The sequence below is a fragment of the Pinus tabuliformis genome, chromosome 1_2, assembly GCF_031772625.1.
Source record: "Pinus tabuliformis cultivar Carrire ecotype Pingquan chromosome 1_2, CPIR1, whole genome shotgun sequence".
In the NCBI taxonomy this organism is placed as follows: Eukaryota; Viridiplantae; Streptophyta; class Pinopsida; order Pinales; family Pinaceae; genus Pinus; species Pinus tabuliformis.
The window spans coordinates 1,210,418,326-1,210,490,414 of NC_142298.1; positions in this window are offsets into that span (position 1 = coordinate 1,210,418,326).

Genomic DNA, 72,089 nt, shown 5'->3' on the forward strand with positions numbered 1-72,089 from the left:
TAAACGAAAACCTAAGTATCCTTGTCTCATCTGTGATGAGGATCACTACACTAAGGACTGCCCAAGACGGTCCGAAGTTAGTCGGTTATTGAAAGGTGCTCCTGGGACCCCTGCCGTGCTTAAAGAGCCTTTCCCTTCCCAGCAGACTCAAATGGTGGCAGACCCGTCTCAATCCTCTTCCTCGTTCGGTTCTCAAGTGTTCATGGCTGGCATGATTCCCATCCATGTTTCAACTCGAGCGAAAGATTATCCATCTCGTGCTGGGAAAGAGCCGGAGATTCCCTCCAGCGCTCCTTCGTCTAGTTCTGGTCCTCTCCACATCGAAAGGCCCGGCACTGAGACGATCCCCCGACCCCCTCCAAAAGGTGTACTCAGGAAGTCATCTTACAACCCTAATGCTCGTGCTGCCCAGCACTATAGCATTGTTGGGGACTTAGCTCAGGCTCTGTCTGCTATGTCCGCTCTAGAAGTCCTCCAGAGCTGCCCCTCTCAGAGGAAGTCCCTGCTATCAGCGATTGGTGGCATCGACCCGGCAGATTCAGATTTGATTTCTTTCGATCTCGAGGGTTTTACACAAAGACTGCCTCACCAAGTCGCTTTCCTTATACAGGTCATCATCAATAGCAGAACGATTCACCGTACGGTTATTGATGAAGGTGCCTCAACCTGCATCATGTCTGTTGCTTGCTGGAAGGCGATTGGTTCCCCTGCCTTGAGTCAGTCCCCTACGACGTTAGAAGCTTTCGATGGAAGAGAATCTCGTCCTTACGGTATCCTCCAACGCTTACCCATCTCTTTGGAAGGAAAGACCATAGAAGTGGAGGTCGAAGTTGTCGACGCCAATCTGACCTACAACCTCCTCCTCGGACGAAGCTGGACATACGCCATGCAAGCCGTAGCTTCTTCCCTATTCCGTGTCATTTGTTTCCCTCACCAGGGGAAGATTGTCACGGTGGACCAGCTCTCCTTCTTCGCCTCTTCTTCTCAAGGTAATGTGCCATTTGTGGAGCATACCTCAAAGTCACTCGTGAATGTGGGTGCTGGACTTTTCAAAGATCCCACTTTAATGGGAGTCTTTCCCCACCCACCTCCGAATCTCACCCCTATCAACATGATCTCTGTATGCTCAGATCCGTGGGTTCTTCCTCCTGCTAATCAGGAAAACTCTTGGGGTGATATGATGCCGCTGAGTCCTGCCGAACTCAACTACATCGAGATTGTCACCGCATCAGCTCCCCCTGATGAACCTGCTCTCTCGAGCGGTGTTCCCGATTCATATGATCATTTCCCTTGGCTCAGATATCAGGCTACGTCGGATCCATTGAAGGAAATATTTCCTTCCGACGAAGCCATTATAGAGACCATGTCTCTCGAAGAGCTCCCTTGGTCAGATCACCACCATCGCTCTTCATTTCTCCCTCCCCATCCGGAAATGACCGCATGTCTCGAGCGGTTTGCTTCATGTGTCCCATCCCCGCCCCTCCAAACACCCATTCAGCTTTATCAAGTGTTAGAGGGCAATATGGGAAATATCACGCAAACCCAACCAATCGACATCTCTGTCAAACCAAGGATCGTCGAACACATTCATATCGGAGTCACTTGCACTCCTGAGGAAGTTCAACTCTATACTGCTCTATTTCGCGAATTTCGTGATGTCTTCGCATGGTCCTATGAGGAAATTCCTGGCATCGATCCTAGTATAGTGGTGAACAAAATACCTACATACCCAGGTGCTAAGCCTGTTCGTCAGCGCTTGTGCCCTTTGCACCCTCGAAAGGCTGCAACCATCAAGGCTGAAGTCGAAAAGCTTCTTAAAGCTGGCTTCATTTACCTCATTCCCCTTACGGATTAGGTGTCTAATATAGTCCCTGTGAATAAGAAGTAGGGTACTATCCGGGTTTGTGTTGACTACCGAGATATCAATCGTGCCTGTCCGAAGGATAACTTCCCTGCGCCCTTCTGTTGTTGGGAAAAGTATCCAATACGGAATGACCCTATCCCACTCTAAGGGTGATAGTACCTCAGCAACAACTGAATGCAAAGCTATTCAAGATTACTTCTTTATGAGATGAGAGAGAGAAGGAAAAGGGGATCCACTAACCGTTATCTTCCGCTAATGGTTGATCCAATTCTTCCCTCTTTGCTGCTTGCTCCTAGCTCCTTGCTCTTTCACCGGCCCAGCTACACAAAGATCCTGTAAAAGCACAAGAAAAGGAAACTACAAGAAGCATACATCCATAATCGATTCAGGGATTAGAATAAATCAAATATACAAGCATCAATTCACCATTGAGACACATGCATATAGAAGAATCTCAAATACTTTATTAATGGAAGAAGTAAAGTTCTGAGAATGTTACAACCATAATAGGCCCAATCCAGCAACACCTCCCAGCAGAAAGAAATCTCCTCTTCACCTCCTTTAAACAAATCACCCAATAGTTCTATACTCAAACCAACAGCACTTCCTTACTTGCACAAAATTCCAGCCTCCCTAGACCTCATGAGAGAGCTCTATATATAGGAGTTTTGGAGAAAGGATGAGTCAGCTTGAGGCTGGCATGAAGCTGACTAGTGTCCTCTCCCACTTCAGTTATACTTTAGTTCTTGAGTCCACTTGGAGTTTCTTGCTTCCACTTGGAGATTTAGATCCTCTTTCTCATCACAAGGCGAATTCCCTGATCCAAGTGTCATTTTGGAAGCTTCCTGGGCATTTGACACCTTGCAGAATGACTGTGCCACTTGGCCAATCTCGCCCAGCGCAGGTAGCTTTCATTAGATTTGATATTCAGCGCAGGTACAGAGTGGAGCAGTTGACATTCAGCGGAGATGCTCAGTGGAGCAGTTGACATGATCCAGAAATAGCTTGTTTTTGAGTGTTTTCAGGTGGAGAACTGATTTTCAGTGCTGTGGTTTGCTGACCTTGTTCCTCTAGGGGTAGGAACAACATGTTTAGGGACTTTGGATCCCTTAGATTATCGACATTTCATGCTTCATGCTGTAAGGCACAAAAATGTCTATAACAGTTGCCCCCTAAAGTATGAGGTCGTTTATCGGGTGAAATGCTTTATCAGGAGGATCCGAAGTTCATTCAATCACTGAGAGGTGCCCTGTAATAAAATAAAATACAATACATTATTTTTCATTCTGCTTTCATGATCTAGCTGAGGCGGGCATTCCCATGATCAGCTTTATAAATTCATTTTGGTACATAGAAGAGACGATCGTCTGGTGGTAGACTGATAATTCTCTGCTGAAATTATCATCCTTTGAGTAGGATGATCATCTGCTGCAATGATGTACATAACAAATGTCTTTATATCCTGAATATATATATCGCAGCCCGGATGGATGAAACTAGATCCGGGGTCTTCAAAACTCGTTCGATCTTCACTCTAAGTACAAGTCGATCCATGTGAGAATTGCGCTGAAGTCGAACATGGAAAGACATCACTTGATTACCGGTCAATAATGTAAACCGTTAACAAGCGCGAGAGGAATCACCAATAATGACAATGACCCTCAAGGTACTGCAGTACAATTCATGTGGTGTGAATAAAGGACTTGGCATCGAACACCACGCAAAATCTTCTGGTCGAAGGTCATTGATGTATACCTGTCGCCGGAAGTGAGAAACTTGCCATTGAGGCATGCAAGCTTCAAAGTACTGGGGGGGGTGTTCCTAGATCAACTTCTTGGATAATGAGCTGAGGTCGACAAGAAGCGATCCGTCAAAGGAGGCCTTAATGAATCCCACATCAGTGACACGGAACGGAGCTAATGATTTTAGTGGAGGTGAAAACAATCTGTGAGATATGATTCAGGGTGGCGATCATGGGTGGATGAAGGATAATGTATGGCAGTGGATGGGACACGGTTGACTCTTTCTGAACAACATCTCTTGAACATATAACGACACTGATGTGATGGATCGGTAGCATTACCCCAAATGTGGATGGTTTGGCGAGGACCATGGTGATGAGACCGGTGAATGAAACAACCCAACCCAATGTGATACGGAGGACAAAGTGTCATGTTCAAGAGCGACTTGCTACCATTAAAGCTTTGAGGTTCTCCCAATTTTTCCCCAGTCATTTCTGACCAGTACCTCTTTATTTCTGTCAAGCTTGAGGAGGATAACATATGCTTGTTCTATAACCTGCCCTTCGGGCAAGCCCATCGCTATGTTTTAACGAGCTTAGCGATAGGGAAACTCGTTCTCGTCTAAAGACAAGTTTGTCGCTATTTAATCATTTTAACGAGTCTAACGACAAGGAAAACTCGGTCCTTTTCATTTTAAGAGAGTCTGAAAAGGTACAGAAAGTTAACTCCAAAATTCCTTTTTCGTCATCTAATCCCTTAAGTCCGAAAAAGTATAAAACAATACAGAAGGGATGAGTTTTCGATAACTTTAACGAGCCGAATAAAACAAGCGCTCGACCTTTCTGTGTAATAATCCCTCGGGTCCAAAAAGATTAAAATCTAGAGGAGGGATAGCTCTTCCGATCACTTTAGCGAGCTGGAAGGCCAAAACTCGGCAAACTTTTCATATTTTACGAGTCAGGAGAAAAGAGCTCAAAGAAGACTCGTCTTTTGAGGAACGAGTGATAAACAGGGATAGCAGCAGATTCCTAGTACAGGTTGGAATTTTCCAATCATGGCAGTGTCACAAGGATGGCTAAGTGAAATCACTCTTCGCAGCTGTTCCTCAAAATGGGTAAACAATCATATGGAGGTGAATGGTAGGCCAAATGGAATGGAGGTGGCGGGTGCAAACACGACCAAGGCTTTTATGGCTAATAAATTTACGATCACAATGGTTATTTACCAGTATAGGTTCATTTTTTAATGAGCTTAAACTTTGGAGGAAACTTTTGCTCACGCTTTTCTATTTTTTAACGAGCATAAATTCCACGGTAAAACTGCTCGGTCTTATGTTTATTTTTTAACGAGCATGAACTATGTGCTAAAACTGCTCGGATCTCGCTTTTCTATTTTTTAACGAGCATAAATTCCGCGGTAAAACTGCTCGATATACTAGTCATAAGATAAGAAATGTCTCCTGCAAGATTCCAATTTTTATAGAGCTTGCACCTCACATAAGCTGTGCTCCATCTCATCCTTTCTTTATGCAAGTTCGAAAACGGTTAATCTCAAAAACAGATAAACAACCGCCCCTAGCTTGCACTCCAAAAGGTTTGCATGCCCCCAGTTATAAAGTATGATTTCAAGGCTGCCCCTACTTATCCGATAAAACATTTGTTTTAAAGGGTGAGGCTTGTCTCTTCCTGGTTACCCAAAGATGGTTCTATTTGCTGCCGCAAATCAATCTCTTTCTTCGGCACTGTCTACTGAAGTAGACAATGGTGAATGACCTTTGTCAGACAAGTAACCTTATCAAAAGAATTATGTTCTAGAACAACCCCTCTTCCATCCACGGACGGGGTACAGACTAGTCACATTCTTTCGCGGAAATTCTACCTTATACCCAAGGTTTCCTCTGCCTGAAGCAGACCAGGATGCATGCCCCCTGGGTTCCAGTCCCATCTTTCCTAATCACTCGCACTCATCGGGAAGGAGGACTGGGGGGGGAGACATTTCTTGGGTGAATAGACCATTCAGGGTTGGTATTTGACTATTTGCGATGCGTGATCCTGGAAATGAAAGTTGGTCTACGAGCTTGACCATTCTTCCTTCGTGTGGAAAACACATTACTCTAAAGAGTGAGGAGACTATAGCTCCCATGCAATATATATAGTCTCATCCAAGGAGTAGGTTATAATCCAAGGGTACTTGAACGACCATCACGTTCATCTGAACGGTCTTCCCTTTCAATGTAACAGGCACATTGGGGAGGATCCCTAACGGTCGACTGGTTCCTTTATCAAAACCCAAGAGATTTCTCATCTCAGGCAAAAGCGCCGGGGAACCCAGTGCTTTCCAAGCAATAGAGGAAAGGATACTCACAGATGCCCCTTCATCAATGATAGTTCTAGCCATTACCATCCTGTAAATTTGGACTATGATTCTGAATGGTATATTGGCTGGTAACCGGGGTCTGCCTAGTTGGTTCCAATCAAAGGATACAACCAGGTTGCTTGGTGGTGGGACCAAATATACGGCCAGATATGACCCTGACGATGTTCCTTCTTGTGATAAAGGAATGGGCGCATTGCCCTGATGCTCATCAGAATCTGTGTTGATGAAAAGAATCTGGATGGTGTCATCCTTATTCTCTTCAGTGAGGGTGTCATTTGAAGATGAATCTTCAGTGACGGCGTCATTTGAGGATGAAACCTCTAAAGGAAGAACCGGGTCAACTGCCGTATCGACCTTTAGACTTTCGTCTGGTCTGGATTCAGGAGGTTCATTTTCAATGACTGACGCTTCAGCTGACCACTTGAGCGGGCAAGCTGTATTTTCAACCAACGAAGGACTTGGCACGAGTTTTTTGTATCCAGGAGGAAGTCTCAACGGTGAAACCGAGCGATCTTCCAAAACTCTCTTCGCCTCGTCTAAGAAGGGACAACGGTGGATGGCGTGATCGCCTTCACACAGTCTACAGGGGAATCTAGCTCCCCCCTTTTGTCTTGAACCTTCACTTTCGCTGGTTGATGGTAAGCATTCAACATGGCTATCAGAGGTTGATGCTTCCGAATTGTGAAACCGAGGGGACCAGTCCCTTAGTATCCGGGGAATACAGGGACAATCTCTATGGAAGTGGTCTCCTCTACATATGACACATGGCGATTTAGGCCCGGTCTGTGCTGTGTGTGGATTTTTGTCAGATGTCTTTTGCTTGCCCCCCAGTCGCCTTAGGCTCCTTCTCCTTCTTCTCCTTCTTCTTCTTCTCCTTCTTCTCCATGGGAGCTTGGCTTTTGCCGGCTCTACCCTGCGAAGATGAAGGATTGGAGGAAGAGTTATGGGAAGTAGAAGGCCGGTGGGCAGCTTTAGACTCATCTAACTGTTGACTCGACTGTTCAGGAACCATGGTGTTCTGAACTACATTGGTTGAGAAAAGCCAAATAGGCAGGCCAATTGTCAGTCCTGGAAGCGACAATGTGGCCATGTGGGGCGCACCAACTTCTCCCCAAGAGGAGAAAGGACTAGGATTTCCATCATGTGGAATTACTTGGTTGGGGCGTTCCATGTTCTCAACCTAGAGATCAATGCGGGAATAGAAGGTGATTATGTTCCGTTTAAAATAAATTTTATAACGACGCTTAGACACAACTTGCTTTTTCACTTTTTAAGAGTCGAGAAAAAGCTAAAGATGACTCTAGTCTCCTTCGATGTTTTAACGAGCCCGAAGTGACAAATGCTCGGATGGACTTTTTCAGTTATAGAGTTTGAAAAAGGCCAAAAGAAACTGCTCTGGAGTTCTAGGCAGAGGGTGTGCCAAACTTTTTTCAAAACCACAGAATACGTTTTACGGTACGAGTGGTCGATCTTCGTGAATTCTGTGTTCACTGCATTGCGTTCAATAGGGCAGCCGACACGGTTTCCTATGGATAAAGGCTTTGATCCTATAGGGGTCTCCCAATATATACGCGACGATACGTGGGAGCACAAGTCCGTATTGATACTTATCGCTTCACTGTGGAGGAATCACCCAACCACTCAACGCTAAGATATCACATTTAACGACGCCGGAACACGTCTCTAGCTTAGAACTCTATGTGTTTGCGTTATGTTTCAATGCGTTGTTATGTAAATTCAATTTATTTTAAGGTTGATCTTGTTTAGCAGTTTGCCTTTATGGATCACCACGAGATGTATAGTAACACTCCTAAATGCAGTCTAAGATGATAGGCAAGCTTTTCAATCTTTCAACTTTGAAAACCTTAACTACTGAGGGAAAAGAAAGATAACACCTTTTCACACAGATCATAGAGCACACACTAATGCATTTTCCCTAAATCAACATGCAAACTGTCATAATGCACATGCACAATGCAAGTATTTCTTTTCTCTTTCTTAATGTTGGTGCAATACAAAAAGAAAGCTGTTGTATAACTTTGAATTCAATTTCAAGTGAAAGCAAACAAGCTTGTCCAAAATCAAAAGACACCTTAAGATTTACTTGTTTCGACACTAGAAATATATAAATTCAAACCATATGACGAAAGCAAAGCTCAATCAGCTATGAACAGCAAACAAACTAACTCTTAAGATCAAAACGAAACTTTATCACAGGTCTAGATCTAAGAGGCCACAGCAAGACTAGTTCACTTTCGTTATGGGAAACTGTAAATGATACAAGAAATACACAAAGAACAAACACAGTTTCTTTATACAACCGAGGCGGAATAGTGATAAGGAAAGTTGGTTTCAGATAGGCACACTGACTGGTAACAAACAACAAAAACAAGAGTGAAAACAGGGCAAGAAACAGCAGGAAACCCCAGTAGCACAAGGCAAGACTGGTCCAGCGCAGGTGGGACACTGTCTGTTTGACCTTCAGCGCAGGTAGCCCCTTCGGGAACTGCGCTTAAATGCAGACAACCTTTGTACAACCTGCACTGAAGAACGAAACTTTCGTTTCTCTTGGTTTCCGGGTCACAGATTGCTCAAACATTCACAGTTTTTGCTCAAATCAGAAGCTATCAGTCAAGGACACACTAAAGGATAACAAGGAGGATGAAAAGCTATCACTAAGAGCTTATTAGAGTCCTTGTGGATCAGCTCTTCAAATCATAAACTTGCCCAGAAACTGAGCTAGAGTAGCTGCCCTCTACTTTGCATTTGAAAGATTCAAATACAGTTCGATTCGGTACTCCCTTTGTTTATGAAATGAATAGCAAAAACACAAACAACCAACAAGATATGATCCCCAGTGGCTAACGAGTCTAACGACAAGGAAAACTCGGTCCTTTTCATTTTAAGAGAGTCTGAAAAGGTACAAAAAGTTAATTGTTGACTCGACTGTTCAGGAACCATGGTGTTCTGAACTACATTGGTATCTCGCTTTTCTATTTTTTAACGAGCATAAATTCCGCGGTAAAACTGCTCGATATACCAGTCATAAGATAAGAAATGTCTCCTGCAAGATTCCAATTTTTATAGAGCTTGCACCTCACATAAGCTGTGCTCCATCTAATCCATTCTTTATGCAAGTTCGGAAACGGTTAATCTCAAAAACAGATAAACAACCGCCCCTAGCTTGCACTCCAAAAGGTTTGCATGTCCCCAGTGGAGTCGCCAATTTGTTGTTGGGAAAAGTATCCGATACGGAATGACCCTATCCCACTCTAAGGGTGATAGTACCTCAGCAACAACTGAATGCAAAGCTATTCAAGATTACTTCTTTATGAGATGAGAGAGAGAAGGAAAAGGGGATCCACTAACCGTTATCTTCTGCTAATGGTTGATCCAATTCTTCCCTCTTTGCTGCTTGCTCCTAGCTCCTTGCTCTTTCACCGGCCTAGCTACACAAAGATCCTGTAAAAGCACAAGAAAAGGAAACTACAAGAAGCATACATCCATAATCGATTCAGGGATTAGAATAAATCAAATATACAAGCATCAATTCACCATTGAGACACATGCATATAGAAGAATCTCAAATACTTTATTAATGGAAGAAGTAAAGTTCTGAGAATGTTACAACCATAATAGGCCCAATCCAGCAACACCTCCCAGCAGAAAGAAATCTCCTCTTCACCTCCTTTAAACAAATCACCCAATAGTTCTATACTCAAACCAACAACACTTCCTTACTTGCACAAAATTCCAGCCTCCCTAGACCTCATGAGAGAGCTCTATATATAGGAGTTTTGGAGAAAGGATGAGTCAGCTTGAGGCTGGCATGAAGCTGACTAGTGTCCTCTCCCACTTCAGTTATACTTCAGTTCTTGAGTCCACTTGGAGTTTCTTGCTTCCACTTGGAGATTTAGATCCTCTTACTCATCACAAGGCGAATTCCCTGATCCAAGTGTCATTTTGGAAGCTTCCTGGGCATTTGACACCTTGCAGAATGACTGTGCCACTTGGCCAATCTCGCCCAGCGTAGGTAGCCTTCATTAGATTTGACATTCAACGCAGGTACAGAGTGGAGTAGTTTACATTCAGCGCAGATGCTCAGTGGAGCAGCTGACATGATCCAGAAATAGCTTGTTTTTGAGTGTTTTTAGGTGGAGAACTGATTTTCAGTGCTGTGGTTTGCTGACCTTGTTCCTCTAGGGGTAGGAACAACATGTTTAGGGACTTTGGATCCCTTAGATTATCGACATTTCATGCTTCATGCTGTAAGGCACAAAAATGTCTATAACACCTTCATCGATCAACTTATTGATGAGTGCGCAGGAAGTGAAATTTACTCGTTTATGGACGGCTTCTCTGGCTATAACCAGATCAACATTGCACCCACGGACCAGCATAAGACAGCTTTTATTTGTCCTTGGGGCACCTTTGCCTATAAGAAGCTCCCTTTCGGTCTAAAGAATGCCGGCGCTACATTTCAACGTGCAATGTCTTATCCCTTTCATGATATATGCCACATTGTACAGCCTTACCTGGATGACCTTCCGGCTCATTCAGCTAAGCATCAGGACCATCCCTCTCATCTTCGTGAGATTTTTCTCTGCTGTCGACATTACCGCATCAGGCTTAATCCTCATAAGTGTGTCTTCTGCGTAGAATCTGGCCGACTGCTCGGGTTCATCGTCTCCCGAGAAGGCATCCGTCTGGATCCCCTCAAAGTTGAGGCCATCTTGAATCTTCCTCCCCCTGCCTCTTTGCAGCAATTGCAGAGCCTGTAGGGTAAAGTGAATTTCCTTAGACGATTCATTTCGAATTATGCCGAGGTGGCTAAGGGTTTCACACGGTTATTAAAGCGAGACACACCCTTTCGTTGGGATGCCATCGCCCAGGGATCTTTCGAGCGACTCAAGGATCTCCTTGTCTCGGCTCCACTCTTAAGACCTCCGAACTACCACCGTGATTATTCTCTCTATTTAGCTGCTGCTGACACCACCATCGGCATGGTTCTGGTGCAGGATGATGATGATGGCAATGAGCACGTTATCTATTACCTTAGTCGCAATCTCTTGGATACAGAAACTCGCTACGCGTATGTCGAGAAGTTGGAATTGGCAGCTGTCTGCACCGTCCAACGATTCCAGAACTATATCCTATTGTGCACTACGACCGTGATTTCTGACTGCAACCCCATGACCTACATCTTGTCGCGTCAGCTACTGGGGGGCAAGTACTCGAAATGGATTGTCATCCTCCAAGAGTTTGACTTGGAATTTACTGCTGCCAAGTCTAAGAAATCTCTGGTCTTCGCCGAATTGCTCTGTTCTTTGCCATCCCCTTCTGCACCATCTCATTCCGAAGAGCATATCCCAGATGAAACATTGTTTCTGATCAACACCCTTGACCCTTGGTATGGGGACATCATAGTATATTTGCAGACGTTTTCCTTCCGTCCTGATGTATCAAAAGACGCTCGACGAAGGATTCGTCACCAATCTCAACCCTATCGCATTATTGGCGATACCCTGTACCGCCTCGGCGTTGATTCTGTTCTCCGCCGATGCTTGACTCTCGAGGAGGCTGAGCGGGTATTGAATGAGTGCCACTCCAGTGCTTGTGGCGGCCATATGTCCGGATATGCCACCGCCCAGAAAATCCTCCGTGCTGGTTATTTCTGGCCTTCTATCTTCAAGGATTGCATTCTTGCCGTCCGTGCATGTCATGAATGTCAGGTCTACCACCAGAAAATGCGTGCACCTCCTGCACCACTGCACCCCGTTGTTACCGTAGGTCCATTTGCCAAATGGGGCATCGATTATACATCTTGTAACCCTCGCTCAGCTAGGGGGCACGGGTATATCATCGTTGCCGTCGATTATTTCACCAAATGGGCCGAAGCGATGCCTACATTAAACGAAGACGGTTACACGGCGGTGCATTTTTTGTTTAATCATGTCATTACTCGGTTCGAAGTACCCCAGGCTATCGTCACGGATCACGGAAACCATTTCCGTAATCACATGATGACGGAACTAACGACCCAGCTAGGCTTGCGTCAAGATAGCTCGACGCCGTATTACCCACAATCCAACGGCCAAGTTGAAGCCGTGAACAAAGTTTTGATCACAATGCTCCAACGTACCATGAATACGCACAAGTCTAACTGGAATCTGATGTTGTTCCCCGCCTTGTGGGCCTATCGGACCTCTGTGAAGGACGCCACCGGTTTCACTCCTTTTCAACTTGTTTATGGACTGGAGGCCACCCTTCCTGTTGAGTGTGAGATTCCTTCATTAAAGTTAGCTGTCGAGTTGCTTCCCAACACCACTCCGGTGGAGGAACGACTTCTTTATTTAGAACGGCTAGACGAGACCCGTCGCTTAGCCTCTCTAGCTATTGAAGCACAGAAGAAGAGGGTTAAAGCTCACTTCGACAATACCATTCAACCTCGTTCCTTTGTTGAGGGAGATCTAGTACTGCTCTATGATCAAGCTAAGGATAAGCTGGGGGCAGGTAAACTCGAATCCATGTGGCTGGTGTTATAGACATTTTTGTGCCTAACAGCATGGAGCATGAAATGTCAATAATCTGAGGGATCCAAAGTCCCTAAACATGTTGTTCTTACCCTTAGAGGAACAAGGTCTGCAAACCACAGCACTGAAAATCAGTTCTCCACTCAAAAACACTCAAAAACAGGCTATTTTTGGATCATGTCAGCTGCTCCACTGAGCATTTGCACTGAATGTCAACTGCTCCTCCTTGTACCTGCGCTGAAGGTCAAAATCAATGAAGGCTACCTACGCTGGGCGAGATTGGCCAAGTGGCACAGTCATTCTGCAAGGTGTCAACTGCCCAGGAAGCTTCCAAACTGACACTTGGTTCAAGGAATTCGCCCTATGATGAGTAAGAGGGTCTTGATCTCCAAGTGGAAGCAAGATTCTCCAAGTGGACTCAAGAACTGAAGATTAACTAAAGTGGGAGAGGACACAAGTCAGCTTCAGGCCAGTCTCAAGATGACTCATCCTTTCTCCAAAACCCTATATATAGAGCTCTCTCATGAGGTCTAAGGAGGCTGGAATTTTGTGCAAGTAAGGAAGTGCTGTTGGTTTGTGATTAGAGCTATTGGGTGTTTGCTTGAAGGAGGTGAAGAGGAGATTTCATTCAGCTGGGAGGTGTTGCTGGATTGGGCCCATTGTGGTTGTAACTCTCTCAGAACTTTACTTCTATTATCAATAAAGTATTCAAGATTCTTCTATGTGCATGTATCTTTATGATGAATAGATGTTTGTACATTTGATTTATGCTAATCCTATAATCGATTATGGATGTATGCTTCTTGTAGTTTCCTTTTCTTGTGCTTTTACAGGATCTGTGTGTAGCTGGGCCGGTGAAAGGGCAAGGAGCTAGGAGCAAGCAAGAAGGAGTGAAGACTGGATCGACTATAAGCGCAAGATAATGGTTAGTAGATCATCCTTTTCTTCCCTCTCTCATCTCATAAAGAAGAAACTTTGAATAACTTTGCATTCAGTTGTTGTTGGAGTACTATCACCTTCAGAGTAGGGATAGAGGCATTCTGCATTAGATACTTTTCCCCCCAAAAAAATGGCGACTCCACTGGGGAAGATCTCTTGTTAGTTTGTTGTGTTTCTTGCTATTCATTTCATAAACAAGGAGAGTACCGAATCGAACTGTGTTTGAATCTATCAAACACAAAGTAGAGGGCAGCTACTCTGGCTCAGTTTCTGAGCAAGTTTATGATTTGAAGAGCTGATCCACAAGGACTCTAATAAGCTCTTAGTGATAGCTTTTCATCCTCCTTTACATCCCTTAGTGTGTCCTTGACTGATAGCTTCTGATTTGAGCAAAAACTGTGAATTTTTGAGCAATCTGTGACTCGGAAACCAAGACGGACGAAAGTCTCGTTCTTCATTGCAGGCTGTACACTAGCAGTCTGCATTTCAGCGCAGTTCCCGAAGGGGCTACCTGCGCTGAAGGTCAAACAGGCAGTGTTACACCTGCGCTGGACCAGTCTTGGCTTGAGTTCCTGTGGTTTCTTGCTGTGTCTTGATTTGTTTTCACTGTTGTTTTTGCTGTTTGCTGCCAGTTAGTAGGCCTATCTGAAACCATCTTCCTTTGTCATTATTCCGCCTCAGTTGTATAAAGAAACTGTATTTGTTCTTTTGTATTTCTTATGTCATTTACAGTTTCCCATAACAAAAGTGAACCAGTCTTGCATTGACCTCTTAGATCTAGACCTGTGATTAAGTGTCGTTTCTGATCTTAAGAGTTAGCTTAGTTGTTGTTCATAGCTGATTGAGTTTGTCGCTTTCGTCATATGGTTTGAATTTACATATTTCTAAGTGTTGAAACAAGTGAATCGTAAGGTGTCATTCGATTTTGGACAAACTTGTTTGTTTTCGCTTGAAATTGAATTCGAAATTATACAACAGCTTTCTTTTTGTATTTCATCAAACATTAAGGAAGAGAAAAGAAATACTTGCATTGTGCATGTACATTATGACAGTTTGCATGTTGATTTAGGAAAGTGCATTAGTGTGTGCTCTATGATCTGTGTGAAAAGGTGTTATCTTCCTTCTCCCTCAGTAGTTAAGGTTTTCAAAGTTGAAAGATTGAAAAGCTTGCTTATCATCTTAGATTGCATTCAGGAGTGTTTATATACATCTCGTGGTGATCCATAAAGGCAAACTGCTAAACAAGATCAACCTTAAAATAAATTGAATTTACATAACAACGCATTGAAACATAACACAAACATCTAGAGGTCTAAGCTAGAGACGTGTTCCGGCGTCGTTAAACGTGATATCTTAACGTTGAGTGGTTGGGTGATTCCTCCACGGTGAAGCGATAAGTATCAATACGGACTTGTGCTCCCGCGTACCGTCGCGTATATTGGGAGACCCCTATAGGATCAAAGCCTTTATCCATAGGAAACCGTGTCGGCCGCCCTACTGATCGCAATGCAGTGAACACAACATTCACGAAGATCGACCACTCGTACCGTAAAACGTATTATGTGGTTTTGCGAAAAATTTGGCACACCCTCTGCCTAGAACTCCAGAGCAGTTTCTTTTGGCCTTTTTCAAACTCTATAACTGAAAAAGTCCATCCGAGCATTTTTCACTTCGGGCTCATTAAAACATCGAAGGAGACTAGAGTCATCTTTAGCTTTTTCTCGACTCTTAAAAAGTGAAAAAGCAAGTTGTGTCTAAGCGTCGTTATAAAATTTATTTTAAACAGAACATAATCACCTCCTATTCCCGCGTTGATCTTAAAGTTGAGAACATGGAACGCCCCAACCAAGGAAATCCACATGATGGAAGTCCTAGTCCATTCTCCTCTTGGGGAGAAGTTGGTGCGCCCCACATGGCCACATTGTCGCTTCCAGGACTGACAATTGGCCTGCCTGTTTGGCTATTCTCAACTAGTGTAGTTCAGAACACCATGGTTCCTGAGCAGTCGAGTCAACAGTTAGATGAGTCTAGAGCATCCCACCAGCCTTCTACTTCCTCTAACCCTTCCTCCGATCCTTCATCTTCAAAAGGTAAAGCTGGCAAAAGCCAAGCTCCCACGGAGAAGAAGGAAAAGAAGAAGAAAGAGAAGAAGAAGAAGGAGCCTAAGGCGACTGGGGGCAAGCAAAAGACATCTGACAAAAACCCACACACAGCACAGACCGGGCCTAAATCGCCATGTGTCATATGTAGAGGAGACCACTTCCATAGAGATTGTCCCTGTATTCCCCGGATACTAAGGGACTGGTCACCTCGTTTGCACAATTCGGGAGCATCAACCTCTGATAGCCATGTTGATTGCTTACTGTCAACCAGCGAAAGTGAAGGTTCAAGACAAAGAGGGGGAGTAAGATTCCCCTGCAGACTGTGTGAAGGCGGTCATGCCATCCACCGTTGTCCCTTCTTAGACGAAGCAAAGAGAGTTTTGGAAGATCGTCCAGTTTCTCCGGTAATACTTCCTCCTGGATACAAAAAACTTGTGCCAAGTCCTTCGTTGGTTGAAAATACAGCTGGCCCGCTCAAGTGGTCAGCTGAAGCGTCAGTCATTGAAAATGAACCTACTGAATCCAGACCAGACGAAAGTCTAAAGGTCGATACGGCAGTTGACCCGGTTCTTCCTTCAGAGGTTTCATCCTCAAATGACACCGTCATTGAAGATTCATCTTCAAATGACACCCTCACGGAAGAGAATAAGGATGACACCATCCAGATTCTTTTCGTCAACACAGATTCTGATGAGCATTAGGGCAATGCGCCCATTCCTTTATCGCAGGAAGGAACATCGTCAGGATTGTATCCGGCCGTGTATTCGGTCCCACCACCAAGCAACCTGGTTGTGTCCTTTGATTGGAACCAACTGGGCAGACCCCGGTTACCAGCCAGTATACCATTCAGAATCATAGTCCAAATTTATAGAATGGTGATGGCTGGAACTATCATTGATGAAGGGGCATCTGTGAGTATCCTTTCCTCTGTTGCTTGGAAAGCACTGGGTTCCCCGGCGCTTTTGCCTGAGATGAGAAATCTCTCGGGCTTTGATAAAGGAACCAGTCGACCATTAGGAATCCTCCCCAATGTGCCTGTTACATTGAAAGGGAAGACCGTTAATTTGAACATGATGGTCGTTCAAGGACCCTTGGATTATAACCTACTCCTTGGACGTGACTATATATATTGCATGGGAGCTATAGTCTCCTCACTCTTTAGAGTAATGTGTTTTCCACACGAAGGAAGGCTGGTCAAGCTCGTAGACCAACTTTCATTTCCGGGATCACGCATCGCAAATAGTCAAATACCAATCCTCAATGGTCTATTCACCCAAGAAATGTCTCCACCCCCAGTCCTCCTTCCCGATGAATGCGAGTGATTCAGAAAGATAGAACTGGAACCCAGGGGGCATGCATCCTGGTCTGCTTCGGGCAGAGGAAACCTTGGGTATAAAGTAGAATTTCCGCGAAAGAATATGACTAGTCCGTACCCCGTCCGTGGATGGAAGAGGGGTTGTTCTAGAATAGGATTCTTTTGATAAGGTTACTTGTCTGACAAAGTGTCACTCATCTTTGTCTAAACAGGTAGGCTACCAAGGAAAGAGATTCTATTGCGGCAGCAAATGGTAACCGTCTTTGGGTAAAAGGCAAGCCTCACCCATTAAAACTATGTTTTAGAGGATAAGTAGGGGCAGCCCCCAAAGAAGGGAACTCTTTGATGCAACAAGTAGTAACCATCTTTGAGTAACCTAATGATAGACATCGCCGAAGAAAGAGTTTCATTTGCGGCAGCAAATAAAACCATTCTTTGGGTAACCAGAAAGAGGCAAGCCCCACCCATCAAAACAAATGTTTTGAAGGATAAGTAGGGGCAGCCTTGAAATTTTACCTTATACCTGGTGGCATGCAAACCTTTTGGAGTGAAAGCAAGGGACGACTATTGATATTTTTAAATTTTTAGGTCCTCCCTTTAAACCTGTAGGTCTAACCCTTTAAACTCGTAGGATTAGCCGTTTCCGAACTTGCATAAAGAAAGGATGAGGGGCAAAGGTCAAAATTTGCCAAAGGGCATAGCTTTGGTAAGGCGCAAGCTCTATAAAAAATGGGATCTTTCAGGAGACATTCTTATCTTATGACTGGTAATTCGAGCAGTTTTAGCATAAAGTTCATGCTCGTTAAAAAATAAACGCAAGATCCGAGCAGTTTTATCGCGGTCTTCATGCTCGTTAAAAAATAAATATAAGCAGTGAGCAATGTTTCCCCCAGAGTTTAAGCTCATTTTTAAATAAAAAATGAACCTATTCCGGTAAATAACCATTGTGATCGTAAATTTATTAGCCATAAAAGCCTTGGTCGTGTTTGCACCCGCCACCTCCATTTCATTTGGCCTATCGTTCACCTCCATATGATTGTTTACCCATTTTGAGGAACAGCTGCGAAGAGTGATTTCACTTAGCCATCCTTGTGACACTGCCGTGATTGGAAAATTCCAACTTGTACCTGGAATCTGCAGCTATCCCTGTTTATCACTCGTTCCTCAGAAGACGAGTCTTCTTTGAGCTCTTTTCATCTGACTCGTAAAATATGAAAAGTTTGCCGAGTTTTGGCCTTCCAGCTCGTTAAAAGGACCCGAAGAGCTATCCCTCCTCTAGATCTTAATCTTTTTGGACCTGAGGGATTATTGCACAAAAAGGTCAAGCGCTTGTTTTATTCGGCTCGTTAAAGTTATCGAAAATTCATCCCTTTTGTATTGCTTTATACTTTTTCGGACTTAAGGGATTAGATGACGAAAAAGGAATTTTGGAGTTAACTTTCTGTACCTTTTCAGACTCTCTAAAAATGAAAAGGACCGAGTTGTCTTTGTCGCTAGACTCGTTAAAATGATTAAATAGCGACAAACTTGTCTTTAGACGAGAACGAGTTTCCCTATCGCTAGGCTCGTTAAAACATAGCGATGGGCTTGCCCGAAGGGCAGGTTATAGAACAAGCATATGTTATCCTCCTCAAGCTTGACAAAAATAAAGAGGTACTGGTCAGAAATGACTGGGGAAAAATTGGGAGAATCTCGAAAAGCTTTGATGGTAGCAAGTCGCTCTTGAACATGACACTTTGTCCTCCGTACCACATCAGGTTGGGTTGTTCCATTCACCGGTCTCATCACCATGGTCCTCGCCAAACCATCCGTATTTGGGGTAATGCTACCGATCCATCACATTAGTGTCGTTATATGTTCAAGAGATGTGTTCAGAAAGAGTCAACCGTGTCCCATCCACTGCCATACATTATCCTTCATCCACCCATGATTGCCACCCTGAATCATATCTCACAGTTTGTTTTCACCTCCACTAAAGTCATTAGCTCCATTCCGTGTCACTGATGTGGGATTCATTAAGGCCCTCCTTTGACGGATCGCTTCTTGTCGACTTCAGCTCATTATCCAAGAAGTTGATCTAGGAACAACCCCCCCCAGTACTTTGAAGCTTGCATGCCTCAATGGCAAGTTTCTCACTTCTGGCGACAGGTATACATCAATGACCTTCGACCAGAAGATTTTGCGTGGTGTTCGACGCCAAGTCCTTTATTCACACCACGTGAATTGTACTGTAGTACCTTGAGGGTCATTGTCATTATTGGTGATTCCTCTCGCGCTTGTTAACGGTTTACATTATTGACCGGTAATCAAGCGATGTCTTTCCATGTTCGACTTCAGCGTAATTCTCACATGGATCGACTTGTACTTAGAGTGAAGATCGAACGAGATTGAAGACCCGGATCTAGTTTCATCCATCCGGGCTGCGATATATATTCAGGATATAGAGACATTTGATATGTACATTGTTGCAGCAGATGATCATCCTACTCAAAGGATGATAATTTCAGTAGAGAATTATCAGTCTATTATCAGACGGTCGTCTGTTATATGTACCAAAATGAATTTATAAAGCTAAGCATGGGAATGCCCGCCTCAGCTAGATCATGAAAGCAGAATGAAAAATAATGTATTGTATTGTATTTTATTGCAGGGCACCTCTCAGCCGATTGAATGAACTTCGGATCCTCCTAATAAAGCATTTCACCCGATAAACGACCTCATACTTTAGGGGGCAACTGTTATAGACATTTTTGTGCCTAACAGCATGGAGCATGAAATGTCAATAATCTGAGGGATCCAAAGTCCCTAAACATGTTGTTCTTACCCTTAGAGGAACAAGGTCTGCAAACCACAGCACTGAAAATCAGTTCTCCACTCAAAAACACTCAAAAACAGGCTATTTTTGGATCATGTCAGCTGCTCCACTGAGCATTTGCACTGAATGTCAACTGATCCTCCTTGTACCTTCACTGAAGGTCAAAATCAATGAAGGCTACCTGCGCTGGGCGAGATTGGCCAAGTGGCACAGTCATTCTGCAAGGTGTCAACTGCCCAGGAAGCTTCCAAACTGACACTTGGTTCAAGGAATTTGCCCTATGATGAGTAAGAGGGTCTTGATCTCCAAGTGGAAGCAAGATTCTCCAAGTGGACTCAAGAACTGAAGATTAACTAAAGTGGGAGAGGACACAAGTCAGCTTCAGGCCAGTCTCAATATGACTCATCCTTTCTCCAAAACCCTATATATAGAGCTCTCTCATGAGGTCTAAGGAGGCTGGAATTTTGTGCAAGTAAGGAAGTGCTGTTGGTTTGTGATTAGAGCTATTGGGTGTTTGCTTGAAGGAGGTGAAGAGGAGATTTCATTCAGTTGGGAGGTGTTGTTGGATTGGGCCCATTGTGGTTGTAACTCTCTCAGAACTTTACTTCTATTATCAATAAAGTATTCAAGATTCTTCTATGTGCATGTATCTTTATGATGAATAGATGTTTGTACATTTGATTTATGCTAATCCTATAATCGATTATGGATGTATGCTTCTTGTAGTTTCCTTTTCTTGTGCTTTTACAGGATCTGTGTGTAGCTGGGCCGGTGCAAGGGCAAGGAGCTAGGAGCAAGCAAGAAGGAGTGAAGACTGGATCGACTATAAGCGCAAGATAACGGTTAGTAGATCATCCTTTTCTTCCCTCTCTCATCTCATAAAGAAGAAACTTTGAATAACTTTGCATTCAGTTGTTGCTGGAGTACTATCACCTTCAGAGTAGGGATAGAGGCATTCTGCATTAGATACTTTTCCCCCCAACAGCTGGGCCCCTATATCGTGAAGAGAGTTTTGCAAAAGGGGGCATATGAGCTGATCGATTACGAAGGAAATCCTCTTGACAAGCCCCGCAACGGGCTCTATTTGAAAAAATATTATGCATGATTTCGTGCACCTAGTTTGTACATACGTGTGTTCTTAGCAAGTGTGTTATGTGTGCATGATTTCTAGTTTTGCTTTGGTGTGAAGGCGTGTTTGCCTCTTATTTTGTTTTTTGCTTCTTGTGCAGATGTCTAGTACACCTTATGTTAGCTTCGTCGATGGCGCCTGCCGTAGTACTTGAAATTTGTCTTCTGCAGCGTGAGCGATCTACGATCCTCACGGCGAGTTGCTAGATCTTCAAGGCGTGTGCTTGGGCCGTACCACCAACAATGTTGCTGGATACATTGCTGTAATTGAATTACTAGCTGAAGCAGTTGATCTTGGCATTCATGCATTGGTGGTAAACCTGGACTCTCAACTTGTCATCCATCAACTCAACGGGCGATATTCCGTCAGAGACCAACGCATTCTAAGGTTGTATTTACGTGTGAGATTGTTAGAAAGGAATTTTGATTATATCACATATCAACACATTCCGAGACGATTAAATACGTTAACCGATGCATTGGCAAACCATGTGTTGGATAGACATTTGCGTAATAGATAAACATCATATAAGAAGAAATAGAAAACATAATAAGACCATAAAATAAGCATATGTAAATAATTTCTTTTCCAAGCATAGTTTGCATGCGTGCCTGCATATGTGCTTTTAAGCTTGCATAAAAATTAAAATACATGGGTCGTGTGTTGTGCAACTGATACATTGGATCACATTGGTACTAGACATTTGCATAACATATTAAAAAACATCATCACATGTGAAACAATCCATCCAAAAGCAGCATATATATATATATATATATATATATATATATATATATATATATATATATATATATAGATCGTGTGGCGCACTAAGGCACTCAAAAATAAGTGTATATGTCCAAAAAATAAAGCCGGTGTCCTCGGTACATCTGAGACATATGTCTCTCAAAACATCAGTGGAAGTAAAACCTAGGTGACTACTGTGTTGGGTTATGATCTCTATAGAATACAGCTGCCCGTGCCACCCGCCTCAAAAGGCGGTGCATCCTGGGTTCCACCCCCACTGTGTGAATCTGATGAGCTATGGGGACCTCCTCGACCCCCTGGTAATCTGGCACCCCCTCCAGCAAATCTTCAAGGTTGCGAGCTACAGTCTCCGTCGTGTCAACTCCTGGAGGAACTAGGGCCAGGGCTCCACCTCCTTGCCCCTCTCTCCGTGCCGTTGGGGCTAGGCCAATGGGTCTCACGGATCCCACATCTGCACACCATGACATTTATCAAGACATGTACATGAAAAATCAAAAACATCAAAAAATATTAAAAAGAGATCAAGTGTCATACCTCCATCGTCCCAATGCTCTCCCGCGGGCAGTGGCATGTCAGGATCGTTGCGGAAGTCCATACCTGCATATGGCCAGTCCTCTACGATAATAACCTGCCGATCCAACCACTCTCGGAAATACACTCCCCAAGCCACTGGGCGGCCTCCACCTCCACGTGGCATGACGCGGGCCCATCGGCTGGCCCTCGTCTCCTGGGGGCCTCTAGGTGGATCCACGGCCATGGTCTGTAGCTGTAGGGCCGGCACCCGCTCCAGCATGAGCAGAAGTAGAAGCGACCCATATGCAAGCTGCTTCGACTCTCCGCGTCGGCAGTTGCTCATTTGCCTCTTCATGCTAGTCGTCACAGTTGCTGCCCAGTTGAAAATGGTGGGCTGTAAGCACTCCAAAGCTAGTAGTAGTTGGGTCTTTGAGGCCTCATGATTGGCCAAAGAGCCCGCTGCCCGTGTCACCAGAAAGAGTATGGTGCGAAGAGGCATGTCCTCCACTGTCGGAATACCAACTTTCCCGCTCCGTGTTTTCACAGCCCGTGGGCACACCCGAGCCATCAGCTGGTCAAGAGTCTCACCGCTGGGTCTTTGCCCCTCTAGGATGGGCATCTGGCCCCGGCGTGACAATCCAGTCAAAAAGTAAATATCCGTGGAATCAAACTCAATGTCCTGGCCACGGATCGTGAATTTTCCATCCACTGGGTTCCAAGCTCTGATTAAGAGCTCAAGCAAGTCAGGTTGCGCCCTCAAGCGCGGAGTAAGGAAGAATTTCAAGAACCCGCATGCCCGCATTGCATTTCGGCATTCGACAATTGCATAAGCAGCTATATCCTCATCATCGTGAGCTCTCTCTTGCCAAACAAAAGACATTTTGCCCTGCAAGACCATGAAAAAATATTAGGATGCTAACCGTTGAGATTTGTACGTTCATTTTCTTAAAAAAAAATCTTTACGGCGCCAGCACGACTGTTTTTAAAACAGTCGCGCTGATAATGGCGCACCGTTGTTTTTTCCTTGGGTCAGCGCGGAAGCACACATGTTTTTCGCGCTGACCCATGAGGTGGTACGTGTAAATGTAAATCGATCAGCGCGGACCCGAGCGGGAAATCCGCGTTGACCGAGAGTGCACCAACGCTCAAAAAATTTGCCCAAAGGGCCACTTCCCACCGTGGAATTGCTCCCAAAAAGACTTAAATTAAAGTGCAGGGGGAGGAGAACCTACCTGGAACAAGCTGCCGGATGAATGGTGTCCGTACGGGCTGGAAATCGCTCCGTCAACCTTGCAGCTCCTCAACGTTCTTCACAACTCAAAATGGTAACAATGGTAAAAAATGACTTTTACCCCCCTATTTATGGTAAAAAAATCATAATCGGCTATAATTTCTTATCAATGTGGGTTTTTTTCGTATTTCTACCATGGATTTAGTACTAATGTCGTTGTATTACGCCTTTATGCATGTTTTACTATGTTTTTATACATATCGAACAGGTTTATGCGGGTGGTGTTCTTGTGCAGGTTATAGTAACCGGCGTGGTCATAACGATTCTTTGTACACTTGGTCCCAAAAAATGTCGTCTTTAAGCTCTTTTCCGACATGAACCAAGAAAAGATGGCCGAGCTTCCTTTCAGCTCGTTAAAAGGAACGAGAGGCGGTCGTTTTTAAGCTCTTTTTTCGACCGTTTAACTTAAAAAGATTGCCGGGTGTTTGTCGTTTCGCACTCGTTATTGGCTCTAAAATGACGTGCTTCCGACTGCTTTTTTACTTTTTTGGGTCGAAGCTACTATTCACGAAAATTACTCCTCGATCGTAATGGTCGGGCGGTTCTTTCGAGCATTGTTTTATACTTTTTCGGGCTCGAGAGACACAACTTTACGAAAAAGGACCCCCCTGGAGTTTCCTTTTCCGCTGTCTTTTCAGACTCTCTAAATAGGAAAAGACGTTGAGCCCCTCCTTTGTCAGGCTCGTTAAAACTAAATGACATCGGACATCGTCAAAATGACGCCTCTCCAAGCATATGCTATCCCCATCAAGCTTGTCATCCAAAAATAACCGGGGTACCTGCCATAAATGGTGGGGAAAATGAAACTGTAATAATGGTCGTGTCAGCAGTATGTCGCTCTTGAACATGGCACTCGTTTGCATTCGTGTCTGGGTGGGGATTTCTCATCTTGTTTTACACTAGCCTCCGTGGGTTTGGGTTATCCTATTTGACCTCTCATCTGCTCATTGCCATTGTCACCATGACCTCTGCTCCTTTGATGTCAGATACTGCCAAATTCGTTGTTGTGCCGCCGATATGTTCAAGAGAAGTTGACCTCTGCAAGATTACCACCTCCCTCTGATGTCTCACACAAAATATTTTATCCTTCTCTGTCTCGTGTCGATGATGTGGGAAACCTCATGGCCCACCTTCGATCAAGGTTAATTCCTGTCGACTTCAGCTCATTATCCAGGAAAGTGACCTAGGGACTCCCTTCAGGTGCCTTAGAGCCTGCATGCCTCAATGGCAGGTTCTTCGTGTTTGACGTGAGGTTTTCATCATTAGCCTCCGATCGGATGATTCTGCAAGTGTTCGACACCAGCTCATTGATTCACACGCTGCGGATTGTACCTCTAAGTACCTTGAGGACCATTGTCGTTATTGGTGGTACCTCTCGCATTTGTTAACAGTTTCCATCATTGACTGGTAATCAGACGATGTTCATGCATGTTCGACTTCAGCTCATGTATTCACATGCTTGAACTTGTACTTTGTTCGGATTGGGATGGAGCGCAAGACCCTGGTTTTTGTCTGTTGCAAACCAGGCTGCGATTTTGTGGATTGTTATTACATGACTCATTGATGGATGGCTGCACCCATACCTGAGTCTTTGGGATGGCTGCGACCATACCCTCTCATATTTATGGTCTCTTCAGCTGGGTGGCTGCGTCCATACCACAGACCTTCTTCGTATGTCTTTTGGATGGCTGCGCCCATGCCTAGACTACATGTGATCGAGATATCAGTTGTACATTCATGCAGGTCCTTCCTGGTGGTGTTCCAGTTCAGCAGTTTTGTAAAGCATTTCACCCCTCCCACTCTCTCGGGCTTCATGATTTAGGGGGCATCTGTTACGCAGTAAATTATCACTGTCTCCTTGTCAGTCTTCCTACTGTGTCATGAAATCAAATGCACCATGCTCTTGCTCTCTAAATTGGCCAAATGACCCACTTTTCCAAAGTTTATTGCATTAGCGCGTCTGTTATTAAAATAACCGCGCTGACAGGCAGCTGATAGTCTAACCGATGCGCTGCCAGCGCGGAAGCACACGGGTTTCCCGCGCTGGTCGAATTTTATGCGCCAGCGCATCCTATAAAAGTATTAAGCCGCGCTGACACAACCTTCTCTGTTATTGTGATGCGCTGTCAGCGCGGCAGTCCTGTGTTACACCCGCGCTGATCCAGTTTGGGCGAATTTTTTCCAACAACCAGCCTTCCAGATGGTTCCAGGCCTGGTTTTTGGCCTTGTGAGTATCGCCCTCCCTTCTATGGCATGTCTATTCATCATTTGGAACTACCTTCCTTGAAGATAAGCTTGTCCTCCCACCATTCATGGAGACTCCTTCTCTATTTAAACCTCCACCATTACCATGAGCAGCTAGTTTGGATAGTGTGGAATTCATAGTGCTTGGATTGCTGCTGTTAGTAGGTAGTTGGTGTGACAAGTGTGGTTTTGCTAGAGGAAGCTTAAGGAAGGTTGGGAGTATAGCTTGTGTGAGAGAGAGCTTTTGTGTTGGGAGAATCTACCTCCAAGGGTGAATGCTTAAGAGACTTGCTGGCTGGACCCTCTAGAGAAGGACTCAGCGTCAGAACTTCGGTTGTACCTTTCTCTGTTATTGATTTAATAATAGATGACTACTGTTATGGTTCCATTCTCGTTTGTCTTTGCAATGGTTAATGTGAATTACATCCTTTATGACTGATGTATAATTGCTTTTATTAGATTTCACGCTTGTGTTTGTCTTTCTCTTTGTGTGTGCAGGTATCTATTCACGAAGATCGTGGAGGATTGTGACCGGCCGGAGCGAAGGAGCGAGAGCGACATCTATTCATCAAACAATAGCGTTGGAATCCAAGTAGGTGTTCACTGCCTCTCTTTTAAATTGCAATTAGGAACTTGCACAGTAGCATTGATTGATTGTTGCTAGACCCATTCTGGGCTAGTAGGGATCAACTCTATCCGTAGAGGGGATTTACCTCTCCAACAGGGATACTTTCAAACTGTGATTAGAAATGTCTCATTGTGATATGCCACTAGATGCCCCTGATGAGTAATAACTACACCAATATCATAGTTAAAGGCATCTGTCTCAATCTCAAATAGTTTTGAAGGTCTGGTAATGTGAGCACTAGTGTAGAGCAGAGGCGATGTTTCAACTCAGAAAATGCCTTCTATTGGGATTCAGACCAAAAGAACTTTTCTTTCACTCCACCCTTGGTGACTTGACTCAAAGTCCAAGTAATATGAGAGAACCCCAACATGAACCTGCAGTAGAAATTGGAAAGACCTAGAAAGTTGCAAAGCTCTATTAGAGTGGTTGGGGCTGGCCAATCTCAAATAACTCTTATCTTGGCTAGGTCCACATGCACACCTCACTCGTCAATGATGCACCCCATATATTGAACTTGACTAATACCAAAAGTGCATTTCTCCAAATTGGCACACAATTTGTGTTGTTGTAAGGTTTGGAGGACCTGTAGAATATGGTGGAGGTGCTCTTCCCAACTGTGGCTAAAGATAAGGATGTTTTCCAAATACACTACCACGAATGAGTTGGTGAAGGGCCAAAACATGTCGTCCATCAAGCTCATGAAGGTTGCAGGCATTCGTCAACCTAAAATGCATTACCAACCATTCGAAAAGGACCTCCTTGGATTTGAAGGTAGTCTTCCACACATCGGAGGGTTCAATTGGTACTTGGTGATAACCGAAATTCAAGTAAATCTTGTTGAAATATTTGGCCCTCTTGAGTTGTTCCAGAAGGCCATCAATTTATGGGATAGAAACTTATTCTGGACAGTTATCTTATTCAAAACCCGATAGTCAAGACAGAGTCTCCAGTTCTCATCCTTCTTCTATACCAATATTATCGAGCTCCCACAGGGTGACGAACTTGGCCTGATGTGCCCTTTCTACAACAACTCTTGAATCTGACTCTTGATTTCATCGTTCTCCATAGCAGAGTGTTGATAGATCAACCTATTGGGTAGCTATGTGCACAGGGTTAGATCGACGGAGTGCTTGACCTGGTAGTGTAGGGTTACCCTTATAGGTCAGGTGAAGATGCCTTTGTACTCTTCCATGACCTTGTCCATCTGTTGCTGTCGTGTGGAGGATCCATGTCAGTAGGTCGTGGATGTGGCCATAATCTTCCTCTTGCCCTGAGGGAGAATCATAAGGAAGAAAAATTTCCCGGTCTGAGAAATGATCTTACTACATTGTTTCACAGAGATTAAAGAGATGGAGGTAGGTGGTGGTACCTTCAGTATCTTGTATAACTTATTGCCCAAATAAATAATAATAGTGTGAGGCCTAGACTAATACACATCATGACGCTTCCACAAGTATGGATGGCCTAATAATAGCTCACAAACTTCAAGAGGAGCAACATCACATGGTACCTCATTTGCGGAGGGCTTGATGTTGTAAGGAAGGTGACACTCCTGGCTAATGAAAATATATCATCCTTTTTGAAGCCACCCGATGGTGTACGAATGTGGGTGTGGTTTGGTCAGTAGGCCCAGCTACTTCACAACCTCTTCTGAAATGAGGTATTTTTGGTTTCCACTATCAACAATAAATTGCAATGGAGAACCCTTCACCCACATCTATGAGTGTAAGAGTCTCTCCCCTCCTTTGGATATTCAAGGTCAATCTTCTGGATCTTGGTGATGGCAATGGTGGCACTAGGCTCTACATCAATAATTTGCTTCCCTTTGTCATTCCCCTTATCGAGTTCTAACTTAAAGTCGGAAGACGCATCTAATTTGAAATTTTTCATCTCAACTACGAGTGACTTCTTGGATCGACACTCACTTGTGTTGTGAATGGGGCTTTTATGGAACTCACACCATTTCCTCGTGTTGTTATTTTTCTTCATGGTGTTTTTATTTACTTGTGGCTTTGACGAGTTTTCATGGGTCACTCTGCCTTGGCTTTCTCCTTTGTTCCGTGGTTTGGGGATGCCTTTCCCTTACTTTGGATTCATAAATCCAAAGTATTTATTCTTATGTTTAAATTTATTCTCAATCTTGATAGTGTATCGATAGGTTGAGCCAAGTGAGGAGATGTCCAAGAACTCCAACTCATCTTGGATGTACATATGTAGACAGTTGCAATGCTTGAGTACCAAATTCCACTTAGAATCCTTGATACCCAACTTCGTGTGAAGGGTATGAAAATATTTGTGAAATCTAGCACGTCTTGGTCCCTTCCCTGCCGCAACGTGGTCCACGTTATGTATTTATATTCATAGCTCTTGACAAGGTAACTTTGTTCCTTAATGGAATCTCGAAAATAATTCCAAGTGGGTGTGGGTGAAAACAGTGAGGGTTCCCTCTCATCCTTCTGTTCATAGAAGGTTTCCCACCAATTCTTGACATGGGGAGCAGCCTTGAGGAGTGAAAAAAGTAATCTTTTTCCGATTAGAAAAGCCATGAACCGAAAAATATCCTTCCAACAAATTTAGCCATCTATCTACAGCGTCTACATCTATATGGCCTTCAAATATGTGAATAACTTGTACGTTAAAGAGATTGGCGCCTCCAGAGTGGTTGTTGGATGAAGATGCGTCACCTGTGGGTAGCCGCAAAAGGATCTGGTTAAAGTTATCCATAATCACATTCCTCTGTCACTCGAGGGTTTCCTCAAGAAATATTTTGAAAGGATCTCCTTCTCCCTCATATTTCTCTTCTTCCTCCATGGGAGGTTGTCAGGGTTTGCGAGGCTGGTCTTGCAAAGGTTCAACTTGTTCGAGCTCTAACTCGTTATACCCTTAGCTCATTGGGGACATGCAAATAAAAACAAAGAAAGAGCAGGGCCTCTAATACCATTGATCTAGACTTATAGAGGAACACAACATAATGTAGATACAAATATAAACACTAAGACACAACGGAAATAAAACTTCATTTCATAAATATCAAAGAAATGGAATATGCTTACATACAGAATGGAAATAAACTAGCTTAGGCGATGGTAGCTTATCTCTGAGAAGAGATGTGGCAGCTACATGCTTATGAATTGTATTACAATCAGGCTCAAGGGCCATTTTATTATTGAACAATAAGGGAAAACCCTAACCCCAGGAGATGGAAAGCCAAGAGTTTGTGGGCCACGTTGGGGTTAGTAGGGCAGCCAACTTCCTAGGGTCGTAACTTGGTAATATGAGCTCCATTTGTCGTGTATGATAACTCATTGGAAAGATATCTCTGAGTATTATAGGATTTTCCATATACCCTTGCCTATAGCTATGGGCCTGTTACGGACCTCAAAAAAACATCATTTAGGGGGTCAAAATAGCTCCAGAATTTCACAACGCAAAAAAAATATTAAAAATACTAAATGTTGTTATAATCAAGGAAACATATGAAACCAGTAGGAGGTCTAGGTGGAATAGGTGGGTGGCCACCAATATCCACGTGGATCATGATTTGTATCTATTATATATGTGTGTGTGTGTGTGTGTGTGTGTGTGTGTGTGTGTGTATTATATATATATAGATAGATAGACAAAGCCCTTAAAGGAACATGGAGATTGTGACAAGAGTAAAAGCAAGAGAAACATATCAATGACTCGAGTGGAGCATACAACGATGTGTTGAAAGAAGCCTTTCCTCACTATTTGTTTGTCAAATATTATTCCTTTTTGTTTGTTCGGTGACACAAATTTACCATATTTCCACCTTTTGTTTATTGGTTTGAATTTTCTCTTCAAAGATATTTATGCTCAAAAAAAATATTTAGGGGTTCTTTGCTCCATTGTAAGACCCTAACTTGTATAGATGACATGTATGCCAAGCCTAAGCAAACCTAACCTACTCACAGGGTTGTAAGGCATGAGACCCAAAATGGGACCAACCTACAAATATTTGGATAAATAGGAACCATCCAAGCGTGCATTCAATTTACACAAATGTTATGCTACATTTTGCTTTAGCTTTCTGTCTAGTTTACTTTATGTGCAAATGGGTAGAGAAGAAAAAGTAAGCATTCTTCTTGAGATATGAATAGGGTTAGGTTACGTTTGTTAATACATGAATGTGTTAAGCTGCTCATTAAGGCATGTAACTTCCCTTTTGAGTCACGGTTAAGACATGAATGGGTTAGGTTTCCCATATCGCTTGCCCTTTAGTTCATCTTTACACTTTAGTTCATCTTTACCCTTTATCGCTTGCCCTACTTGCTTTCAAATTATGCTAACAGCTAGGGTTCAATCCAAGTAGTTTACTTCCTTGACAGAGACACCCTAAAAATTTCTTATTGCTTCTTGGCCTGCAAAAGGAGTTTGTCCCTTTATTCCTTTTTGGGGAAGAAAGTTTGCTTCTTTCTTGAAGAAACTACTTACATAGTTCTACATTTCTTTTGCACTTACCTTTCAAACTAGATGAGTCCGAGTGGTTTTTGTGGGTTAGCCGAATAAAAAGGGTAAACAGTTGTCTACGTTTAGGATAATGCTAAGGGTAGGGAAATTTTACTTTTTTCTAGCAGTGTCCTTACACACATGTCAGGTTGTAGCAACTCGTCAATGAGATGTGTCATGGGTGTCCCTGACATAATGCTCTATGCATTAGGTTCTGGTTGTGGAAGTGACAAGGTTGATTGAAATGGGAAATAGATATCACTTTCTGTCAAATTCAAGATTAGCATAAAACATACTAAAATCTTCAAAGAATTATTGCATAACGTATAATGTGGATGAAGTCTTGCATGTTAACCCTTTCCTATTTAGCCTCATCTATGTCCTCTCCCTGTTGAATTTCATTAATATCACTTGCAATGCAACATAAAATGGACATAGTTAAAACAGAAAAAATGGATGCATTTATGTTGAGTTTTTGAGTAAATTCACCTTGAAGTTGCATCCAAATTTACACTTAATAGGTTCTCCATCATTTTTTTGTCTGCAGGTACAGGAATAGAAGCAAGTACATGAACAAAAATATGTAGAATTAGGTACAGGAATAGAACTATGTGGCAGTAGTTAAGCAGGAATTTGTTAAAGGAACCAAGCACATGCAGTGCTTCGTCGTCCCCTGTCGGACCAACGATTCTTCCTTCGCCCAAATATTTCAATAGATTTACAAGTTTTAGTTATAAAACATGAGATGTATGAGATGTATGGTGGCCAAATTGCCACTCCATCAATGGCCACATTTCCACATTGTCTACATACAGGTGGCCACTCCATCAATAGTCGACTATCAAAGGGAAGAAGAAAGAAAAAATGTTTGTAATTATAAAAAATAAACATTTAATACTAATGAAGTAATGCTAGCATTACTTAACATTAGTTTCACTTCAAAAAGTAAGAATGGTGCAAACCCCTTTTAACTTAAAGAATAAGTGCACAATATAAACTGGTGCCTCAGGAAGAGGCAAAATAAGACCACGGAAATTTGTATTTGTCAAAAAAAATTAGTTATGCCTAGTTCAAAGAAAATGTTTTCTAAAATATCAAATTAGAACTTTAGGTTAAACCGTTTTAAATATACACATGCTAATGTAAATTGAAAAAATCGATTACTAGTCTATTCGTAGATGACAGTGACTAAAAAGTGAACCTTTATCGTATTATTTCAAAGGTTTATAAAAATGATTATAACGGTGTATCAAATGGAGATGGTTTATTAAAATGTTTGGAGAATTGGAAATCAAGTTTTTTTAAAGTCTTTTTTATATTAAAAAGAACAAAGGTGCATGGTATTGTTAAAAGGGGGATTTTATTTGAGTTAATATTTTTTTGTGGTTTTAAAAGTTTTTAATGGGAAAGTGAGTTTATGGATTTGCAAAAGGTTTTTTTATTAGCAAAGTTTTATGTTTTTTCAAGCATGATAGTGTTTTGGTGAAGATTGTGTTTTACAGAGGCATATATTAAACATCATTTTTTTTTTTTCGGTGTGATATGGAAGATAGCCTCATACAATCAGGAAAACGCTTATAAGACAGAGGAAAGACAACAGTTATGGGTTGCAAAGTATGATTGAAGAATATTAAGAAAATGAATCAAAAATAAGAGGTAGAGATTGTTGCCATGTTTAGAGAGGTTTAGGCTGTAGCTGAGGAATTGAGCAGTATAGCAAAAGAAAAAGAAGAAATCGAGGGTGATTTTTGTAGTTTTGATTTGCTACCACCTTCTATGTTTACTGGTAAATATTTTGATCATTGGGTTATCAAGATGGAAAAATTTCTTAGAGATAAAGAATTAATTGAGTACTAGTCTAATAACCCATATGATGAAGTATGCGATGCTTTAGCATTGAATTCTATAAAATGGGCATTGAATGAGAAGTTTTTGTGCAAGGTAGAAAAAGCTAGAACTTCTAATGAAGCGTGGAAAGTCTTGGAAGAAGAATTTGGTGCAAGGGGAAGTGACATGCAACAACAAGTTATGTCACAGTCTGTTGAATCAACTACAGATCTTAGAGTAGATGAATAAGACTTTGGGAAGACAACGGATCTTGGAGAATACCACTCAAAAGTGGATGATGGTCGTGAAGACTATAAAATTGAAACTCATTATGTAGGAATGCATATAGATGAAGGAGATGCAACAAAGATAATAGGGAGATAATTTGAAGCCTCTGTGTGTGAAATAGAGCAAGAGCATATAAATTCTCAAGGACTCCACTGTAATGTCGAAGGTGCAGATGATGGTGAATCCCACTGTGACAAAACACATGTGACTGATGACTGCAAAGTGAGATGTGGATTGGTGAATCCAACCACAACTCATGGATTTTGAATTTAAATGAGCACATGCATGCTGAGATATCCCACCATAGGGTGGATGAACATTATGGTAATGAAATTTGTGAAACAGAAATTGATCGTGGTAATATGGTAAGTGCCATGCTTGATGAAGAATTGAAGGTAGAAGTTGCTACTGTAGCAACAAGTTATGAAGCAAAGGTTGGAATTGCTCATGAAGCAGTACGTGATATAACAGTGGTTGATGATAAAGAAGAGGGTAAATTTATTCAAGAGTTTTTTATGAGAATATCCACTAACCACATAATAGTGGAAGATAGTCTTAATGTAGTTGGAGGTAGAGAAGGAAGATCTCATTGAAGAGCACAACAAAGATGTTTTTAACATTGTTTTTTAATATGAAGGTGTTCAAAATAGCATGAGAGCAGAATTTGAAAAAAAAGTGCTAATAAGTTTGATGCAGATTTGAATCCCATTGAAGAATGGATTTAGAAGGCAATTGAACAAATTGATGAGCGTCTTAAAGTGGAAGTTGGAATAAAATAATTAAGTGAAATGGTGAATGAGAGAAATGAGCATTATTATGATTTTACATATAAGCCTAATGATGGCCTTGAGTGTGTAGACTACAGACAAAAAGCAGCGGTACTTGATGATGAAAGTGAAGAGAAGGACATGGAAGTTTCTAAAAATAAGGAAAAATGCATTAAAACCAATTTTCAACAATGGAGTCAAGAAGAGATAAGATCTTTCTATCAAGAAACATGGCAAAAATACTGTCAAGAATATGAAGCATAAGAAGCAGAGCAAAGAAGACAATTTGAAGATGAAGAGTTTTGGCAATAGTCCATGAGTAAATGAATATTTGAAGAGAAAGTTGTAAAAGACAAGATCAAATTATTTTTCAGCACAAATTCTAGACAAGTCAAAGAAAAATTGCAGCCACAAGTGAAAAAAACCTACAACAAGAAAGTGCAACAAAGAATAAATCAATTTCGAGGATATAGAATTTGGAAGAAATGAAAGAGAAAATTGTAAAAGTTTTGAGTCTTTGTAAGCCTAGCTGAGACTTAGCCCAACTGGCATGTTTGAGTAATGATTGAGTCAATTTCTATTGTAAGCCTAGTAGGCATAATTGAGTCATGTTGAGTCACATTGATTCATGCATGAGTTATGTTGAGTCATATGGTCATAATTATGGGGGAGTGTTGGAAATAGTAAGTACTCCTGCATGAAGATCTAGCAGGATCCAAGTCGAGTGATGCATGAAGAGATAAGTTGAGTTAAGTTCAGTCCAAATTTAGAGTGTGAGTTAACCGAGTTAAGTGTGAGTTAGGTTGAGTTTAGTATATATTTGGAGAAGTCCAAATTTAGTGTGTGTGCATGTTAAGTTATTTTGGGTAAGCCGATAGTCGAAAAAGTTTAAATACACTTCACCGGGTTCATTGTAATCAAGTCAAGTCAAATCAAGTTTGATTGATCAATTAAAGAGCTACAACTCATGTTATTGTGTGTGAATTGTGGGTTATATTTTGTGTATTTCCTCCTCTTCCTTTCTATCACATAAGAGACCATGAGACATAAATTGAAACCAATTAATAATGTATTAGCGCCCTTCACCTAAATAATATGATTATTAGATGTGCATAAGCCATTTGTATTCTTACCATTTAGTCGTAAAAAAAAAATGAATATGTATTATATTATTAAATATAAATGGTGTTGTTATAGTTAGAGTAGATGAACAAAAATCTAAAATTTTAGAATAAAATATTAAGTGATTTTAGTTTTTAAAAAATTAGTTTAAATATATATATATATATATATGCATGTGAGTTGTTTCTATAAAAACACAAAAATAGCGATGATATTTTATTTTATTTTATTTGATTTTAACTGGACTAAATTGGATTGAGTTTTATATCAATTACGAAAATAGTGATGAATATTTTTTTATATTTAAACTGAGCTTAAACCAAAGGGAGCCCTTGTATATTTTTTTATATTTAAAGGAGACTTCCTCATGCCTAACTCTTATCTTCTGCACCGCAATATATTTAATTATAAAGAAATTAATACTCAAGTACAATTGACGGGCACAGGCATTGGGATTGTGTATGAAACATCATACATGTTGCTTAACGCAAAACATGGGCATAAGTGTTTGAACCCTACCGGTAAAAGGAAATCTAAAATACTTTTATTTTTAAGCACGGATCTCGAGGTATTTGCCAATTACAAGAGATACGGGGAATCATTAGGGAGATTGCCCTCTTATTATAATACACACACTTCTCAAAGCTGCAAGGGTGGGGAGTTTCATAGACATTAATAAATCACATCCAATGAAGTTGGACTTGGCATTGGGTTCATTGCACACCATCCCATCCATTCCCTTCCCTTTGGACATTAAACCATGCGAGAATCCTGCTCCCTAAATCCGGACTTGGAGATTTCCCATCATATTTTATGGGTTGAGTGAGAGTTTTAACTCCCCAAGAGGAGACCCACCGTGTTATATGGGATTGCATGGAAAAGTAAATTTGTAGGCTAACTTTGATTTGGTTTACTATACACATATATTAAAATATAAATGGTCCTCCACAAGGCCAATTGTTCCCTGTTGTGTTGTCAGGACAAATAGTCTTGAAGGGGAATCTCAACACCTACCTTCAAGTGATACTCATTATTATAATGTGTAATTTTTGCAAAATTGGCCATCCCTAGTTTATTAGTCTTTGGACTCTTCAATGTATAGTTTAGTCTTTGGACTTATTATAATGTGCAATTTCTGCAAAATTGGCCATCCCTAGTTTATTAGTCTTTGGACTTTTCAATGTATAGTTTAGTCTTTGGACTCTTCAATGTATAGTTTATTGAAATCATGTGGTCTAACCTAACTTATTAGGTTTCAGACTCTTGGTAAGTTATAACATTGCATGTTTTCACGTGTACATTGCCTTGGGCTTGGTGGAGTCAAGAGTAGAGAATGAAGGGCACTTAACACTATGCCATCATTAGGGTGAGACTCTTTGACTAAAAATGATCCTTCTAAGTTAAATCAGCTTAAGACATAGCCCTCAAATAATTAAATGTTGTACACAAATCCATGTTCTCAAAAGTTGTATAACGTAAGGGCTGGCCTCACAATCATATCATAGACTTTGTTGCATTTCATGTAACAAGAAACTGTCCGACTAGAAATGTAAAAAACACACGCAACCTAAACGCCTTTCCGAGTTTCAAAGTGAGTTTCTCATCCAAACACAATAGAAGACTTGATGTGTACATTCATGATAAAATACATTCGCATTATAAAAAATGGTATCACTTTTAAACAAAAAGAAAGGAAAGAGCATATTGTTGTCTCTATACATCTAATCATTCATAAACCATTTTCATTTACTCTTGACTCTTCTTTTTCCATCATTATGTTTAAAAAAAAAATAGTTAATTTATATTAAAGATAGTATTAATTTTATAAATAAACAAAGTTATATAGGTAATGTTTTCCATTGCTTAATATAATTATTGAGTTTTGAAAAGTATGAACTAACTTTAACATTTAACCAAGGGCTACAGATTTTATAGATGATATATATGGTCAATTCACTTTGTAGAATGCATCATGGCAGGAATCTTAGTGGCTATCAATGATACTCAAATGTACACAAATGTCATGATAAAATCTTGCATGACTAGACTCAACGACTGCGCCAGATTTTTCTTCAATGTTATACCATGAGAAAGCTCATCCATGTTTAAAATATGAAGGTATAGATTAGCTACATCAAAATGGGTGCATGTAAGTTGCACTTTATTGCATAAACTTCCTAGAATGAATCTTAACAAAATTAAGCCAGATTGTAGCAATTAAGTCCAGTTGTGTATTAAGTATATGATTATGTAGTCGTTCGTTAAAGTGGATATATATATATATGTGTGTGTGTGTGTGTGTGTGTGTGTGTCTATATATCTATATATAATAAACGAAACAGACATTTTCTGGTATCTTTTCCTAGAGATTTTGTCAAAAATATTATAGAATAATTTAACAATTAAAAGTTTAAGATATTTAATATGTAAAATTTCTATGTTATAAGATCTTTTAGCAGTGTAAATCCATTTATTCATTCACAAACACACAAAAAACACAAAACCGTTTTGTTTATTGGTTACATTACACCATACAATTATGATGTCATGTCATGATATTCTCATAACGCTCCTAAATACTTATGTATTGTGATCAGAGTAAATAGATAACCATACAAAGTTTGACATGCCATTTTCAACTTTTCTTATTAATAAGTTCCCAATGCCATTAGAATTACATTCATAACTTATGACTAATTAATTTGGTGTTTACATAACTAAACAAAGAGGCAAAGATGATAAAGAAAAATGCATTATAATGATTAGAAGATTCTAAAACATTAAGTATGAAACTTAAATAAGATGTCAATTATCATGTCACCAAGGATTGAAAGTTTTCATCACTCATGAATTCAAATGGGTATTTTGAAAGACATGGTGGACCCTTTTTAGGAAAGCTTTCATTAAGTACACTTAAAATATTTCATATTGATTATAAACATTGAATAAGATATGAATTATCATGTCACCAAGAATTGTAAGTTTTCATTACTCATGAATTCAAATGGATATTTAGAAAGACATGGTACACCTTTTTAAAAAGCTTTCATTAAATACACTTAAAATGTTATATATTGATTATAAAAATTGAATAAAATATTAATTATCATATCAACTAAGATTAACATTTATCTTCGGACATAAATTGAAGTAAAGGTTTACAAAAATATAACATCCAAATTTATTGAAAAACTCTCTTACAATGATACATATATTAAGCTAATAATAATATTGTGTGAAAATAAACTCTAAAATAAATTCAACATTTAGAAATACATGTGTTATTTTTTTTTTTTTTTTTCCGAAGGTGGTAAAACCTATCAACTTAGGTGTCAAACCAACAGTGAGGACAGCCATCTCTGGCTGCTATCCGCGAATGCTGGGATGACTCATCACTGTTAAATAGGAAAACCACGCCACCTGACATAACCCTGCTGGTGGTCCGTAATCGGGAGCAGGCTCTCACTCCTGCCAGATGCCTCTGGGTCTTGGGCCGTTAACCTGTTTCCTTACGTCCGAGGAAGACGAGCTCTTATGTAATATAAAAGAATAAAAATTTATAATAAGACATTATTATTTTACACTTTAAATATGGAAGATAATATATTTAAAATATTAGATATTAAATCAAACCATGTAACGTATTTACATTAAGAAGTTCATAAAATATCAAAGTTTTAATGTGAAGTAAGCTATTCAATACCCTATTAGTACTTAGGGCTATTGATTAATGTGCAGTACTTATGTTGCTCAGTAATCTCATGTTGCATCGAGATGCACTTCGAATTGTGGTGCAATTGTTATGAATAACATTGAGAAAAGAAGATTGTGAGATTGCCAAGCAACGCTTTGTAGGATTATAATTGAGGTATTCTTTTTTCTATTATGTTTTTGGATACTTTGCTCTTTTTCCTATGGATTAGTCATGTAATATTTAAGCTAATTGGTTTCTCACTGTCTTGTTTTGTCTCTTGGTTGTGTCTCATTTTGTCTTTTTTGTCATTTTTGGTGAGGGGTGGTGCTATTGTTTTCTTCTTCTCGGTGGTTTTTTTGCATAGTGGATGGATATGGTTAAGGTGTTTCGTCACTTCATTCACCCGTGAAAAAATGTTTTGTGGTCTTTGGTCTTTTTTTGGTTGGGGGTTTCAATCTCTTAGCTCTTTGGGTCTTTGTGGTTCTGAGTTTTGAGTGCGTCTATTGTTATTCCTGTCTGGTGGTTCATTTCCTCTTGTTGTGGGTGCGTGGGTGTTTCCCTGATTGGGTTTTTGGATGTTGGTTTGCTTTGGATTTTAGTTGGTGGTTTTGTTTGTAGGTTCAAGCGATGGTTGGTGTTGTTCTTTCCTCTGGTTCGTACTTGGTTGTGCGGATGAATCGTCCTTGTCGAAGTTGTAGTCATTCCCCAGTGGTGAAGGTGGCCACTTCCCGACCATTGTCTCGAGGCTATTGTCGTTCTAAAGTGAAAGGGTGTTGGAAATTTGATCACTACTGGGGGGGGGGTGAATCAGTAGTGTGTCACTTTTAAATTTTTTCTCCAAATTATTATTGATTTAAACATGCACAATATGAAAAACATAAACATAGATCATATCATCAAATATAAGCATCCAACCATAAAAAGAAATCACACAATGGACATAGATATGTCTGGTGGAAAACCCTTCATCAGGAAAAAAACCACCATGTTGTTGTTGCATTGCTCAAATATTTTACTAAATAATTGAAAAATTTGTACATAGATTAGCAACACCCATAGCAGGAAGACTCGACTTCTTTCAAAGTATGTTGGTCCTTTCAGACAGGAAGTTGTTTCTCTCTCGGATCTGTGGAGTACCATTCTTTGAAGGCCACCACAATTAGTGATCCTTGCCCAACTTCCATTGGATTTTCCAACTCCTATTAGATGGAGAAAATTCTTCCCTCTACTGAATGCATCGAGTCATTGTATACCCTAAAACCTCCACGCCTTCACTTCCTCTATGTGAACCTCATTTCATATATTTTCAGACTAGACTCCCAATCCGTTCAACATGAACATCATAGAAACACCATAGTTTTGAATCAAGATCTACAATAAAAATTGAAGAAAAAATAGGATAATACAATCTCTAAATACTCCACTAGATGCCACACAATATCATCAACCACTACTCCAATCCACTCATCTTTTCACACACTACACCAAACGGATGGCTGAAACATACTTTAGCTCATTGCTGCAAATTGCTTCAAAAATTATACACTAGAGAACACAAGCAACTTGCAGGATCTTCTCCACACACACACTCACACAACACAACTTGACAATCAATCCTACTCACAATGAGCTTTGTCCAATATGTAGATGAACTCAAGTTCTCAACTCAATAACTACACAGAACTACTAGGCTTCACAACTCTGTTCATATGATTCATTTGATCCAGATTTAACTCATTGACTCGATCAACCACTAACTAAACTATCATTTTCGATATTTTTAACTTTAAACAACTTCTGTATGTCCCAGAAACATTTTTGACCATAAACCGAAAAGTTTTGATTAAGGATGTCGTCACAACACAAAAATTATTCGATTAGAATGCGGAATGCAGAGAAAATCCCGTGAAATCCTTCAGTTGCTCCCATAGCACTAAATCCATGCGATAGAACCTATAACTGCTCCCATAAGCATGCCTCCATGTCATTGGAGCTTTTCAGCTGCTCTAATGAGGCTGTCTCCAAGCGACTGATGCTAATGCTAAGGAAAAACACCAATCCTTTAGCCCTGAACCTCTGCGACCTGATGGAACATCTTCCTCAACTCCTGAACACTCCTTCAAGCCACTATTTCTAGTCTGCAACTAATGAAATAGGCTAAGAACAAGTCAATGACATGCAAGACCTATTATGCCAACTTTAGCACCAAGACCAACACCTCTAGCTCCTCAAGAAGCAACCACAACATGTCTAAACACCTCCAACACTTGTAGCATCATCTATAACTCTTGTAGTAGCAACCTCAACACCTACAACAGTATAATCAAGGCATTCAACTATCTCCAACACTGGTAGAAGGAACTCCAGCAAAAGAACCAAAACTCAACACATGAAGCAACATATCAAATGTCTCTAAGACATGTAGATACATATGAAAGTAGCACCTAGAGTATCACTCCAACAACCTGCAACAACAACAACTCCAATCAACTCAATATGGAAACCTCAAACACATCACCTCCACAAGGTCTAATCATTGGTATGTTGGCATCAATTCCAACTAACAAGACCATCAACCAATCATCCATCACCAACACTCATCACACATGCATATGAATAACAACATCAAGAGCTTGTTGACATCAATTCCAACACTACAATGCCAACAAACTCCCCCTTTGGCATTGATGTCAACGTCAATACAACATGTGAGGCTGACTCAACAATCCAAAATCTCTCCCCCTTTCACATCAATTTCAAAGGGTCGTACCAAGGTTGAAGACAATGCCAATAATGTGCTGGATGAAATAAGGACCCCCCCTATAATGTTCAACACCATACAGATGCAAACCAAGAAGTATCTCCTGAACAATAAGCATGTGAAACAAGGAAACCAACTACAAAACCACTAGCCAATTCCATGCCAACTCTGAAGACTGAACATACTCCCCCTAAGCATGTAATGAGGCTGCAATTATATAATATGCTTGCTACCATAAGCCTCCTTGCAAAGTGCAAGAGACTACTACTCATGACCATGACTCGAACTAACTTTGAGCAATGATATACAATGAAGTACAATACAACATAATGCTCCATGGAGCAAATACATAGTTCTGACAAGTATATGGGACTGCCATATGAATCCTCTACACCTATCACCATCCATGATTCTGTAGAACCATATTTACGTCATGCACCCAATATAGTGGGGCTACATCAACATAATACATGACTTGGACACTCATTGACCCATACATAGATAATGAAAAAACATGCTAGACACCATGGGTCTCTCCATGAGCAATACACCCAAAATATGACACAATGATAATTCAAGGATTTTACATATGCACATAAATTTTCTCTTAGACTTCTACACATGCCCAAAACATAAAATAATATGAGTACATGGCAACAATGACCATCAAAATATGCTCAATATAATAGTAGAAATGATAATACAATCCATGGCATATGCATCAAGATAGTAGCCCTCCATGAGCAACAATATAAAATCCATGTGTAGTAGAAACAAATAGGAGCACTAACCATAACATATGCTAATGCATGGCCACTCAAATCTTGGCCATGACCATCCCATCAATAAAGATCCTGCAACAAAATCATGATAACCACTAGCATCTACCATGCTCCATATGTGCATCATCAACAAAATCAATCGGTAGCAACAATTTAGCAATATGTCATAATGGCAAAAGAAAATATATCCACATCATCATGAGGCTCATCAATCATCAACATAAAATATTATTATCTCAAATTATGAGCAACATATCCATAACTAGCAACAATAACATTAGTAGTATGTGCAATCTCTCCATGAGTGCAAAGACCAAGAAACAATATCCATCATGCCAAAAATACCATGAGAAACAAAAAACACGTAACTTCATCATAGGTGAGAAACATATCTTCAATGAGGCATTAGCAAAAAATCATTGATCATAAAATCATTTATACTCCATATATGAGCAACAATATATATCAGCATCTCTCAACCACATGAGTACACAATATCTCATCCATCCAACAACCCATGAGCAACAATATAATGCATCTAGAATAAAGATCATGAGCCATAAAGTGCATACTCTAGATGATGTAACTCGAACATATCATCTGATCTCTATAGCAACTACACATGCATGACAACATATGACATAAACATCAACTATACCATGCAAAACACATGATATTTCTACTATATGGAAGCAACAACAAAAAATTCATCCCTGCAACATACTCATGATAAATAAGCACAATAAATCTCCTCCAAAGTGAGCATGATGTGAACAACTGCAAGTCCATTTGGAAGCACAAATTGTAATGTCCCCTAATAATAATAATAAATAATAATACAATACAATATTAAATTATAAGTTAAAAAAATAATAAACAAAAAGGAAAATATAATAATGGTAAATAAATAGTAAAAAGTAAAGAAAAAACAACAATAGTAAATAAATAACAAATAATAAAGAAAATATAATAATAGTAAATAAGTAATAAGTAATGAAGATAATATAATAATAATAAATAACTAAAACAATAAATAATAATATTGGAGTTCTAAATAAATATATATAAAAGTAAACTATAAAAATAGTAAAAATAAGTAAAGTTAACAAAAAATAAAAACGAATAAAATAAGAAAGAGTTAAATTAAGAGAAATATTAAATTAAGTAAAACTTAAAATAAATAAATAAAAGTTTCATGTTGACACATGGAATTTGTGCACGTGAACCCCTTTCTATTTTTTAGTCTATTTAATGGACGATGGGGAGGAAGAGATGCATCCATTCTCTTGGGAGAAAAGTGTTCTGAGACCAAGGTTTTCCCTAGCACTTGTACTTTGATTGAGAGCTCGGAGTAGCCAACTCTAAAAAGATTATGTGCATCTGAGCCTATGGTTGGGTGGAGAGTTGTCCCCAAAAACTTTGTTGCAGTTAGCAGAATTCAAAGAGAATTCAACTCCAAAAGCACAAGTAAGGAATATTGTCGATACAGGTAAGTCATCTCTACTCGTGTTTTTCGAAAATCCTATATTAAATAGTTGAATAATTGTGTGTTGACTATTAATCACATAAATTGATGTAATTATTGGTATATTTTAAATTTGGGTTGTTACATATGGTATCAGAGTACCGTTACAACCCTTTAGACCTGGAATCCTAAGCATGTATTTATAATATTGTTAAAATCTATTGCATATATTGAAATATTAAAGCTTATTGTTAAATTAATTCCTTTATGTGCTAAAAACCCTAGTAATACCCTATGCTATATACCCTGCGTTGTTACTTAGCCCCTTAGTACATTCAAATTTATATTGAATTAGATGTTTTTAAGAAACTCAGAGATTATAAAAAATTGCATTTGTAATTAGAAACGAAATTCCCAAGGTAGGATTTTAACCAACACATTTTTTGGAAAACTCCAACACATTTTACATTTTTGAGGTGACCGCGTACCCATAATAGGAGGCAAGGCTTATTTTCTATGTGCTAACCTTTGTTTTTGCAGAAAGTAGCAAAAACATCGTCTGTAAAGTCTAAAGTTAAACCCTTAGATACACAATTCAAACATGCAAAATGGTTGGTGGCCTAGAATCCTAATCAATTATTTTCCATGAAATCATTGTGTAATCTAGAACTCTAGTCATTAAACCGTTATATTGAACTTATCGCTAGAAGTCACTGCTTCCACAAGGGTTAGCACCACAATGATGAAACCTCACCTTAAGATGACCACCATCTCTCCTAGCCCAAACTCCCATCAACTGACACTAAACTGTATTTTCAATGACTACAACCGCGAATTGTTTTTGTTATGTTGCTACTAGTTATATACTAAACATGGAAAGTGAATTCAGTCTTGGGCATTGGAAATCATGAGGAAAAATAAACTCCAATGTCAAGTATCTAAATTTGCATGTAATTTTGAAGAAGGCATTCGTCTAATAATATTAAAAAAAATTGAACAACATAGTCATGAAGTATATAAGAGGACTAAGTTATTTAGTTGTTGACTCCTCGTTTACTAACAAGGAATTAAATACATGGAATTAAAAGTGTTTTATCCTGTCTTTAAATGATTCCTCCTCCTATTTGTAGTGCTTTGTAGAATGGTCCAAGCTTCTTTTTTCCATTCTCCATGCTATTTTGTTTTTTCAAACATTGAGTATCTATTTATTACAAAACTTGTGCTACCAAATTGCCATGTCATAGCAATGGTTGCATTTTGACCTTATTGATACTCATATTAATCATCTCTTACCATTTATGTTATATTTGCACATATAGAGGCTATAATAATTTCATTCAATATCCAAACCCATGAAATTGTATTGCCTTTCTATTATAAAAATTTAGGATGTTGATAACACTACTGTAACTTTGCATCAACCGCGAGTAAAATACACTCCTAATTATCATCTAAATTGCTCTTAATTTGAATATATTCGCTACTTATGTGTATAGTTTTGGAATTCTCATGTTTAATGGAAATAGGAAATGAATAGTGTTTTGTTTATATGTTACCAATTTCAATTTTGATAATATGGGTCTCGTTTCAAAACTATCAAGAATTATGATTATAGTCTTTGAACATGCCTGAAGACATCAAATGTAATGTATATTATTGTGTTGAAAAAAAATAGGTGGTCCCATAATTGCTAGTAATTAGTGAAAGTAATAAATTTAAACAATTATTATAGGAAAATGTTGTAGCGGCTAAAACCACCCTCCAAATTTTTCCTACACTTTCTTTTGGAGACTACCTTCTAAATCAAAACAACTCATCTCGCATTGATCCATGTACCTATGATTTGATTGAGACTCATCATGGCTTGTGTTTGCTTACTTGATTTATTATGTAACCCACAAGTCGATCTCTTGACTTTGTTTTCATACTGTTCCAGGCTTGCTTTAGTGAACTTTGTAATCCTTTAGGGCAACCAGCCTTGCTCTCAGGAATTACACAGTCTAAGCTGATAGTGAGCCTTCAACTCCAAATTGTGCAGTGCTAGTTGACACGCAACCTTCAGCTGTGAAATTTCCCAGAGCATGAGAGACAACCCATAGCTACTCAACCTAGAAATTGCACAGAAGCCTCTTGCTCAGAAGTTGCTTAGTGCATGAGCCAGTGAGTTGACCAGTTCCCCCTAAAACTAAGCAATATCTCCAATAAATGCATGGAAAATTTTCCTGAAAAATCAAAAAGCTAAAAGCTAAAAGCATCCTTAGAAAATAAAGATCTATTTTTAGCAATCCGAAGGAGGCACTTGATTTATTTTGGAAATTGCTGCCAAGTGTCACTTTTTCCTTGATTTTTGGCCTTCATGTCATAAAACCCTAAATTGACCAAATTTATTTAATCAATGCTTCCAGAGCTCATTTTCACATTCCATCTTGGAGCTATGGAATTCCTGAGGAGATCAAGGAACCTTCAGCACGACTGTCGTCGCTTATTCGGCTAAGTTTTGCTTTTCTAGTCTTTTGCCGCCTTTTCTGTTGCTTTTGCTTGTTTAGCTTGTGTGAGTGTTATTTCACTTGTTTTGTTGAATGACTGCTGGAATTTTAACTTTTTTTAGCTTGTAGAAGTGTTGTTTCAATTTTTTCATTGCCTTTCCCAAGTGTGGTATGTGTTACCCCGTTTTGTACTAGCAATTGTCATTGCGATGACTCTCTTCACATGCTTCATTTTCCTTCAGTTTGATTGATTCCTACACTTTTTTTACTTGCATGCATCATCACTCAATCATATCTAGCCTCATCATCACACCATCCTTCAGATCTGCTTGATTTCACACTCCCCTTGGGCAAATTCGGGCTCCCCTTACCTAGATCTCGCTTTCCCTTGCATGCACTGTGCATTCTGGCAGCTCAAGGCCTGTACCTTGGCTTTTGGAATTGTGCAGAGGCTACCTTGTCCTAGCTCCAACTGAACACTATGCATTTTCAGGAGCCAACCTCCTAGTATTGGCCACGAGACTACGTAATGTGTAGTCTCTCCTAGCCTATGCCCAGACTGAACTATGAATTGCGTAGTTCCAGTCAGCAAGCCTCCTCCACTGACTGTTGGGATTGTGCAATGTGCAATTCCAGTAGGCAACCAATCACCTTTGTGAACCAGAATTGTGCAATCTATCCTAGCGTTAGCCTAGTTTTTTGCTTGATCTTGTCTTGAAGTTTGTTTTAGTTTTAAGCTAATATTTACATTTATAACACCCCCCCCATTTATACGAATAATAGTTGATACTTGACATATAAAATGGGGACCCTTTTGAAATTTTTTAGTCTTTGAAAAATAAATCCTAACTCTAAGAAATTGCCTTGAAAACTATTAGAAAATAACCCAAGTTTAGGATCTTTATTGCAAATCGCATTTCACATTTTTGCCATGTGATAATTATAAACATCTTTAAGTAAATCCTCAATTGCGATATGCCATGAAACCCCCCACTGCGATATTCCGATCAGAACGCCTTGAAAACACGCGATCGCACTTCGTAGAGTCGCAAATAAATAAGGCATGCCATTGTGTCATCCTTTAACGATTTGTGAAATGTGATATCACGATTTTTGCAATAGTATTTCACATTATATACAGGCAACGGTATATTAAAACGTTTAAAATTTGTGATGCGCGAATAAAGCACCAAGCATGGGAAGTTACTTTGTTTTAATATAATAATGAACGATTTGACAGGGTAATTAATGTTTAGCAGCATGAGGAGAAGTAATGTTGTTTCAAATTATGGCTAGTTAACACTGAATATCTCATTCTAAATCCTCCCATGATTCAAAGTCATTTCAGAGAGCTTTCAGCCCTAATTTCCCTATATTGTCTGCACTGATATATCTCTTTCATTTTAGGCAAGCTTCAAAAGACATGTCATTGCAAAAGGTGATGCAAAAGAAGAAAACATAGATCATTAGAAAGTCTGAGCTATCATAAATGTCTCCTATATTCTCTGATACAATTTGTCGCGCTGATGGGGGAGCGACATCATGGGAAGTCATATACAACAAGATTGAGGATAAGCGTCCCAAAATTATTGTCATAAAGGCAACGACTGACTCAGTAAAACCTTCGGGAGTCCAATTCAAAGATATTGGATGTTCCTTCCTTCATAGAATAGGAATGAGAGCGAAAATACTCCCATATACTGATATGATTAGGTGGGTGGTGGAAAATATCAGCATTGAAGACAGGAAATTCAAGAACTCGAGGATGGAGCTTATGGGGCCATTCAAAGATGAATACCTGAAGCAAATGTACCATATACCTAACCCTCAAGACATATATGAAAAGTCATATCTGGCCAACTTTGCAAAGAAAAATGAAGAACCATTCAAGATGATCCAAGGCTGGAGAGTATTGGAGAACAATTTCAAATTCGATAAAATGGGTATGTATCCTATAGCTTCCTTAGAAAACCCCTACAAATATGTAGCTGCTATGTTATGTAGGATATATGGATTACCTAACAATGCTAAGTTTTCGATAAAATATATTCCTTTAATTGATGCCTGTGTCAATTCCCACATTATGAATTGGGCCACTATCCTATCTGATAACCTAGCCACTAACATCTCCAAGTATCGTCAGAAGAGATCCTCCTCCACAAAGAAGCTTCATCCATTTTATTTCAGCGCATACATCATGGATGCCATCTGGTTCTGCACTAAATTTCCAATTATGGGTTGGAAATGGACCTTGCAGGACCCCTACCCTATCCATCTTAGCCATAAACAGATTTGGGAATCCCATTTTATACCCCATTTTTATAAAATATGCCATGCTGTTATTTTGCCATTGCATCAATTAATTTTTAATAATAAAGCCCTCAGGTTTTCCAAAGAAGCCGCTACAGAACTTCTCGTAATGGGCAAGTATTTTGTTGAAGAATGGTTTACATACATCAAGGTTTTTGGCAGTACAACGGACCCACATGTCCTCTCTGATAAGCTATTAGAAAGAGAAATAACCCACTATAGTGTGGGAAAAGGCTTGAACAAGACCTTAAAGGATAACAAAAAGTCATTATGGCCATCTTTTCCCATTCGGTGTGGTTCCTTTTCATTAGCAAATTTTAATCATGTGACTGAAATCAATAAGCCTAGAGAGCCTCAGGCTCCATACGCTCCCGAAAATGCATTTTGATCCAGAGAAAATCACACATAATATTACTATTGCAATGAAGATCAAGCCCTTTAACCGCAAGGCTAATCATTATAAAGACCTTTTACATTTAGTTGAATCCTGTGAACAAGGATTCGAGTGGGCAAGGGCAAGTATAAGTCCTGAATATTTTGAAAGCTTTCAGGAATTCAGAAACAAAATTCTCGAAATAATTCCGCTTCATCTGTTAAAACCCGAGGAAAAACCTACACCTAGTGTGACTGTCAACAACGAGGGACCAAATTCTCGCATAGAGTCTCAAGTGGATACAGGGAAAGCATTGGATACAGGGAAATCCCAAGACACCGAGAATATCGCAGAATCCAACAGGAGGTCAGCCGAAAAGCAGGTTATGAGCGACCCGACTAAAGATACCGATTCTAAGATCAAAAGAAGCACTTTGGAGTAGGAGTGGGACCAATTCAATAAAAAACTACAAGACACTCCTAAGACAATAGATGCCCAGGAAAACACAAAATATCACACTCCTCTGCATACCTAGAAAATTATATAGTTTGAGTCGATGTATGAGAAAGGAACAACTTCGCAATAGACAAAAATCATTCCTGCTTTGCCCACATCAGAAATTGTCCTAAGGGTGACTGAAATTCCTCCTTTAGATGTGTTCTACAACCCATTTCACAAGGCTGCAGTAAGGAGACAAAGGAAAAGAAGGAGGATAGAGACACCTGAGATCCCACCTGGGAATGAGCCGATGGACATAGTTTGGAAGGATATTCCTTTCAGCCCAACTGAAAATTTGACCAGACTGTTGCAGTTTTCAGGAGCACATGCAACTGCCACCATGGATAAAGCTACTGAGATATCTATTTTGTTAAGGGAAAAGGACGAGAAGATAGCACAACTTGAGCAACAACTGCAAGTTGAAAAAGCAAATGTGAACTAGCAAGCTGCTAAAAAAATCGCCCAATTGCAACAGAATATGGAAATGTTAAAGATAAGCCATGAAGCATACATTTTTGCGAAGAACATGCAAGTTCAAGAATTACAAGCAGCCATGGAAAAATATGAATATGTCCCTACTATCAAGGAATTCATCAAAGAGGAACTAGATCTAAATTCCCTCCTATTAAAACAATAAGAACTATTTTTCCAAAAGATGTCACATATCGCTCCTTATCTGATCACCAGTGACCAGCTAATGGATAAGGAGATTGACCAAAGAACTGAATTTACTAATCTAAACAAAAGAATCTCATAATTCATTGAGTGGTAAGAAACAAAAGAGGGGAGGAGAGTTAATCTACCCGAGATTGAGGAGACACATAAGGACATTCTATGCATGGATTGGGATGCATGGATCAAGCAAGATGAATTAGCAGTGGCAAGAGAAGCAGGGGTGTCGAAGAACATAGTAAACGCAGTAAACCACACTTTGCATGCCACCAACCTGGTGAAAGAAAGAAACCCGAAAATACTTCGTGATTTAAATGACTTGCATAAAAGCTAGAAGGAAAGAGCGGAAATCCAAAGGGAAGCAATCGAAAAGTTAGAAAAGACTGTCTGGGAGGCGTATTGGCAATACATTTTCAAGCCACACAGCCAAATCATGACCCTAAACTACTCACTCTATTCAACTCAGCGGATGATGCCACCTCTCACAGATGTTATTTTCGTAGGACAGATCAGAACACAGTTTGGGGCACCTCCTCAAGTCAAACCGATGGCTGATATATGCGATTTAAAAGAGAAGCTGGTAGACATCAAATCATCATTATAACATATGCTCATCAAGTCACTTTTATTTTTAGAGTTAGTTAACTAGTTAGGAGGAAGGTTGTTTGAAACCTCCTCAACTTTTTGTATAATCTATTTTTGAATATTAGTTAGTATAGTATTTATACCCTTCTCATGCATTTAGAGAAGGGTCTAGAATTTTATCAAAAACATTTGCAAAGAAGGCACTTCGGTAAGTTTGTGAATTCCTTGATGAAATTATGGAACATGGTCATTTCTTTTAAATATCAAAGTACTTTCCTTTGTTGATGCACTATTGTATACTTGGAAGATAATTTGATCTGAAGAAAGGAGTTGATCTATGTCATTAGTCAAATGAGCAGAACTTCACACATATGGTACTTCTATCTTGTGTGATTAGTTCTGTTTTTGTTTAAATAGTGACAACACTTCATTTTCATGAATTATATATGATATGTGTTCATTCTATTAAGTGTTAATTGCACTATTGTATGATGCATAGTTGAAATTGTTTATTTTCATATATAATCATGAGATATATGCGATATAGTTTATACATTTCTTTGACTAACTATTCAGTCAAAGAAATTATCTTTTACACGTTACGACCTCTGTTTAATGTGTGATTGATCTTTATTATCACATGTCAAATAGATATCTTTTTAGATCGCATATCACACAGAATACCCGGGTTTATATTAGATTAAGTTAGCTAGAGATTTTCATGATAGAATATGCCATTTAGTTATCACTATCCTTACTGCAATCGCTTGAAAACCACCCACTCTCATTTTAAAACCCACAGTGGGAAACTGGTCCCATTATCCCCAATAGGAGCCACCACTTCAAATGGAAAAGGAGTTGTCTTAAGTTCCGGACCAGGTGGTTATCCCCCATGTTGGAGCAACAGAAATCTGAGAGTACATTTTGGCGCTAGAACGAGGGCCATCCAACTATGAATGGTATATAAACCTAAATATCAATTGAAAAACATTCATAAGAGTCAAAACTCCTCCACAACTTCTACACCTTCTATATCTCATTCAAAATATTCGAATCAGAAATCTGAAGTTGTAGAAACATCTCCTTCATCTCCTGAAGTAGTAAGACAACCACCTCCTTCAGATTACACTCCCGAGTCTCCCGAATTTCACTCTTTGATACAGAAATTGGAATAGATATCCATTTCTGCCGAGAAACCATAGAGGCCCGAAGCTTCTGAAGAAAGTGTCACTTCCTTATTACGAGAAACTGGTGTATTAACTAGATTACAAAGTGAAAGGCTTGGAGTAACTCCTTTTGAGTTTCCCATTCCTCCACGATGTAAGAAAGTTATCACATCAAGATTTGAATCAAATACCAACGAGATCACTTCACCTTTCCATCCATTCACTTCTACTCAATCCACCTCTTCTCAACAATCCACTTCTCCAACTAGTACTGCTACTAGTAGTACTAACCCAATAGTTCTTCACCATCTATACCTACTTATGGACCGACCTTCCCATATTCCTAGTCTCTGACTCAAGTTATGGCCAATCAACCTGCTCAACCTTGGAAAAATCATGGTGATGTTTTGGTTGCCAATCCAAATGCTCTTCTAACTAACCCAGAAAAATGGTTACCTAAGTATAATCCAGATGATGGGCTTCTTGCTGAAGAACATATAAATAAGTTTATGCTAGCCATGAATCTTAATGGAGTTTCAAATGAAGATGTTTTAATCAACCTTTTTCCTTATACTTTCCAAAGATCCACTGGATCTTGGTATATTTCCCTTCCAACGGGCTCAATAAAAGACTGGGATACTTTTCAAGAAGTATTTCTTGCAAAATTTGGTAATGACAGGACTATAACATCCTTAATCAATGATCTTTCCAGCTTAAAAGAAAATTAAAATGAAAGGATCAAAGACTTCAACTCCAGATTTAACAAGTTACTAAACATAATCCTAGCTGCCTCAAAACTTGCAGTGGATGTACAAATAGAATGGTACATATTCTCCCTCCCTTCTAACATCACAATTTTTGTGGATAGAGCTAATAAGTCTACCCTTGTAGAAAACATGAAGGAAGCTATATCTGTAGAGAGAAGAATCATTGCTTTAGAAAATAGGTCATAGACAGACGAAAGGAAATCAAAGAAAGTAACATTCAAAGATGATTCAAAAAAGAAAACTCCAAAGGACCCTTTTGACCTTGAAGGCCTTCAGAAAGTGTTAAAGACCATGTCTAATGAAATGGTCGAAATCAAGAAACAGGTTGTGGAATCATTTGCTCCGAACAAACCTTTTCAGTCATTTAAAAAAAAATCCTTCTTCTACATCTCAGCCTCCAAATACTATTTCTAATGCTGAGTCTGATCTGGAAACAGAATAAGACTCCCCAACTGAAGAGGAGGCTGAAACTAAAGAAGAAGTTGAGTTAAATGGAATGTGGGACTTCATTCTTCCAACTAAAGAGGAAGCACAAGTTATGCCAGTAACAACAAGAAGTAAAAACTCTCCTGATATGTCTACAACAATTCAGAAATAGAAAACTGCTACTCCTGTAAAGGAGAAGACAGTAAGTAAGAAATCTAAGACTACTCAAACTGATTCTATTCCATTAGATCCTCCAACTGCTTCCAAAACGTTAGTGATATTGGATATAGTAGAATATAACATAGTCAAAGATATGAAAAAGAAGAGAGAAAATATTTCATTACATAAGCTGACTAAACTCAAACAATAACAAAAATCTACTCAAAGAGTTAGAAGCAGTTCCTATAGCCCCTCTACCATCTGTCGTGGTCACTCAAGTTGCTTATGATATGGGAAAACCTCCTTCATCTTCAAAAAAAGTAAATCCATCATATTTAATTTTAATAGGTGATAGCTTGTCTATCTCTCATACACCTCTGTTTCTTCTTACTTATGATATTTTCAACAAAACTGTCCATAATTGCCTTGTTGATTCAGGAGCCTCTTCAAATATTATGCCAAGAACTATGTCCACCAAATTGAATATTACACCTCACAAATCTTCTGTACACATAGTTCAACTAGACAAGACTAAAGTAGAGGTACTTGGAGAGATAGAATCAGTTTCAATCAGGCTTTCCTCTAATCCAAAATTTTCGTAGATAATCGATATTCTAGTAGTTGATATCCCTTAATTTTATGGTTTAATTCTAAGTAGGGATTGGTCTGAAAAGTTGCACAGATACTTTGCGACTGATTGGTCTCACATGTGGTTGCCACACGATGGTAAACCAAACCAAATCAGAGTAGACCGTGAAAAATTCATGAAGTACACAGTCATTGATCTCGAAGGAAGCAATGAACCTGTGGCTTTCACCAATAACAATATTGGAAACTACTCAGCCGAGTTATTCTTGGGATCCTTTAATGCTCAAAGATACCCCTTTCCAGATAATGTTGTAATATCTTAGATAGAAATTTTTTCACAAAGAGATGCTTCCAAGTGTGTAGATGTAGTTGATAGAGTTGTAAATAATTCACTATTCTAGACTCTTTATTTTGATGGTTCCAAGTCTAAAGCTAGTGTAGGTGCATGATGCATCTTAATCATCCCACAAGGAGAGAAAACCATGTTAAACTGTAGGCTTGAATTTCAATGCACTAATAATACCGCAAAATATGAAGGTTTGATTCAAGGGCTATACAAAGCCATTGGCCTTAATGTCAATTATTTGCAAGTATATGGAGACTCAGAAATAGTTATTAAACATGTAAGAAACACAATCCATTGCGTGTCTGGGCATCTCAAACACTATCAATCTTTAGCCCAGAATCTTACTTCTTATTTTACTTCTTTTAACGTTTCTTTAGTCCCCAGATTACAAAATGCAAGTGCTGACTTACTTTCCAATGTAGCATCTAGACTTATACCTTCAGAAGAATTTAGTCCAGATAGATTTTCCATAGAGTTAGTTTTCAGACCATCCATTCCTGATAATGTAACAAATTCGAGAGTATTTAATAATGATGATGATATAGTCGATGTCCTAAAATTAGAAGGATCTTATGAGGAACAAATCATAGATGAACATGAGCATGAGTTTCAAATCAACCATAAACAAGATCAAAACCCAATTCTGAAATCTATAGTCAAAATGGAAGATCTCTATGATTTGAAAGATAGATTTAAGTAGATTACCACCTCCAAGGCTCATAGTTCTACTCTGAGATTTGAAGTGGTAAACCTAGGTACAACTGAAAAACCTAAAAATGTCAACCTAGGTCTTGTTTTATCACCTGAAGAAAGGATCCCATTCATCAAGTTGTTGAAAACATATAAGAGTGTCTTTGCCTGGGATTATTCAGATCTCAAGACCTATGATACCTCTGTAATTCAACATACTATACCAATGACTTCTAATGAGAAACCAGTTCAGTAGAAGCTGAGAAAGATTCATTCAAACCTTGAAAGTCAAATCAACTTTGAGTTGAATAAGCATCTAAAAGCAAAGATATTCTTTCCTGTTAGACACTCAAAATGGGTATCAAATATGGTTCCGGTCAGAAAAAAGGATGGTGATATTAGGATTTGTATTGATTTTAGAAACCTAAATAGAGCTTGTCAAAAGGATAATTTTCATTTTCCTACCATGGAGCAAATATTGCAATCAGTTGCAGGTTATGAGTTAATGTATTTTCTAGATGGATCTTCTGGATATAATCAGATCCTTGTACATCCAGATGACAGGTTAAAGACGACATTTAGGATGAAGTTGGGAACATATTCTTATCAAAAGACGCCTTTTGGAATTATCAATGTAGGTGCTACATTCCATCGCGCCATGGATATCACTTTTAAAGGTTTAATCAATAAATTAGTTGTTATTTACCTAGATGACATCATAGTCTACTCTAGGAACAAAAATAATCATATGAATGAACTAAAATATATCTTTGAAAGATGCAAGAAATACGACATTTCTTTGAATCCCAAAAGGTCATACTTTGCTTTAGCATAAGGCAAGCTTCTTGGGTTCATAGTGTCCAAGAAAGGAATTTATATTGATCCTGATAGAATCCAAGAAATTGAAAAAATTCCTCTCCCACATAACAAAAATACCATGCAATCATTCCTAGGCTAGATCAATTTTGTAAAAAGATTTGTTCGTGACTTCTCATAGATTGTTTTACCCCTTCAATCAATGATAAGAAAAAATGCAGTCTTCAAATGGGGTAAAAATGAAAGAGATTCATTTGAGTTAATAAAAAAGGCCATCAATGCTCCTTTAACCACTCCATACTTTCTCAAACGTTTAGTGTTGTAAACTTTTTCATCTAATACATCATATGTGGTGGTTTTAACACAACTAAATGATCAAAACATAGAAACACCTATCTCTTTTTTCAGTTTAAATTTACAGGGTGCCGAGTTAAATTACTCAGCTATTGAGAAACAAGATTTTGCTGTCTTTAAAACCTTCAAACATTTCAGATCTTTTCTCCTCAAAACTCATACAAAAATAGTAGTACCTTATCCTGCAGTAAAACAACTATTGATTCAAAGAGAAGTGGGGGAGAAGAGAGCCAATTGGATCACTGCACTTCAAGAATATGATGTAGAAATTCAGCGAGCTAAAATTGTTAGGGGCCAAGGTTTTTGCAGGATCCTAACTAGAGCTTCCCACTTATCAACAAAAGAAGACCAAGGTAATGAAGTACAAATATCAGAGGTAAGCCTCAGTGATACACAATCATAGTATGATGATTTGAAGTTTTATTTGAATAATGGATATGCTCCTATGCATCTCAATTACAAAACAAAATGTGCTTTAATGTTGAAATAAAATCAGTATCAATTGGTTGATGATGTATTATTTAGAAAAAATTATGATTCAATGTTATTAAGATGCCTTGAGAAACCTTAAGCTGAAAAAGTTATGCAGGAGTTACATGATGGACCAGCTGGAGGTCATTTCGGAGGAAACACCACAACTCATAAAATCCTACATGCAGGTTATTATTGGCCAACACTGTTCAAGGATGCACATGACTATGCAAGAAAATGCAAAACTTGTCAAATTTCACCTAGAAGAAAAAAGAAACCAACATTTCCTTTGCATCCAGTCAATATCCAACAACCATTTGAACAATGGGGATTAGATATAATTGGTGAGATTGTTCCTAACTCTTCCAAGCAGCACAAGTACATCCTTACAACTACTGATTATTTCATGAAATGGGTAGAGGCTATCCCACTAAAGGTAGCTAATATAGAAAGTATTATTGATTTTATGATCAGTACATAATCACTAGGTTTGGCCTACCCAAAACTTTAATGTTTGATAATGCATCTTATTTTTCTGGAAATACTATGGTAGAATTTGCTTTGAAAAGAGGTTTCAAATTGAAGTATTCAACCAACTATTATCCACAAGGTAATGGATTAGCCGAATCAACAAACAAAAACCTTATAAGAATCATCAAGAGGACTATAGACCAAATTCATAGGAATTGGCACAAAGCATTGACATTTTCTCTTTGGGTAGATAGAATAACAAAGACGTCCTCGACTGGTTCTTCTTCTTTTTCTTTAGTTTATGGAAACGAAGCAGTTCTTACCACAAATATGGCAATCCCATCTCTCGCCCTAGTGTAGTTTATCAATGAAAATCCTTCCCCTTATCTTCAAGCAAGACAGTTCCAGATCCTTAAAGTCAAAGAAGAAAGAGAAAGGCTAAATCTACCCATTCAAATCATCAACAGTTAGTCAAAGCCTCTTTTGATACAACCTTTGCTAGTCATAAAACAATTCAATTAGGTGATCTGGTTTTGAAATTTGACAAAGCATATGAGGAAAAAGATAAGCATACCAAGTTCCAAAGATTGTGGCTTGGACCATTCCAAATCAATGAGAAAATTGGTCAATCAACATTTCTGTTGCAAGACTTGTCAGGTAAAGTGGATTCCTTGCCCGTTAATGGGAAAATTTTGAAAAAAATACTTTTCCTAGAAGACAACCTCTTCTATTTTTTGTATCTTATTGCCTTTAAGATTATTAGGAAAATAAATGTTAATGTAGTATTTACTTTTGGCTTCGCAAAATAAAATCTCTGATAATATTTTGATTTCTTCGCTTATATAAGTAGGAAAAGTTAAAGAAATAATTAGAGCATTTAAGTATCAAGATGAACCTTATTTCTTTGGAAAAACTTGACCTTGATAAAAACATTTGTTCAATGAACAAGCTCTTATCTTTATAAAGTATTTATGTCTTGTTATCAGTAAAAGAAAGGAATCTTTAACCTAGTAAGGACTTTCTACAGATGAGTATCTCAAAAACGTTATCATTGTCATCCAAAACGTTTTAAAAGGGCCAATGATTCACCCCATTAGATAAAATTTTCTTTTTTCATAGTGTAATTCTAAAATATACAAAACTTAAAAGATAATAAGTCTCATCACGAGCTTGTTTACCATGATCACAGGGGAATAATTAAACTAATATTACCAAAATTGCATATCAAAACAGGGTAATACCAATGATCTAATCAATCAAAGGACAAGGGGTCTCATCAAGACCTAGCTTGTTGAGTTTAGTTACAACTGGTGAATGGCATTATCATTATTGGGTTACTAAGCCTAGAAAATGTCTTTTGAATTTCAAAATAAAATTACATGAAATCAAGAGAAAGGTCCTAAGGAAAAATATAAATCAAATGAATATCATTTTGAATTTTGAAAATTTCTTTGGATTGGACAACGAATCATTGTTGTTTAAAAGGTAACCTTATCGAGGCTATGAACGCCTCCTGGAAGCAGAGGCTCTATTTGTGATAAATGAGAAAACCAAAAAGCTAATCTGTAGAAGGAACCTTCTATATCTCTTTAAAATCTTAGAATTGACTGATGCAAACATTTGTATTTTTATCACTACAAGGTTAAAGTAGTTGAATAGATAGATTGAGTGAGTGATTATGATTTCAGAGGAATGTTTTTTAGGTTATAACTCATGTAATTATTATCCCTATAACTTTTCTTATTTTGAAAGTTTTTAGAAATTTCAAAAGATCAATCAGAGATAGTTGGTTCTCCCAAGTGAATCGCCAATTGTTGTACTATGTAACAACCCCCCCCACCCCCTCCCCCCCCCCACCCACTCCCCCCCCCTCCCCCCCACATTTATACGAATAATAGTTGATATTTGATATATAAATGGGGACCCTTTTTAATTTTTTTAGTCTTTGAAAAATAAATCCTAACTCTAAGAAATTGCCTTGAAAACTCTTAGAAAACAACCCAAGTTTAGGATCTTTGTCGCAAATCGCATTTTGCATTTTTCCCATGTGATAATTATAAACATCTTTAAGTAAATCCCAAATTGCGATATGCGATGAAACCCCCACTATGATATTCTGATCATAACGCCTTGAGAACATGTGACCGCACTTTGCAAAGATGCAAATAAATAAGGCATGCCATTGTGTCACCCTTTAACGATTTGTGAAATGCGATATTGTGATTTGCACAATTGAATTATATACAAGCAATGATATTATATTACAACATTTAAAAGTTGTGATGCGCGAATAAAGCACCAAGTGTGGGAAGTTACTGTGTTTTAATATAATAATGAACGGTTTGATAGGGTAATTAATTTTTAGCAGCTCGAGGAGAAGTAATGATGTTTCAAGTTATGGCTAGTTAACATTGAATATCTAATTCGAAATCCTCCGATAGTTCAAAGTCATTTCAGAGAGCTTTCATCCTTAATTACCCTATATCGTCTGCGCTGATATATCTCTTTCATTTCAGGCAAGCTTCAAAAGACATGTCATTGTGAAATTTGATGTAAAAGCAGAGCATTACAAAGTCTGAGCTATCAGAAATGTCTCCTATATCCTCTGATACAGTTTGCAGCGCCGATGGGGGAGAAATAACATGGGAAGCTATATACAACAAACTTGAGGATGAGCATCCCAAAATTACTGTCGTAAAGGAAACGATTGACTCAATAAAACTTTTGGGAGTCCAATTCAAAGATGTTACTTGTTCCTTCCTTCACAGAATAGGAGCAAGAGCAAAAATACTCCCATATACCAATATGATTAGGTAGGTGGTGGAAAATCTCAACATTGAAGACAGGCAATTTAGGAACTCGAGGATTGAGCTCATGAGGTCATTGAAAGCTGAATACCTGAAGAAAATGTACCATATACCTAACCCTCAGGACATATATGACAAGTCATACCGGGCCCACTTTGCAAAGAAAAATGAAGAACCATTCAAGATGATCCAAGGCTGGAGGGTACTAGAGAACAAGTTCAAATTCGATAAAACGGGTATGTATCCTGTAGGTTTCTTAGAAAACCCCTACAAATATGCAGCTGCTATGTTATGTAGGCTATATGGATTGCCTAACAATGCTAAGTTTCCCATATAATGGATTCCTTTAATTGATGCTTGTGTCAATTCCCACATTATGAATTGGTGCACTATCCTATGTGATAACCTAGCCACTGCCATCTCCGAGTATCGTCAGAAGAGATCCTCCTCTGCAGAGAACCTTCCTCCATTTTATTTTAGTGCACACATCATGGATGATATCTACTTCTGCACTAAATTTCCAATTATGGGTTGGAAAGGGACCTTTTAGGACCCCTACCCTATCCATCTCAGCCATAAACAGATTTGGGAATCCCATTATATACCCCATTTTTATAAAATATGCCATGTTGTTATTTTTCCATTGCATCAATTATTTTTTAATAAGAAATCCCCAAGTTTTCCAAAGAAGCCGCTACAGACCTTCTCGTAGTGGGAAAGTATTTTGTTGAATAATGGTTTGCATACATCAGGGTTTTTGGCAGTACAACGGACCCACATGTACTCCCTTTGTATGTCTCTAATAAGCTATTAGCAAGAGAAATAGCCCACCGGATTGTGGGAAAAGGCTTGACCAAGACCCTAAAAGATAACAAAAACTCATTATGGCCATATTTTCCCATTCGGTGCAGTTTCTTTTCATCAAAAAATTTTAATCATGCGACCAAGGAATCAGTAAGCCTAGAGAGCCTCGGGCTCCATACTCTGCTAAAAAGGAAATTTGATCCAAAAAAAATTTCACATAATATTACTACTGTAGTGAAGATCAAGCCCTTTAACCATGAGGCTAATAATTTTGAAGACCTTTTACAGTCAGTTGGATCCTTCAAACAAGCATTCGAGTGGGCAAGGGAAAATCTAAGTCTTGAAGATTTTGAAAGCTTTTAAGAATTCAGACACAAAAAGCTCGAAATAATTCCACTTCATTTGTTAAAAACCGAGGACAAACCTACACCCCGTGTGAATGTCAACAACGAGGGACCAAATTCTCGCATAGAGTCTCAAGTGGATATAGGGAAATCCCAAGACACCGAGAACACAACGAAATCCAGCAAGAGGTCAACCGAAAAGCAAGTTATGAGCGACCCAACTAAAGATACCAGTTCTGAGATCAAAAGCAATTGTTTGGAGCAGGAGTGGGACCAATTCAATAAAAAACTACAAGACACTCCTAAGACAACAGATGCTTAGGAAAACACATAATATCACACTCCCTTTCCTACCCAAAAAATTATAGATTGTGAGCCGATGGGTGAGCAAAGAACAACTTCGCAGCAGAGAGAAATCATTCCTGCTTTGCCCACATTAGAAATTGTCCTAAAGGTGACTGAAATTCCTCCTTTAAATGTGTTCTACGACCCACTTCACAAGGTTGTAGTAAGGAGACAAAGGAAAAGAAGGAAGATAGAGATACCTGAGGTCCCACCTGGGAATGAGCCGATGGACATAGTCTTGAAGGATATTACTTCCAACCCAACTAAAAATTTGACTGGACTGTCGCAGTTTACAGGAGAATATGCAACTTCCACAATGGATAAAGCCACCGAGATATCTATTTTGTTAAGGGAAAAGGATGAGAAGATAGCGCAAGTCAAGCAACAGATGTAAGTTGAAAAATCAAATGTGAACGAGAAGCTACTAAGCAAATCGCTCAATTGCAGCAAAATATGGAAGTGTTAAAGATAAGCCATGAAAGAGACATTTTTGTGAAGAATGTGCAAGTTCAAGAATTGCAAGAGGCCATGGAAAATTCTAAATATTTCCCTACTGTCAAGGAATTCATCAAAGAGGCACTAGAGCTAAATTCTCTCCTATTAAAACAGTAAGAAAATTTTTGCCAAAAGATGTCACACATCGCTCCTTATCTAATCACGAGTGACCAGCTAACGGATAAGGCGATTGACCAAAGAACTGAATTTACTGGTCTAAACACAAGAATCTCAGAATTCATCAAGTGGCAAGAAATAGAAGAGGGAAGGAGAGTTAATCTGCTTGAGATTGAGGATACACATAAGGATATTCTATTCACAGATTGGGATGCGCGGATCAAGCAAGATGAATTAGTAGTGGCAAGAGAAGCAAGGGTGTCGAAGAACATAGTAAAAGTGGTAAACCACACTTTGCATGCCACCAACCTGGTGAAATAAGGCAACCTGAAAATAATGACTGATTTAAATGACATGCATAAAAGCTGGAAGGAAAGAGGGGAAATCCAAAGGGAAGCAATTGAAAAGTTAGAAAAGAATGACTAGGAGGTGTATTGGCAATACCTTGTCAAGCCACACAACCAAATCATGACCCTCAACTGCTCACTCCATTCAACTCAGCATATGATGCCACCTCTCACAAATGCTATTTTCACACAACAGTTCATAACAGAGTTTGGGGCACCTCCTCAAGTCAAACCGATGGCCGATATATGCGATTTAAAAGAGAAGCTAGCAGACAAAAAGTCATCATTATAACCTCTGTTCATCAAGTCACTTTTATTTTTAGAGTTAGTTAACTAGTTAGGAGGAAGGTTGTTTGAAACCTCCTCAATTTTTTGTATAATATATTTTTGAACATTAGTTAGAATATTATTTATACCCTTCTCATGCATTTAGAGAAGGGTCCAGAATTTTATCAAAAACATTTGCAAAGAATGCACTTCCGTAAGTTTGTGAATGCCTTGATGAAACTATGGAACATGGTCATTTCTTTTAAATATCAGACTACTTTCGTTTGTTGATGCACTATTGTATACTTCGAAGATAATTTGATCTGAATAAAGGAGTTGATCTATGTCATTAGTCAAATGATCAAAACTTCACACATATGGAACTTATATCTTGTATGATTAGTTGTTTTTTTGTTTAATTAGTGACAACACTTCATTTTCATGAACTTTATATGAGATATGTTCCTTCTGTTAAGTGTTAATTGCACTATTATATGATGCCTAGCAGAAATTGTTTATTTTCATACATAATCATCAGATATATGCGATATAGTTTATACATTTCTTTGAATAACTATTTAGTCAAAGAAATTATCTTTACACCTTATCACCTCTGTTTAATGTGTGATTGGTCTTTATTATCACATGTCAAATAGATATCCTTTTAGATCGCATATCACACAGAATACCCAAGTTCATATTAGATTAAGTTAACTAGATATTTCCATGATAGAATAGGCCATTTAGTTATCACTATCCTTACTGCAATCACTTGAAAACCACCCACTCTCATTTTAAAACCCACACTGGGAAACTGGTCCCATTGTCCCTAGTCGAAGCCACCACTTCGAACAGAAAAGGAGATGTCTTAATGTCTGGACCGGGTGGTTATCCCCCATGTTGAAGCACCACAAATCTGAGGCTTCAACAGAGGGCATAAAGACCTTTCCTGAAGGTTGGGTAGTGGTATTGGACCAGTTGGTGAGTGATGGAAGGCCATTCAATTGGTTGGACTTGTTGGCTCATCAGTAGAAAATCTATGTGACTAACACCCAAAATCCGCCTAAGGATGAGAAAACGAGATTATACATGTCCACATACTTACTGGATGTAATTTGTGCCCAACAACAGTTTCCTGGCATGAGCTGGACATGGACACAGAAAGAGACTATCGTTAATATATATTTCAAGTTGCTTTCCGATTGCAGCTACCGAGGAGTAATGGCAAGGTTGACTGGCCATTGCATCATCCTGTTCTACGAGGTGATATTTGGGCATGATCCACTTTGCATGTTCCAAGAAGCGATGGAGGAGATACTTAACATTGTAGATTGGTAAGCCTCACCCGGTGGCACCGTCATCAGGATGTTTGGCGGAGAGAAGCCTCCACATGTTCTACCAAGGTATGAAACGAACAAGTTGGTCATGCAAGAGGTATCATATCACATCTCCATATGGTTATCAGCAGGGCTGCATAAGAAGAAGAATGCACCATGGCATACTCTTTCTTTGCGGATCAGATTGTATGATATTAAGAGCTTGAAGGATGAAAATATTGAAGCCAAGGAGATAGTCAAATTCGAGGTCGACACCAAATACTTTAATCTATATGATCCCCATGGTATTTGCAATAACCACTCTGCGAAGTTGTACTATCCGTGGATCCACGAGAAATTTCACTCGCACAAGGAGGACCCTTGGAGGTACTACTACAATTCCTCCAAACTCCATGAGCTGATTAGTATAGACATAACTTGGAAATCTACTTTGTAGGTAGTAGCAGCACAGGAAGCAACAACAACAACAACAATAAGCAGCAATCCAACTCAGGATATGGGCAAGTAGAATATTTTCGAGAACCTAAAGGCAGAGAAAAGCTGGAAAATGAGGGAAAATCCTATCATGGAGAAAGAAACTTTGGTAGTAGAGGCAAAGAAGGAGAAATGGTTAAAGAGGGCAGAGTGAAGGGAGAGAGAAAAGCAGAAGCTACAGGAAGCAGAGATGAAGTTGCAGGAAATGAAGAATAAGTTGAAGGAAGAGCAAGAGCTGAGGATGAGAGAAAGAGAAGAGAAGTAGGAACAAAAGGAAGAAGAAAGGCAAGGCATAATGGTGGAGCAGACATCACCCATATAGGTTAAGGAGTTAGAAAACCCAGTTGAGGTTGATAGTGAACAGATGCAGGATCAAGAACTTTCTCAGCAGATTGAGAAACTAATCGAAGTGACAAACATGGAGTACTTGGAGCAAGAGCCACATAATGAATAAACTAACCTTATTTCGATAGCACTAGAGTTCATCTCTCAATCTCCACCACCTCTAGTGTCAGAACCAGCCCCGAGCGAGCAAGGAGATGTTTTTCTCCTTGATGATGATACAGTCATGGATATGTACAATCTTTCATTCGATGAGTTGAAGAAGAAGATTGTGCAGGCGTGAAGGAATAACTTTCTGGATGATCAAGCATCACCTGCATTCATGAAGGAAAGGGTGATAGTGCCAGACATCAGGAAGCATCCAGGTGCCCTTGCCAAAACCACCTTGACCTATGTAGGAGAAACAAGCTCAAATGTTAAGTACTTATTGGCCGAGAATGAACAATTAGCAAAGAACTTGTAGGCAAATAGGAAAGAGGTAGAAATAACTCGAGAGTAGAGCACAATTTCCACAATGGGAGAGATGAGGAAAGTGATACTCGCTGAAGTATCAACACTTGAGACTACCATACGGAACCTTACAACAGATTTGTCACCACGCATAAAGCAATTGTCCGTGTGCATGGCTAACATCGTCAGAGCAAAGAGTTTGTTCAAACTCTCAAGAACATACATGTTGCCATCGCCCATGTACAAGAGTGGAAAATTCAGTACAAAGGGGCCTGTTTAGTCAATTTAGTGTCCTAAATTGCTACATAAATTATAAATCCGGGTATCGTAAACTGATGAAGTGTAGTGCACTATATGTGCTAGATGACCCTTTCTTACCTCACTATTTTCAAGTTTATGTTTGTTTTGGGGTTTTGTTCTTTTGATTCCTAATGTTCTGGAATGTAATCAAAATCTTAATCTACTGCTGTTAAGAACCTAGAGAAATGAAGTGAGAGCTAAAAGTGCTTTTAGGCCAAATTTGGAAAAAAAGTTTTTTTAAACAAGAAAGTGAAAACATAGCTTCTCTTCTTGCCATTATAATTGTTTCCAAAACATGAACTGAAAGGACTCTTAAAACTACTATCTACTTAATTACAAAACCAAAGCTTAAATGAAAAAATGAAATGGAAACTATCTATGATAAATAAAAAAAATGGAATACTGGAAATAAGATTAATTCTACTGTCTAATCTATTTGCAGAATTAAAGCTTAATAAACAATTGAAGATGGAACTGTAGCTAAACTAAGTGAAAAGAAACAAAAATGAAATTGCAACTATTCTATTTGTGAAAGCAAGACTAAATGAAGTATTGTTGTCACTCAGCTACATAATTCAGGGAGAACTACCTCCTTATGATAGCAATATTTGAGAGATTACATTCTTCGTCATTCTAAGAAAAATAAACATGAAAATGCAAAGAAACACTCACTCATAAATAAAACATTTCACCACTTAGTCTTATGATTAACCATCAACGAAGGGCTTTTGGAAATATACATTCAAATCATGAGTTACTAAATTGATAAGAAAATGGCGTTGAACTACTTAACTCAAAAACTAATGAACAACAATTGTAATGAAAGACTCATTCATAAATACAACATTTCACCATTTAGTTTGAGGATTAACCATCAACGAAAGGTTTTTGGAAATATTCATTTATATCATGAGTGACTACACTAATGAGAAAAGGAATTGAACTACTTAACTTAGAAACTAATGAACAAAAATTGTAATGAAAGACTCATCCATAAATACAACATTTCACCATTTAGTTTGAGGATTAACCATTAACAAAAGGCTTTTGGAAACATTCATTTATATCATGAGTGACTATACTAATAAGAAAAAGGCATTGAACAACTTAATTTTAAATACTAAAAACTAAGGAACAACAGACAAAATAAATCCAATTATGCTACTGACATCAATTTAAAAACTATAGTTAAGAGACTAGAAATCAATGAAAACTAAAGGACTAATCTATACTGGAATATAACTACCCTAAGTTGGTGAAAACAAATGACACAAGCTGCAATATACACAATGTTAGAAAACGATTATGAACATGTTGAAAAACACAGTAAATGTACAATTAAACTAAGAAAGACAAACAAAAATAAAATGTACCCTTGACCATGCAGGGGCCATCTGCAAAGTCTAGGATTAGCAACACGGAATCAACAGTTCACACGCTTCAGGTATCCATTGAAAACAAATTTTTTATATTAAAAATAGAGCACTGAGTTCTTCAAGCTACAAGTGGAAATATGCACTATTACATCAGCAAAAACATGAACTAAAACTTGAACTTGTTCTGCATTCTAAACGCTGGTATTTATAGGAAAAATATACCACTGTTTGAAAAGAGAAGTCATCTACAACAAAACACGTAGATAGGGAATGTATCCACAATTCTTGTTTTTGGTTGCCTTGAAACATAAATCCTCTAGCAGTGGCTATTGGATACTTTTTTTGTAGGTGGCAAATGACGTCCTTGGCTTCAGGAGACTGCCTCGAATCCATTCACTAAGAATCGTGCAAAAACAGAGTTCTACTTGCTGTAGGTTTCTTCAGTTGAATCCCCTTTGATCGGGGCCGTCCTCATCGATTTTGGCCAAATGGATAGGATACCATCCATGCTCTGACATTTTCCCAGCTACCCATATGGTTTGTTTCATCTCTTGACACCTGTAACCTACAAAAGCATGGAGATGGCTGCGGAACAGCCGGTTCGCTGCGAAATGTGGTTGTGTTCCGTAGCTAAAAAACAAAAACCTATTCAAATAACAAACATAACAATATAACTTTTAAATCACTGATATACACTCCTTGAGACAATGTACAATGGCTTTTGATGATTAAGGATGCATTTTTATGGAAAAGTAGAGGAATAAGGATGAGAAAGTTTCTTAAGAAAGAGGTAGTTTTGGAACTCAACAGACCCCCACTGTGAGAATATTGCATGTCCTCATGCAATCAAAATTGTAAACACCCTCATTCTATTGCATCTACTCTAAAACTTTAGCTAAAACAACCAACCTTTTCTTGCTTCTCTTGCTACAACTGCCATCCTAGGCTTTCTCATGAGGAATCTATATTTGAGGTTAATGAGAGCCCGGTTAGCTTCCTGTTTTTCCTCTTTAATTATATTCTTCTTATGCCATAGACCCAAATGAAGCATGGTGTTATCATGAATGACCTTGTCCAGCTTGTTTTGTTCTTTTAAAGCTTCATTTTCCTTCTGAATATGCCTGTTTAAGACCTCTAGCTCATATATTTCCTGCTTAAGTGAGCTAATCAAAGTCTCTTGTGATGTAGCTGGCTGCTCAGGGTTGGATGAAGTCCCTTGATCTACTGATGTATTCTTTTGCTCAAGTGACTCAATATAATCATAAATCTATTGATGGACTGGGTCAATCTTTGGAGAAACTCTCTTTGGGTTGCTTTCAAAGGTTTGTTGAGGAGAGTGTTGTGGGCTCTACTCAAATGAGATGTTATCTTGGGACTGAGTTGGAGATTCCTCTCCCAAGTCTATGAAATAAGCCTCTATTGATTTTGCTTTCCTCATTCTACCCTTAAGTCTAGAACTTCTCCTCAAACTTTGTGAGCCTATGTTTTCTTCTTCTATAACTTGTCTTGTTTTCCCCTTCTCCTTCTCTTTCTTGGATTGTTCCTTGATGTTGACTAATTTCTCAGAAAGTAATTGCTCATCTTCTGATGAAGGTTCAGGAGTATTTTTATGGATTTCCTCAACTTTTCCTTTCATCTTTCTCCTTCATTTTGTCTGCTTTATGATCTCTGTTAGAGTTTCAGAGAGAGGCTCTTCTTCACTGTTTTCTTTTGCTGAAGTTGTAGGAGTGTTTTGAATTGTAAGACTTGTTTTTCTCCTCCTACTCTTTTTCACTGAACTTCCTTCAGGTAACTCTGGTGGGTCTTGGAAAAAGTTTCTGATCAGAAAGTTTTCCCATGTGTCTCCTACATTCTTTAAGTGATATTCAACTAGAATTTTTATGAGACCATGGTGATAAAGGTAAGGTTCTATGTCTTCTATTTTCTTCTGAACAGTAGTGGACATTCTCCTTAAGCTATTCAACAGAAATAATGGGAGATTGATTGTTCCATTTTCAAGAAAATTCATCAACAATCTTATGTGATATACATACATGGAACCATATCTTCCCTCACATGTGATAAATTTTTGCAAAATCAATAGCATGCTACTCCATTTATCCTTAAGTGCAGAGATGGTAATTCCTCTCTTAAAAATTGAAATATCCATACTTGGGTTTTGGAGAATGACTTTCCAATTTTCATCATGGAATTCTTTATTCTTGAACCACCTCTCTCCAACTTTTGGTAGCTCAGTTTCTGCTGCAATGAAAGACTCGGTCACTGAAAACTTTATATCACCAATCTCCACATCCATCCCATCAAACGATCTAGCAAATGACTTGGTGTTTTCTTTATGATAGCCATCGAATTTTTCGATGAAGCTCAGCCAAACAGCTTTCTTCAACATCCCTTTCAACTGAGGATATCCCTCCATATATTTCACTCCTATAGGTTCTGTTCTTATAATGTGTTGGTTAGCGGAAGCCCCGCGCAATGGTCATGGGGCACGAAGCCCGCATTTTTGGGTAAAAATAGGGTCAAGGCTCCGCGGGATGCATGAAGCACGATTTGTAGTAAGTCAAAGTCAAAAGGGTAGTCTGCCCAAAACTAATGTAAAGAAATGTAAGTTGAGTCGGCCCGCCTGTGGATCACAGTCCATGGAAAGGTATAAATAGAGCAAGGCTCTATGGGTAGAATAGCTAAGTTTTGGTATGATTTTAAAGATTTGATATGTAATGGGTGTCTGAGAAGAGCATTCTTAAAGTGTTTGTAAGTCCGAGTCGGGGTTGGGGTAGAGGATAGAGGCTCTGCAGTTGTGTGCACAGAGGCTTGGAAGAGTCCGCCGCTGTGTGCACAGATCCCTGTAGCTGAGTGCACAGGGCAGATTTGGATGTAAGGGTGATAAGTGGAAATAAAGATAAGTTTCTTCTGAATTCTGTGTTAAATCTAAATTATCGCAACTCTGCTCTTTTATGGTTAATGAAACTGTTTTGATTTGTGTGCATATGCTTATTGAATAATGATGAATTGGGTTTAATATTAATATGCGAAGTGAATGAAAGTAATAAATGTTTGCTTAAAGAACACATTAAAAGTAGATCTACGTTGCAATACCTCATCCACTAAATTAGATTTGTAGCTTGTGCGAGGTATTCTAGATCTGTGCGAATATAGCGCAGTGCAAAGTTGTAGAATAGAGTGCGAACCCTCCAAACCGCATCCAGACATCCCAAGGGTGTGGAAACCTAGTTCCAGCACCCTCCCCCGCTACCTCGGGTGAGACCTCAGTCTGCGCTTCATGGGCTGTTGCTGAAAGGGTCGGTAGCTGCGAGATTTTCTTGGCTAAATAATTCTTCCGAACCTGGGTCAAGGCCATATAAGCCAACAAATGGTTCTGTTGCCGGGCCTGGGATCTGCCTAAGGGGTGTCTAATGTGGGAACACTGGAACCCTACAAAGAAAGAGGTTGAGGAGTGGTGGGATCTGAAGCTCCACGAGTTCGCAGTTCAGGAAAACAGAAACCCGTGACTATCAGAGGAAGATTGGCTGGACCGGTATATATTCACAGATATTCATGAGATTTTCTTCGCGTTGTTCCCAGTAGAGTTGTACGAGTGGATTGCAAGGCTAGTTGACAGCGTTGGAAGGTGCAGATTGGAACAACCTATTGTGTGACTCTGGAACTGGTGAGCAGGCTAGAAGTCACTGAGGATAAAATCGCACACGTAGTAGATCATTGGTTGGATCAGGTAATAGGAGGATTTATCATTGAGTTGGCGAAAGATACTACCGTGAGATATAGAGAAGCAGAAAGGCGGTTTCTTCAAGGATCTCGAGGTAGGTATATCAAATCATTGAATACTTGCATTAAAATATTGTTGTGTGAAAAATAGAATATGCGCGTGTATTGATGTCTGGGGTAATGCAGAGCGGAAGAGGTTATCGTGGAATGGAAGGGTAGAGAACAGTCCTTTGGCTACTATTTCCAGGGAAAGCGAGGAGGAGCTCATGAAGTTCTCACTAGGGAGTGCATTCCGGTTGATCAAGGAGCGCTTCCCGCTGATACCACCTCTGTCCACACCACCACCTGCGTCACCTATGTCAAATCCATCCACACCAACACTGACCCCTCCATCAACCCCGCCACCACCAAAAGTCGGGATGGCGAGTGCAATCAGACTGCCAATTTTAAGGGTGTAGGGAATGAAGAACTAGGATGATTCTAGTTTGTGATATGACCTGTATGGGACACTCAAGGCATAATAGATGAGAACATCAAGAAGGCCACCTTAGTTAGTGCACTACAAGACCGCTGATGTGGCACATAAAATACTTGACCGATCATCCGAATGAGGGAATAATGGCAATCCAGGATGCGCTAAATAAAGAGTTTGGTCGACCAAAATCAGAAACCCAGTCGATTATTGGGTTCAAGGAGATCACCATGTTTCTTGGCCAAACCCCGTGGGACCTAGACCAAAGGTTAAAGAGCACCATTCATGATGCCAACATGACCTTGACAGATGTGCAACATTGTGCGTGGTTTGTGGCATCATTGACACCACATCTAACGACGACTCTGTCACAACAAAAGATCTCAATCCAAGCCGAGGCATTGGAGATAGCAATGAGGGTACATGAGACCCCAATACCAGATCCACGGTTAGGAGTTCAACAAATCCATGCGCAGCTTCAAAACTTGAGTTTAGAAATGAAAAGCTTGAAGCAAGAAAGAGTGTCTCAACCAGAGGTACGTACAGAGGTAGGTTGTATTAAATGTAAGAGCCGAGTGCACGATAAGGACCATTGCCCTATCTTCACAAACTATCTAGCGGGGGGAGGCCCGATGCCATTAAAAGTGGAGGTACAAGCAGGACCGAGTGTCGCACTTACGCTCTGGTGCGCGATTTGTCAGGTGGGTGGGAAACATGCAACAGATAACTGCCACCTATTGCAAAAGTATACCCAGACCCCGTAGTAGTTGTATTGCAACTTTTGTCGATCGGTGGGACACGATGAGAGAACGTGTCGAAGTTATGACTTAATGATGGAAAGAACCCCAGCTTACCGAATGCAGACTGAAGTGCGGGGAGGATTTCAAGGACATGGCTGAGGAAGAGGAATGGGGCCCGGGCGGGGCCACGAATAGGTAATTTGTTATAATTGTGGAGGGTCGGGACACTACGCTTGCGACTGCACTAACCCAACGAGGACTTCATGCCCCTATTGCGAGCATTTTGATCATGAAATGGTAGACTTTCCAACCTTAATTGCCCAACTACGCAAAAAGGAAGTACTCCAATCTCCACCAACCCAGAATATCTAGATGATGCAATCAGAACCTCGCAAAGAGGATCTTAGTATAAATATGGTACAAAGAAGCAATGCAACTGTAGGAGGTAATCTGCAGGAAGAATGTGCTGGAGGCGGAAAGAGCTGCGACACACCTAAAGAGGAACCTGACTCTGAGCTGGAACAAGGGAGGATGAACCTAAGGGAAGCTCAGCGGAGCTTCGCGGAAGCTTCTACCCTGGGTAGGAGGGATCAAATGGAGTTGGGATTGGACCCCTCCATGATTACTTTTTCTCAAAACCTGCATGAAACTACTGCGTGATAGTAAGGCCGTTTAAGGATTGCAAGAGCTGATCACCAGGTGCGCTGGATCTAGCGAACCACATGTAGTCCGAAAA